The sequence below is a fragment of the Ostrinia furnacalis genome, unplaced genomic scaffold (genome assembly GCF_004193835.3).
Source record: "Ostrinia furnacalis isolate ACB-3 unplaced genomic scaffold, ASM419383v2 OfSCF0419, whole genome shotgun sequence".
Taxonomy (NCBI): Eukaryota; Metazoa; Arthropoda; class Insecta; order Lepidoptera; family Crambidae; genus Ostrinia; species Ostrinia furnacalis.
This window is the reverse complement of record NW_021130658.1, coordinates 301,060-373,148: the sequence shown is the minus strand read 5'-3', so window position 1 is coordinate 373,148 and position 72,089 is coordinate 301,060. Positions and strand designations below refer to the sequence as shown.

At 36.0% G+C, this 72,089-nt stretch overlaps 3 protein-coding genes across 6 annotated transcripts in view; 2 read left to right on the top strand and 1 right to left on the bottom strand.

Moving 5' to 3' along the window:
- Positions 1-8,958, top strand: part of ced-6 (PTB domain-containing adapter protein ced-6) — a 14,858-nt gene extending 5,900 nt beyond the window's left edge. The window contains exons 3-11 of the mRNA XM_028320643.1: positions 2,618-2,720; positions 3,285-3,408; positions 3,835-3,937; positions 4,657-4,825; positions 5,441-5,555; positions 5,835-5,923; positions 6,252-6,332; positions 6,696-7,096; positions 7,763-8,958. Of these exons, the coding sequence (XP_028176444.1) occupies positions 2,618-2,720; positions 3,285-3,408; positions 3,835-3,937; positions 4,657-4,825; positions 5,441-5,555; positions 5,835-5,923; positions 6,252-6,332; positions 6,696-7,096; positions 7,763-7,840 (1,263 nt within the window). The 3' untranslated portion in view covers positions 7,841-8,958. The remainder of the gene's footprint in view (positions 1-2,617; positions 2,721-3,284; positions 3,409-3,834; positions 3,938-4,656; positions 4,826-5,440; positions 5,556-5,834; positions 5,924-6,251; positions 6,333-6,695; positions 7,097-7,762) is intronic.
- Positions 8,959-11,053: 2,095 nt separating this feature from the next.
- Positions 11,054-19,772, top strand: LOC114364501 (uncharacterized). 3 transcript variants are annotated; one of them, XM_028320684.1, is made up of 3 exons: positions 11,054-11,350; positions 17,580-17,946; positions 19,330-19,772. In XM_028320684.1, the coding sequence occupies exons 1-3, from the start codon at positions 11,279-11,281 to the stop codon at positions 19,422-19,424; spliced, it is 534 nt and encodes a 177-aa protein (XP_028176485.1). In that variant the 5' UTR covers positions 11,054-11,278; the 3' UTR covers positions 19,425-19,772. The 3 variants fall into 3 exon arrangements, with proteins under 3 accessions (XP_028176485.1, XP_028176491.1, XP_028176499.1); XM_028320690.1 differs by lacking the exon at positions 11,054-11,350 and adding an exon at positions 16,373-16,469; XM_028320698.1 differs by lacking the exon at positions 11,054-11,350 and adding an exon at positions 16,989-17,191.
- Positions 19,773-25,833: 6,061 nt separating this feature from the next.
- Positions 25,834-53,799, bottom strand: CycT (Cyclin T). Of its 2 annotated transcripts, XM_028320659.1 has the most exons (9): positions 53,605-53,799; positions 46,555-46,672; positions 45,610-45,720; positions 45,064-45,172; positions 42,047-42,183; positions 39,850-40,003; positions 38,987-39,097; positions 36,382-37,802; positions 25,834-31,287 (listed from the first exon to the last, which is right to left on the bottom strand). In XM_028320659.1, the coding sequence occupies exons 1-9, from the start codon at positions 53,751-53,753 to the stop codon at positions 31,264-31,266; spliced, it is 2,334 nt and encodes a 777-aa protein (XP_028176460.1). In that variant the 5' UTR covers positions 53,754-53,799; the 3' UTR covers positions 25,834-31,263. The 2 variants fall into 2 exon arrangements, with proteins under 2 accessions (XP_028176460.1, XP_028176455.1); XM_028320654.1 differs by lacking the exon at positions 25,834-31,287 and having other exon boundaries at positions 34,644-37,802.
- Positions 53,800-72,089: the final 18,290 nt, after the last annotated feature.

Below are 72,089 nucleotides of genomic sequence, written 5' to 3'. Positions count from 1 at the left end.
TGTAATGAACCTTGTTTGTATACGGTTATGGTGAGAAATAAACGATATTATTATTATTATTATTATTATTGACAGGAGGGCTACTGTCAATGCTGGGTTATTAGTTCCGATTTTGGCCACTTCGCGTTTCAGAATCGTTGCACATTTTGATCGCCTCAGTGGGAAGACCAACTGCTTCAGACCTTGAGGTCTCGGCCTCGATCCTAGTAAGTTCAACATTTTTTGCTGGGAGTGTAGGCCAAATCCTTCATTTGCCTCTGGTAAATTAGTATGCTTAATGATCTTGGACTAGATAATTAAATTAATAACTTAGTGGTAGGTAATTATGATAGCTACCTCACAAAATAAAAGTAAAATCCGCAACTTAGACTGAGTTACTTTAACTGTAACTTTGACATAACAAGACTCAATACTCAATATGTGGTTTTTGTTGACAGGTTTTTGACGTTTATTAGGTTAAAGTAAGATGGTACAACTCAGCCGTAGATGCAGGTTTTTGATTAATTGATTTAAAATACTAAAGTCCTACTTACTGAACCGATTTTGTTAAAATAAATATGACCAAAACGAGATCAACTCTAGTTCAGTAAAAAAAAACTTTTGTTAAGTCGGTTAAAAACTTCGGTTAAAAATTTAAAGTTAAACACAACTTTTGCGGTTCCAATCTCTTAAACCGCATTTTGTGGCCCCTTTTAAGGTTTGCCCAAAACCGTAAAAACATAGAAAGCAGAACGTGTCTTTACATAATCTTTTGTCAATAATCACACCGTTAACGTCGTAAGTCGTAATTTCGCGCGTTGCGTGTTAAATCGCATAACAAATACGTGGGTGTAATAAAAGAAGATATTTTATAGTTTTTCTAGGTTAGTTAACCATCTTAACGCTCTACATGTCTTTATTAAGAAGTTAAGAACCAGCTTTTTGAAAGAAAGAAAGAAAAAATATTGATTTTGTTCCAAAAATAAAAACAAAACTGTGATATAAAATTACTGTAAATTCAGTAGTTTTTGCGTCAAAGAGTCAAACATCCATCTATCCTCACAAATGTTTACATACAACTAAAACGTACAGAGAAATAAGTAGGTAGGATATTTTTTTGGTAGAGACAGAGAGACGCGGGCAAAAGCTAGTCTATAATTATTTTTAAAGCTTGTTTAATCTCTTTGTAAGCCTAAGTTCTTTATTGTGTATGAAAACAAGGTTACAGAAAGATCTTAAATTAAATACAAAGTATCTCTTGATCCTACCATTTCAGGCATACCTACTTATATTTCTTATACCTATGTATTTATTTATACTCTAAGTACCTATTTATTCTTGTATACTATAAAAACAATGTTTAATTAACCATTCCTTAATTACATTTAATTTTCTGAACGTAGATATCGTAAGGAGTAAAACTCTATTTCCTTTGCAAGTCTAAACTGCCTTTAATGGGGATCAAACAGCGACTTGTCCATCGAAGCGTACAACTAACTGTACAACCGCGACAATGGAGAGTTAAGTATACCACCGTGACCTTGTGTCGTGAAAGTCTAGTCTAGGTAGGAAGCGAGGCTAGATTTAGCTAAGACTTCGCCTAGTTTAAGAACACAGATCACAGAAACTAAAGGGAGATGTGACAAGGGGGCGGGGCCAGTGTCGCAGCAATATGTCCAAAAACAGAACAAATTACTCGTGAAAGCAATGATGACAGCAGCGACGTCATAATGTGAACAGTTTACATTCCTTGCGTAGTACTAAAGATTATTCGAACGTTGAGCACTAATATCGCAGTGGATAATGAGCACATATTTTGATTCTTTGTGTGTGTGAATTTCTAATGCGACACTGAGTTTCGAACTTAGCGCATTAGTTGGCATTTCTCTATATCTCTATATTTAACAATAACTGTAACTGAAACGACTGTGACGTTTTATTTTTGTCTTGTATTGAAATCTAGGTTAAGAGATTTACGGCCGTATTCACAAACGATACTTGCTTAAGTGAAGCAACAAATCGAACGCACAGCGTCCACGCGCACTGTGAGACCTCATAGTAATGTTAGTGAATACGGGCGTTAATTTTTGACGACTTCTTAGCCTAGTGGTTCGCATTGCATACTGGACTACGTCAGAGGTTGCGGGTTCGATACCCGCAAAATACAATAATTGCGCGTTTGAGCTTAGATGACCCTGTGTAATAATTATGTCCGAGGATATTTAATAAACTAGGTATCTTATTATTATATTTTATACCTACTACATAAATTGCGAATGCTGAAGAAAGATGGATAATTATTAACCTTAGGCAAAAACCATCGGACGGATTTTGATGTTTACAATAAGTCCTATTGCACCTATAAATTATAATATATCCGAGCAAGTCACATTAGAATACTGGATGCGGGCTGCGTTTACTTTGACCTAACCAGTGCAGTTTTACTGGAGTATATTAAATTGAAAATGCTACTATTTTCTGGTATAAAACAGGCATGTCCGATTTTGAGGTCAAATATCACTGTGACGTAAAAAATCTTGGACACTTTTTTTGTAAATCGCGCCAAAACTTTATCTGTCTTTAGCCAGAATTTACCTGACGCATTTTTCTAACCAACCTCTTTTCTCCTCTCTTCCAGGAGCCAAGAACCAACAACATCATGTACCAGTTCCCTCTGCACAGGATATCCTACTGCGCGGATGATAAAGGCGCGAAGAAATACTTCTCTTTCATCGCCAAAGGTAGGTAATTATTTTAACAAAAGACTATCCCCCTTACTAATAAAACTTACACGCTCGTTGAACAGTGTTTTAAAGTGACGTTTAGTATGGAAATGTCATTTTAAAACAGTGTTCAACAACTATGTAACTTTTTATTAGTAAGGGGCTAAAGTTCTGTGGATAGGTTCATGATTGATCCTGGGTTCGATTCCCAAATGGAACACGCAAATTAATCTATACCTTTCGATGTTAAGACATCGCTTTTTTTACCATTCGATGTAGTATAATTCGAATAACCATCGATTTAATTGACCGTTCGAGGTTATTAAGACACTCGATGTAGGTACAAAGACTCTCAATATCACGACGGAGGGAACCTAATCCATATCTGTGGAGGGAACCCATTTCGTTGCTGGTCCAATAACAACTTTAAATAATGGCGGTCAAGCTGTAGATCCTGGCTACACAGGAGTTGCAGCGGTGGGAACGAGAGGTGGGAATAATATAACCTGATCATTATAATAGTGCCGTTAAAATAACCTGATAATTATAATGTTACTTAGTATCAAAATCTTGTTATTCCAGGTGCCGCCAACGGAGCAAATCTCGAGAACGGCCCGGAGAAACACGAATGCTTCGTGTTCATTTCCACGAAGCTGGCTTCAGAGATTACGCTCACCATCGGTCAAGCCTTCGATTTGGCTTACAGGTTAGTTCATCATCATCATCATCATCATCATTTCAGCCACAGGACGTCCACTGCTGAACATAGGCCTCCCCCAATGATTTCCATATCGCCCGGTTGGTAGCGGCCTGCATCTACCAACTGCATCTGCACTACAGATTAGTTATCAACAAATTATTTTGTTCAAAGTACATATTATTAAGTAAATCCAACAAGAGAACTACTCTTCCTAGGTTATCTGGAATAGATCGCATTCAGCGTTAAGACCGCATTCGTGTATCTTGTAATTTTGTGCTTGCTTCTTCACAAAACAAGACGGCAAATGGCGCGGATCAACGCGTAGTGTTGTAACTGTTCTGTTAAAAATAATACCGGTTAATAATAGTTACCGGTTTTTTAGACTTCTTGTATCTTTACCGGTAAATTTTAATTAATGAAAACTTATTACAGGCGGTTCTTGAACGACAACGGCAAATACATTGAAATGCAAAAACTCACGCTTCAAAACAAGAAATTAGAGCTGCAAATGAACACGTACAAAACCAGATTACAGGTAAATATATTGCTGTATTTTGCAATAAATTATAGTAGTACCTATACTCGATGTTATTTACTTATTAAATTATTGTATTTATTTCGTTTACGTCATCTAATGGCCAGAATCTGAATAAAGTAGGTATCTGAGTTTATTATTTGCATGACTGATTAAATCTAAGGTGTGAATTGTTGACATACCAATTGTAAAACATCTTTGTAAAACATGCTAAAGGCAAACAATATTATTATTATTCTTTACATAATTTATTAAGATCACGTGTTGACTAAGTTTCTTGCATTGCTTCTTCTTGGCCCTGGTGTTAATTTTTCGAAATATAGTAGAACGTGTTGAAAAAAATCATTACTTAGTACTTTTTGAGCTTATGATAAATCAAGTTTCAAAATGACGTGGGCCACTGGCTTTTTAAAAAGCCACCAAGGCTTTTTATACAGGGTGTCAGGTAAATGGGTTTATAAGCCGACACTAGCCCATGTCGCTTGTTCTCAACGAGCCACACCCAAACGAGTAACCCTGTTACTGGACAAAACATTTTAAGAGATGTCCTATCGAGTAACGGTGTGACTGGATGGAATTTTTTTTCCCAACGAGTTACAGGGTTACCCGTTTGGGTGTGACTCGTTGGGAACAAATAAAATAAATAATAAAAATTTGATAATATCAATATTCTGACTTCACCATACCAAATCTACAATTTCTTTTATTTCTTATTCCAGGAGCTATCAAAAATAACGTACAAAGACGATTTATCGGCGTATCTCGCGCGCAACAGTCTCTCTGACATCGCGGAGTTCAAGGCGCCCGAACTGCTGGAGAAGCAGCTCGCTTCGCTCACGCTGGCTAACGGGTTCAGCGCGATGAATGGGAATAAGACTCCTGAGTTAGGTGAGTTATTAATAGAGTTTAATATTGTTTTGTTGTTTGACTTACTTACTTTTATTAATAAATCCTAGACGGATATACCTAGTAGGTACCTACCTAAGTAAGCGCAAGAAAAGTGAGGCACTTCAAACTAGACCACTGGTGCCAGTAGCCAGTGCTTAGTTTTTCCCACATAGTTGACAAAGTCAAAGTAAAAGTTTGTAAGATGACCTTGGATGACATAATGACTTTTGCCTCACTTTATTAGACGAAGCGCTTGTATGAAAATTATCCATCTAGATGTTAATGTAAAGTTGTTGTGGAAAATAGTGGTGGTTTTGATACGAGCATTTAGGTGTAAAGTGACAATAATATAATTCAACTATGAGCTTGAAGTCAACACAGTCATTGCATTATAAAAAATTGCAAGAAAAAGATATAAAAGTTCCATAGCTCCATCCATAATAACCCTCTCTAGCGCTGTTTCACCTGTCTGTCACCCGCTCATGCTCTTGCTTTGAGTGAAAGATAGGATAGACGGGTTTTTGTTAAAAACTATAGATTAAAATCGTTTCTCTGTCTGATTTAATGATGACTCTTAGAAAAAGCCTATTAATGAATGATTGTATTTGTTCACAGCGACAGACGCGTTGTCGAACAACTCAACGGAGACATTCAACTCGAGCAACGACAACAATCTGTTGCTGTCCACTCCGCCGCCTACGCACAATGGAAAGGTCAACTTCAACTCAGGGTGAGTTCATATCAAATCTTAAGCCTTAAGAAGTCATTAGTTATGTACCTCAATTAGTCAGCACAGTTTTTTTAATGATCTGTAAAAATACCGCTGCTTTTAGCATTTCTGAAGTAATTCTTCACTCTGTAATTTTTATATTTTCCATCTTTTTTCACTTTTATGTACCTACACTCGATGGATAAATCAGACTTCATTTATGTAGCAAAATAGAACCTATTACACACGATGTTGCAGTGTTTTTAAAGCAAATTAAATGTAATATTTGTAATTTTACAGAAAACTCCTGGGAGATTTGTCGTCAAGCAAGAACCCCGTAGTAGGCACCAAATTAGAAGGCCTGCTCCTCAACTCAGACTCAGATAGTGGTAAGTCAAACATCTTTCAATTTCCTATCTCTACTTAAAAAAAAGTTTTATTTATATTAGGTATACCAGACTGCCAATTTAATCGTAGGTAGTTCGAACCCCATTTTCTGGTGCGCTATTATAGTAAACCCTCACAAGCATTATCATTATAATTTCAGCCATAGGACGTCCACTGCTGAACATAGACCTCCCCCAATGATTTCCATGTTGCCCGGTTGGTAGCGGCCTGCATCCAGCACCTTCCTACGCTATCTTTATGATGTCGTCTGTCCACCTTGTGGGTGGACGTCCCACAAGCATAATATTAAAAGCCTATTATAACTTACAGATTTTGACCCGCGCGCGTACGAGTCGGATCCCATGAGTCCGCCAGCGCACGCCTCATCGCCTGCGCCCGCGCCTCCGCTCTGTAAGTTGTTGTTTTATTATGTTTTTCATATTATTATTGCATCTCTAAAGAAAATTATTAAATTAAAAAACCTAACCTTTTTACTTGGTTCCATGAAAGCCTGAGACTGATATTTGTTAGTTACATCCCAACTTGCCAAGGGATGGAAGGCGCGATGCCATGAACAAGGGCTTTCGTGGAAGATCAGTTTCTTGTTATGTTAAATACTGAGCGGGAGCCTATTGACGCAGTGGCCCACTATTTTCTATATGCGTTTTGTGTTGTTATTGTTTATAATTTGTGCTTACTGTGATCAATAAAGTCTATTCTATTCAACTTCTTGCTAAATACAAGATTTATTTATTGACTGTGTATTTTTTTCAGTGGCTCCACCCCCGAAGGCCTCAAAACGCCAAACGCCGCCGCAACAGCAGCCGCCACAGCACCCCACTCCCCCCCAGACCCTGAACTCCGATCTATTCGGCTCTACCCCCTTCTCCCCCCCTCAAACCATGCCCCAAATGTCAAGCCCCTTCGCCCAACCCAACAAACCAAACTACGACATTAGCGATTTCAACCTACAAACATCGGTTTTCAACAACACTACGTCGTTCACGAACGGTCTCAGCGGCTACGATCCTTTCGACACTCAAAAAACCGGCAACATATTCGGCAGCGGCTTCGGCAACACGTTCAACGGATTCGGAAATCTGAGCGAGAAACAGACGGTGGAGCTCGACAGCAGTTTCAACGGATTTTTAGACAAAACTATTTCGGAAATGAAGGTTAGTTGAAGTTTTTCACAATTTGCTTACTGTCACTTGATGTCAGTACATCAATATTTAATTAGGGCAGTTAGGTAAGGCAAAAAAAAATTAAAAAAAAATCAAATCATATTCATGTACTTAGGAAAGTCACAATCAGTTTTTTCTCTATTAAACAGATTTCTTTATCTCTTTTAGGTTGAAAATTGGTGAGTTTGAGTGTAAAAAAGCTTCTAAACATTGTAAAGTGCGAAAAAATAATGATTAATTAAAATTAATTTGTGCCTTTTGTATTCATTTTTAATAATCTCGCTAGATATGGATTTTAGGGAATTGTATAATGTTTTGTGTTGGTTTAAATTATTTGGTATTTTCACCTTAACATTTTGTCATCAATACAAATAGTGTTTGTGTGTATTTTTGTCGTTTTGCTGGGTAATTATGTGTGGGCTTCCATTGGATCAAATGAGCTGTCTATACGCGATTGCTCTATAGTTTTGTATACCATTTGGAACCTAAAAAGTCAACAAGTTTATTAACTATTCAATGATTTCAAATTCAAAGCTAACTAAAAATAAATTCAAATGTGTATTTTACAACTAATTGGGTTTTCAGGGGTGAAATCAAATGTTCGAAAAGAACTGTATATTAATTTTTTTTCTAACTTTCTTTATTTTTACTTTGCAGGATGGATTCAGCAGGGGGATCACCTTTGGAAACGACGATTTTTCAATAGATAACCTCGATCCCCTGAAGAAGAATTAATTAAAAGTTTATTTTTTCATAAAATAACTTTTATAAAATAGTAAAAAAAACTAGATAATAATTGTGAGAGAATAAAATCTCGTATTTATTCACACAACATTATGTATTATGTAAATGCAATAAAGTAATATTTTGATTTTAATTATTATGATCGGATTTAATTATGAGAAATTGTAGTTTTTAAGGGTTGTGTGAATCGAAACGATATTTGCGAAATATTTTGGAAAGCTCATGTGTTGCCATGTTATTGGTTACAAATATAATATTTGATTAGTTCGTGATAATAGATAATTAATATTTTCTTTATAAAGTATGATATTTCTTTTCATGTTGCTTATAATCACTTCTTTAATCAGGAATCTCAAAATAATATAACCAGTAATGTGACAAAACATTGCTGAATTTTAACGTGGAAAATATTAAAATGATATTAATGTACGATATTATGTAACGCTCAATGTCATTCCCCAAGAGTCTTTTATTAAAAAGAAATAAAAGAAAATAAGTAAAAGCCATTTTGATTAATAAATTAATTGAAAAGTATAAGTTTTGTACACGTTTTAATATTTCCAGAGCGCCAAATAAGTAAGTAAAATACAAAATCCTCAGTAACATTTTAGCGAATCGTGTTTGTAAAGTTTTATTTAACCAATATTTTAGTTTTAAAATATGATTTTGGTAGATTAAAATTAAATTATATTAATGCGAGGACCAAAATTTACCACGAAAAGTTTGAAGATCACCTCATCATTCTGTGATAAATCTCTTCGTTTTTGGGGGACTTCAAATTACTAAAAATCGCGACTGAATATTATCTAAAAGACTTCAGAGTGTAAATAAATTAACGAATAAGACCTTTTTTATATTTACTAATATACATTAAACCGGGTGGCATTGAAGCTAAAGGGTCAACACTTATACATTCCATTTTTTACAGTTTGCCATTTTGATCATGCCTTTTGGCTGTTTTTATACAACTTATACGAATTAACTTTGTAAATAAGATCTACGATAAATGTATTCAAGCTTGAGTGTACTTGACGAATAATACTGTCTGAAATTCTCTCCATTGAAATCTCACACATACAAATTATTGAACATAAAAATAAATATTCAATTGAATGATTAAAATTGTAAAACTGTACGACTATTTTACTATGATAACTACTTTTACTCGCTTTTAGTTTATCTCTAGTTGTGTATAATAGTAATAAACTGTTGTATTGTATTGGAATGACGCGTTAGTGGATTATTGTTTTAGTATTGTGTACACTAATGTTACTATAAGGCCAAAAGATATACATAATTGTGTATTTTCAATAAAATTTATGTTTATATTTGATTGTTTTATTAGTAACATTTGAATGAAAATATTTGAAAGTCCCCATAATCTAAGCCCATACCTCTATTTAACTGATTTACAAAAGACACGAAACAAATAATTATTACTCAGCATAACGTTTACGTTGTACAGAAATAATGAACCATGGCTGGAATTACAACATTCAAGCCCTTTTCTTTGTGTGGTCCTAATGAGGATCAGTACTGTTGTAGAAAATTCAATAAAACTAGTATCTACGTTAATCTTTAAGACATAAGAAAGATATATCTTTTTGAATTATCCAAATCGGACCATTACTTACGAAGATATTAAGTAATAAACATAGGCCGTTTTTGCCGCTAAAAGTCAACGTACGCAGGGCCGCGTGACGTCATTATATCCGAATCGAGCGCAGCCGGCGTACTATTGGGATGGAAAATATTTTTTTCCAGCTAAACCATCAGTTTTAGAAAAAAACTTTTAATAACATTTATTCATCAAAATATACCAGTAATTTAAGAAAATAAAAATTGTGAAAATTAAGTATCGCTATGTCCAAAAACCACATTTTCATAGGATTCGATGCAATGCGGAGACGCGGTTGGGGTGAGTGTAACTTAAAGATTGTTTGTATTGAACATAATAATACATAATATGATGCTAATACCCAGTTTCTGGCCTGGGGGGGGGGGGATAAGTCATACCCAGCTTATAGCCTAGGGGGAGGGGCAAGCCTTACCCAGCTTCTGGCCTTGGGGGGAGGGGATAGAGGCAAGTCATACCCAGTTTCTGGCATTTCTGGCATGGGGGGGTGTCATACCCAGCTTCTGGCCGAAGGGGAGTCATATCCAGCTTATGCTTATGGCCTGGGGGGAGGGGCAAGCCTTACCCAGCTTCTGGCCTGGGGGGAGAGGGAGGGGTCAAGTCATACCCAGTTTCGGGCCTGAGGGGGGGGGTAAATCATACCCAACTTCTGGCCGAGGGGGAAGTCATGCCCAGCTAATGACCTGGGGAGAGGAGGGGGGCGGGGGAGTCATACCCAGCTTCTAGGCTAAGATTAAACAGGAGGGAGCAGCTGTCCTTTCCTGCAGCAGCTGGTCCGCCCATGGGAACGGCGAAAAGATAGGTAGGTACGTAGGTTTAACTCGGAAAAACTAAATAACAGGTAGGTATTGCGTGTACATCGAAATGATCTGCATAGAAATGTCTTGTAGCCTAGGCAGAGTGTATCTGCCTCAGCTATACCTTATTGTTAGAAGTAAATAAATTAATACTTATACATTTTTATATTTTACTTGGAAGAAGATATGACTCTAACAACACTTTGAACACTTTATTTGAATAAATCGCCAAATATACCACCGCGGAGACCCCAATCGCGTCTCTGCGTTCCATTGAATCGTATGAGCGTATGGATTTTTTGCGTTATTTTTCACAATTTCTATTTTTAAAATTACCTATCGATAGCTTACTTTATTCTGATGAATATATGTCATTACAAGTTTTTCTCTCAAACTGATAGTTTGGCTAGAAAAAAATATTTTCTATCCACGCAGTACGCCGGCAGCGTTCGGATCGGATACAATGACGTCAACGGTCCCGCGCCGGGCGGTCAGTGAACTTTTTTAGTAATTTGGCCATAACTTCGTCAATTTTTGTCGTAGAACAAAAATTTTTGGACTGTGTATTAAGGATTTCTTAGCCCTATAAATCTGCATTCACAGCTAAAAATCGAAATGATCCTCATTCTGAACCATTGAAATTTACATAAGTATTTCAAGGTAACAATTTTCCACGCTACTGGACAAAATTAAACAAATAAATACTTTAGTCGGTAGCGCTATTATCTATTGTGAATTTGTGACGGTAGTGATACTTTCCGGTTCAAAAAAACCGGTAAGCTAACAACGTTTCGCCTCACTACAACTGTCATCCCGATTGTTGTCGTCAATACTTTGGGCCGCTTTTATTTTGAGCGATTTTGATGAATATTCGCTAACAATCAACGATTGTTATGAATTATCTTCACTAATTAAGTGAAGAAGTCGTGCCGTTTCAGTATTAGGAGGAAATATCTCAGTATTATCTAAAAATGGTGGATCTCAGTGGTGGTCAAGATGGCCCGCTTGAACATGCATTTTCCAACTCGGTTTTCATCGTTCCTGGCATCATTGTCATCAGTTTATCAGGTAAATTATGTTTATTATTTACTTCTTACCATAATTAATATAAATTCCACATTATACAGTAAAAAACTACAAGTCAGAAGTGATTTGTAAAATCTGTCGAATTTCGGGTGAAAGTTTTATAAATTCGATGGAAAAACCTTTTTATAAATTCGTTTAGTTATTTTTTACATATTTTTCCAATGTAAGGTCGTTAGTACACACATTAGAAACCTATCTAGAGGGTTGCGCACAAAATAATTTAAAAAATATTTACTTACCTACATTTCAGAACAAATAAACAGGACTAACCGGCTTTTATCGCAAGTTCAGCTTAGTTTAGTGGTAGAAAATTGATGCGATAAACATCTTATTTAAAATGATTTAATTTTATGAAATAATAAAGCAATAAGATCTTTTTTATTTCCTGAAAAGGTACAAAAACAAGGGCAAGATCATTTAATTTTTTTATTGTATTTGATATCTTTCATCCTAAATTCCTAATTAGTCAGTTATTTGGAAAAATTATTAGAATTAAGTACATATTCACCTGTTTTATTTATTAAAACACTAGCTGTGCATCTCAGTGTTACCCACAGTAAAACGTAGCCTGTGTGTTAATCCAGGGTGTCGGCTAACTCCGTACCAAATTTTATTAAAATTGCTTCAACTGTTTAGTTTAGTTAGTCTTCTCAACTAAATATTGTCCACTGCTCAAGAACAGATTTCCACAAGAGGTTGTGCAAGGCCTGATACTTATTGTCTTTTTTTTGTTTATTAAACGGTTTGAGGTAATATCAGAATACCTACCTAATGAAGAGATTCAACTTTTGGCTCATATTTTTTTTACTATCAACCTCTTTGCTGGAACTATGGAGGTAATTGAAGTAGGTATTATACAGTGTGTCCCTGTAAGTATGCCTCAAACAAAAAGGATTGATTCTGCTATGCAAATGCAACAACTATCCTGCAGGAACAATTTCGAAATTCTCAAAAAAATATCCCCATACTAATTGGGTGATATGTGCTAAAGACGAATTATATGAAAAGGTAATTTATAACATTTGAACTTCTTTTCTCTTGGGGAAAATTGATGCATTTGAGCTACAGAATCAATAATTTTGTTTGATCCACACTTACAGGGACACCCTGTATTTATACATAGTAATAATATTAGTTAAGATAACTAAAAGTGTGCGCGATAATATTATGTTGGATATAAGCTGATAGTCAAAGAAAATTTAAAACTTTAGGTAGTTCAATTATCATTATTAAAACTATTAACATTGTATCATTTTTGATACATACTCCGTTGCTAAGACTGTGATAAGCAGCTATTTAAATAGTGGATGTACGTAATCGAAGAACACTTGTATTTGTTTTTAATAAATTATTAAATGCTGTTTGGTCCAAGTTGTAGGCTGACGATTTATTTTTTAATTATTGATGGCTTACAGACAAATTTTTATGTAGGTTGTGTGTGGGTGGGTACATCATGATTGTTATGATTTTTGGGTATAATTTATAGAAAAGAAACGTCATCAGTTAGCTGACATTGTTATGTTGTGTCTATGTTTATTTATGTGAGAATTATTGTACAATTATTTTTATGCTCTCTCTCTACAAAAATAAATATTTTTGTTATAAAAGCTAGAAGATATTAATCAAAAGAAAACAATAAACTAATCTTAGCCTTCTTACATTTATCAAGCAAAAAGTCACTAGTATTTTTATAGCACATTCACTAAGAGTCATGCCCACCTCTCGTTCCCACCGCTGCAACTCCTGTGTAGCCAGGATACAGCTTGACCGCCAATAAAAACCCAACCAGTGAAGGTCAAGTTTGTCCCAGGGGGGACATTCACAACAGTAAGAAGGAAACATCTTTACAAGAATTCACTCTCCAAAGAAACCACGTAAAACGCTCGTAGGCAGGATCTACAGCTTAACCGCCAATAAAAACCCAACCAGTGAAGATCAAGTTTGTCACATTCACGAGTCAGTAAGAAGGAAACATCTTTACAAGAATCCACTCTCCAAAGAAACCACGTAAATCGCTCATAATCTACAACTTAACCCACACAACTCTCGATGCGCCCGCGCCCACTCATTCCACAATCGCTTGCACCACCGACCACACCGCTCCACCATGGCCGACATCGACCTAGAAAACATGGAATTGGAAGACTTTGACCCTGAAGATGTTATGGCGGCGAGGCAGAAGCTTCTAGAAATGCTGGACAGCGAAAACATAGGAGAAGCAGAGAAAGAACAGCTAAGGGCTTTACTGAGTGGGAATATGCCGTTGTTTGCAGCATATGGCGGGTGGTCCGGTGTGCTATTGGCTCTTGGACTGGCGCTGATCATCTTTTCTATTATATGTGAGTAATATACATACCTAGGTAATGTCCATACATTCATATACCATATTATGTGGTCATATACATGTGCTTTCACAATATTAGGTAGTGGTTTCCTAAGCGGAATTTGATTCCTTTTTTTCCATAACGGAAAACTAAACTCTTGGCTTCTCAACTTACCTGATGGTGTTTTTTACCCATAACTGGGAAGCTCTTGGCCTGCATCTCACCTGATGGAAAGCGAAAATCTGGCTGAAGGTGGAAGCGAGATTCACCCGGGATCCTCAACCACAAAACTGGATATCTTGAAATAAAACGAAGACCTGCTTGGCTATTCTCTTCTCTAGATTATCTTTTGCTACTTTGCCCATTGACATTACAGAAACTATTCCCACCTCTCGTTCCCACCGCTGCGACTCCTGTATAGCCAACATCTACATCTGGTCTGGACACTGTCACTGTACACGCATCTACCAAAAATATGGGACTAACTCACGGAATTTCCAGTTGACCAATCACATATTTGCGTTCAAGTTCAAGTTCACCTGCTTCAGTGAGGTTTCATCCACTAAAGAGGCGTCAAAAAACTGAATACTTAACGTTTTCTTTGCTGTAACTGTGATTTTGTTGACAACAAAAGATAATACTAAAAATTTCCTCCCATTTCTTATTATATACTTGCTTGACCCATATCTATACCTTGCCGCTATCAGACGGAGCTTATGTCAACGTTATCATAACGACCAAGCTGCGTTCGACACGTTCGTAAAAATTACGTAAACAGCTCTTGATGGGCGATAAGTGGGGTTGAATACGTGTGGTCATGGACAGTGGCGTCGGTCGCCTTCTAAAATATCGGCTGCGGCTTCTCTCAGAATCTCGGAAATCTTTTACAACCAAATCCAAAACCATTTGGCCAGTTTTTTTTATAGTACGTGGAGCGTCGCTTCTGTTGAACAACTTGTCGTGCAGGGGAAGGTTGAGGGCACAAGAGCGCGCGGCAGATCGCCCATGCGCTGGATTGACCAGGTCAAAACTGCACTCAATGGTCCACTCCACGAGTGCACAAGAAAGGCTACGGTGCGGGAGAAATGGCGACGGATTGTGAGGCTTACCACCGGACCGGATGTGACGACCACGACCACTCTGGTAAGAGTGTAGCGACGTAGAAGAAGAAGGCCAGTATTTTGACACAAATACAAAACGAGGATGAGTAACCACCCCAATCAGGTGCGGAGCAACTTGCTATGTTGCTATCCCAGAAGCCTTGGAAATTAGAATGAACATTCTGGACATGGGGCCCAGATTTAACCAATAGTCCCATTGAAAATTCTTCTCTCATACCTTTACACAAAACAAAACTGTGTGGTTTCTCCAAAACTAACGGGTTATAATAAGGGTAAGGGAAAGCCTGAACTGAAAGAACTGTCGGTAATTTCAGATTGCCTTAAGATTTCTTACCACCATTGCACATGAAGCATTTAAGACAACCCACACTGGGATATGAGAAATTGGTAAGACTGATGAGTGATCACCCCAGAGGCATATTTGGGAGAGTTGTGCGCTCTTTTGGAAGAAAGCCCGAGAGAAGCGAACTGTAATTTTGTCTAGAATCTAGAAGGACCGCTTCTGTACCATATTCGAGGCCAAGAGGATAGTGCGCTCTTGACAAAAACATTTGTAACAGATTCAATTTCGCAAATGCTAGGAAGTGAAGAAATTACGTACAAGATAGCCGGAGCGAAGCGAACTGTAATTTTGTCTACATGGGCTGGTCTATTTATCAAGATTCAAGACTAAGAAGGATGTCGCGTACTGAGTCACCTTGTCAGTAGTAAAGCCTGGTCCGTGAGCACGTAGAATTTTGTCCAATGACCCCAAGCTACCCATCCTTATCGCTCGCGCGTAATTACGTTGCTGTCGCGCTCGCACACTCACTGCGGGCGCCCGTCGCACAGTCGCGACAGCAATATAATTACGCGCGAGCGATAAGGATGGGTAGCTTGGGGTCATTGGACAAAATTCTACGTGCTCACGGACCAGGCTTTAGACATGAATGATGCGAAGTAGTTTCGTACAAACATGTTGGAGCGAAGCGAACTGTAACTTTATCAAGGGGCTATGTATCAAGATTCGAGACCAAAAAGGACTTAGCGTACTGACGCCCGTATTCACAAACGATACTTGCTTGTGTAGAGCAGCAAATCGAACGCACAGCGATGGCTAGAGCTCTGTGACTGGTTCGTGTGTGACTCTGTATGTCCACGCGCACTGTGAGACCTCATATTAATGTTTGTAAAGCGTTTGTCTAGAGGAGCTATGTATCAAGATCGAAAAGGACTCGTACTGAATCACCTTGTCAGTAGTAGCAGAGTAAATACAAATGAGTAGGTCATCTTCATAGGAACGCATGGGCGCGGTTTGTATGTGAGCGCGCCAACACGTATGCGGCGCGCACGCACACACTGACAAAATTTAGCGGTGAGGTGCGCCGAATTTTGTCAGTGTGTGCGTGCGCGCCGCATACGTATAATGGCGCGCTCACATACAAACCGCGCTCGGTGCGTTTCTATGAAGATGACCTACTCATTTGTATTTACTCTGGTAGTAGACAAGACAATGATATCTCACAAATCAAATATAATTAGTAACTAACATAAACAATAACATCGTAATCTCCATACACAAAGAGACACGTAATGCCTACTTATATTATGTTGCATTTACGATAATTTGTTGATAAGTTTAGTTTATCTCCGAAGGTGTTGACTTAATAACGTGCGGTAAGCGTATTAATTGATAATTGGTTATTATTTGTTTTAAATTGTAATAAAATTTGCCAATTTTTGCGATTTTTTAGACGATTCTCAGTTTTGTAACCACTTTATTTACTTAGTAATGTATTGCATCTAATGTAAATAATAGAGCAGTCTAAATATTAAAATTTAACCAATCATAAGGCTTGAGTCTGAATATTTTAAAACGCTGTTTTAAAATACAAATCATTTCTTCTTCAAGAGGAGACGTTTCTTTTGCTACTTTATAAATAAATAAAAAAAACAAAAGATAATACCAACCGCCGCTACCAACTGGTCAAGGAAATCATTGGGGGAGGCCTATGTTCAGCAGTGGACGTCCTATGGCTGAAATGATAATGAAATAAGAATGAAGATCCTAAATGACCTTATACAATTAAAGAGCATTTAGCAATTTACTTAGTCATTTCAAAGCAGAGGTATTTCCCCAGATACAACAATGTAACGTCTCAGTAACGAAATAAACCGCCAGATAGTTACATCTGACGCATCTCTAGCACTAATGCATTCTAAATTTAAAACTGCACTTGACTCAGTTGTGGTTCTGCATTCGATACTGGCACATAATATCGGGTTTTCACACGTTTCATTTAAAAAAGTTTGTTTTTAGTTCATTAAAAAGTTGGGAAAAGATGTATTTAAAAAAATAAGTTGTGCGTGAAACTGGCCAGTTTCTCGTGGATGGAACGGTGTTTAAATTTTTTAATTCAGTTGTTTGGGTTTTTTGTAAGCTGTGGGCTTTCCGAAATTAGTTGCCAGTGTGTACTAACTCAATATTTTGTGGTTTTATCCTTATTTTTTACGCGACTGCGCCAGAAAGAGGGTTATGTTTTTAATGTAATATAGAAATCGGTTGCCAGAGTGTACTAACAATATTTTGGTGTTTTATCCTCATTACATTGTAATAAAAAAAAGCTTTCAAAAAACCGCGTTCCAAACTATTCAGTACTCAGCCGTTTTGGTGAGCTATTTTTTTTTTAATTATAAAAAAATCATTCAGCCTTTTTCCCGCCTATAGTCTCGTTTCTTTTGTTTTAACCAAACACTTAACATTTACTCTAAAAACTATTCAAATAGAAAATGGGCGAGCCAAACGTGATCAATTTCGGAGGTGTGATCAGCGAGAAAGTCCGCGAGTCCATAGAAGACATGGATGTCATGACAGTCCTCCAAAAAATGGTGGCCACCACACCAGAAGACGAGGAATCTGAAACTATTAGAGAGAAACTGCAAGGAGTTTTGCAGCAGTTCAACGAAATGTCAGATGAAGATAAAGTGACCTTTACGAAGCAAATAAAAGATGGACTAGCGAATAAAATTGCGATGAAGATGAGAGAACCGGGGGCAATAAAACTGGATGGTTTGGAAGACGCTATCAAAGAGGCGGTGGTGTTCCAGCTGTTTTTGGTCGGAGTGGTGGTTGCGATACTAGTTTTGTTGTTTGGTATGTCCCACAGTTTTGAATTTTGATAAAGCCCGGTCTGTGAGCACGTAGAATTTTGTCCAATGACTCCAAGCTACCCATCCTTATCGGTCGCGCGTAATTATATTCCTGTCGCCCTCGCACACTCACTGCGGGCGCCCGTCGCACAGTCGCGACAGCAATATAATTACGCGCGAGCGATAAGAATGGGTAGCTTGGGGTCATTGGACAAAATTCTACGTGCTCACAGACCAGACTATAGTTATAGAATAAACCCATACGTTAGGCAAAACATCGCTTAGACCATAAACGACTCGCCCGTATTCACAAGCATTATTATGAGGTCTCACAGTGCGCCAGGACGCACAGGGTAACAGACGAACCAATCACAAAGCTCTATTCAAAGCTGTGCGTTCGATTTGCTGCTTCACTTAAGCAAGCGACGTTTGTGAATACGGGCGTTAATTACAGCCCAATGGTGTCAGTGACGAAATGGCCGAATCGAGAACTGAGGATCTGAGGGTTAACGGGACTAATGCCAGTTTTCACCATCAATACCTATTTTTAAGTGAACCCTATGGTAACACTTAGCAGGAATTTTGTTTTCATTGGAGTCACTTAAAAATTAGGGTTTGATGGTGAAAACGGGCATAATATTATTAAAAAACATGTCTTATGCCCGTTTTCACCATCAATCCCTAATTTTTAAGTGACCCCTATGGTAACACATAACAGGATTTTTGTTTTCATAGAGGCCACTTAAAAATTAAGGATTGATGGTGAAAACGGGCACTAAGCAACCGTATGTCAAACAAGCAAAAAAGTTATAATTTAGGCAACTTATGAAAGAATTGCAAAGGCTTTTCCATAGTCTTTATCGGTCCAGGTGTTATAAATCCTCGTTAATTTTGATTCAATTAGATTTGATAAGCCAATGTTAGTGATAAGGAAATCATGGATTAAAATAATAGTTTTATTGTGCTTTGATGATACTTATCATTTTACTATCCAGTCCTAACTTATCTTATAAATAGAATAATTACTAATTATTCAAGATTCTTATATTCGTTTAGTTTCGAAGATGATGATTTATCCACAATATCGATTTTTTAAATATAAGGTTCAATATTTAAGGGAAGGGTGAAAGACGTAGCGTGGGCAGGCCCCCCACTAGGTGGACCGACGATCTGGTGAAGGTCGCTGGAAGAAATTGGATGCGGATTGTATCGTCATAGATCGGTCGTTATGGAAATCATTAGTCTTTTTCCAGCAGTGGACGTCATTTGGCTCAAATGAAGATGATGATGATTTAAGAGCATATAATAATAATGGTGTTGTCCACTCAGTGATTTCTGAATATTTTTTCTTGGTGTCTAAAACGATTTTTTTCTCTCTTTCTTCCAGTTTTCTTCGGCTACAAACTCTACAAATCAATAAAAGACAAAGAACTCAAAAAGGAGGAAAAGAAAAAAGCCAAGCAGATGAAAAAGAAGAAGTAAGAAGATTAAGAAGTTACACGGCAGAGGCTAAGAATACGGATTTATATCACTGACCGTTATTTTACTGCATAATGTAAGATAATTAAAAAAATAAAAGTTTGATTCGCTGTCCGTAAAAGCGCCTAGACTAAATGACGTTCGCCAACGAATCGATAACATTGAGGTAAGTTCGTAAAGTCGACTAACGCGCTATCTGTTGTGCCGTAGATGTACTAAAATATCTCAAAAATAAAATTTTACAATTTGTTGAAACGAACTTGATTCGGAGCGAGATTTCGATGTCTTATTTTAAACGCTTCTAGTAATAGATAAATTAATACTACTATAGACACTATTCAATAACAGAATCTGAATTCAAAAAACAGAAGGGGATATAACATCCCCTTAACAATAAAAAAATTAGAATTGTATGAATTTAAAATGAAGGTTAAAAATTTATTAATTGAAAAATGTTATTATAATCTGACGGACTTCCTAAGTGACAAAATTTGATTTACTTCTTAATTTTTTTTTTTTTCATTTAATCTGATTATACAACATTGACTTTAACTTTAATTTGATTTGATTATGCAGTATTATTGTAATTTTATTTTATTTTTAATTTAATTTGTACACCGCAAAGGTACGACATGTTGATACCATTTTAAATGCTGACTTAACACCTTATGTACACATGTTTGAACAAATAAATGTATCTTTATCTTTATCTTTATCTGAATGAAAAAATATTATATTGCCTACTTAATAAAGTAAAAATTTAGGCGGCCTAAATCTATGTGTTACAATCTTACAATCTTTTTTTAACAAAAGTAAATTTTTGTCATAAAATTTTAACGATTCGTCGATGTTGCCAGTGTAATATCATTATAAGTAAAATATAGGTCAGTGTTGGGACTGTTTTAAAATGCATTTTGGAAACTTTTGACGGACATACTTGTCATAATATTTGACATTATATTATAAACCTTATTGACCCTATATTTAAGTAACATTCAACTTTAATAGTGAAATATTGTCAAAAAAAGTTTTAAAATCAGTCCCTAAAATATCTAGAAAAATATGCATATTATTAAACTGGGAATTTATTGTGTAGCTAGTAAATATTTAACAGTATAAATAAACCATATTATTTATACATTTTTATTTGACTGTGGTGTATGTGTTGTGTAAAAAAATATGTACTTGTGATTAGGTACTGATTCTACAGACGTCCTGTCTGAAAAATCCTGACACACAAAAAATCTTATCAAAATCGGTCCAGTTGGTTTAAGATCATTTCAATGACACAAGTAGATGAATTATAGAATAATATTGGAATTGCAGTAGGTAGATTAGTCCTTTTTTATTTCCTTGTAATATTTATGTGCTATTTCTGTCTTTTTTTCTATATACCTTCTTTGTCCTTAACTTAGTGATGTTCATCATAATAAATGTTTCTTTCTTTACATTTGTTTAGGTATTCTTACATTTACGCACAAAATAGACAAAATATTTTTGTATAGATTTGCAGCAATGTATACGTTTTAAAACTAGGAAATTTAATTTGAGCCAAATATTGTATTTTATTAGTAACAAATTAATATATTTTAGAATGATTTATATTATTTTATGTATTTTGGTCGTTTATAATGGCATGCATAATTTTCTAGAGGTGCCAAAGTTAAAATGACTGAACTAAAACAATGTTAGTTAATATTTCGTAGTTATTTATTTTGTATTGATAGAATGTTAAATCAATTTCTTATTACGTTTATATAGAGTGCTCTTTGTTTGTAAAAAAAGCCAGGAAAATAAAAACTAAGGAATGCAGAGGATATTAATAATAGCTGATACAAATCGCCACCCCTACGAAAAGTGAGGGTAGGTAACCAGTTTTGACTTCATGCAAAAGAACGCACATTAATAATTTAAATGACAGTTGGATTTCATCTCTATGGTTTTCCAAATTGTAGGGTTGCCAGAGAGAACTACTTCTTGAAAAAAAAATTTACCTATGTTTTTTATTTTCCCGGCTTATCAACATTCCTAGAAATATAATTTTAAGGTATTTATGTTGTTTTCTGGCAAAGTTCATTCCATACCTGTTAATCTATGCGTTGACGTTCTGTTTTAAATATAATTTATTTTTACATGAAAAACTGTTTTATTGTAAACAGTCCCTAGAGAAAGTTTCAAATAAGTAATTCATAGGATTCTTTAGTTCATTACTAGCCATCCCGGTGAACTTTGTACCGCCTATGTTCATCAGATCTGTTTCTCATGGTGAAAGAATTTTTCAAAATTTCAGAGCCTATTCAGTAAATATGTATTTCCTATTTATAAAATTAGTGTAACATTATAAAACTAATAAGAAGCGAAAATTAGGATTTGTATCTTGTCTTGTGCGATGTGGAAGTCATTGGGGGAGGCCTATGTTCAGCAGTGGACGTCCTGTGGGTGAAATGATGATGATCTTGTCTTGTCTTAATAAGGAAAGGAACAAGGAATTTGTGAATGAAACTCAAATATCCGGAAAGAATGCCTTTATTCTTACAAAAAACTATATTTACAATAGTCGACATCCCTCCCTCGTTTTTCTAAAAAAATAAAATCAGAAAGTACTTCTTTGGGAAAACGTTCGAACAATTTTGAGTGATTTCGTAGCGCCCTCTAGCGGTTATTATGTGAATCCTATGAAAGGGGGGCAATTTTGTACAGTTCGTAAAGCCTGGTCCGTGAGCACGTAGAATTTTGTCCAATGACCCCAAGCTACCGCTCTGCGAGCGCTCGCACACTCACTGCGGGCGCGCGTCGCACAGTCGCGACAGCAATATAATTACGCGCGAGCGATAAGGATGGGTAGCTTGGGGTCATTGGACAAAATTCTACGTCCTCACGGACCAGGCTTTACCAAAACCCATATTCTCAAGTCAATCCTAACAAATCTAGAAAAGATTTAGCGCAAGACAATTAATTGTGCATTATCACTTTTAAATAAGAAACAACTTGGCTTGCACTAATTTTAGGATCAACTAAGAATACGGAGGTTTAGTATTTTATGATAATAAAAGATAATGTTGGCAATTTATGGCGAAATTTGGTGAATTATTGCCACATTTTTAATTTTATATAGGTTATTATAGGGTTCCTAATAACAATTATATTCACTATATTGGATAAAGGGTTAACAAGCTGTTATTAATTCAAAATAAATATAGTTTGAATAATATCCGTTACCTAGAGACGATATCGATTGAATCCAAATTTTCTTAAGTTTTTTAATAATTTAACCAAGATTATGAGGGTAGTTAATTAAATGCTAATGGCTAGAAAAAATGGCTGATGACGTCCAATGAAAAAAATATCAACATAAAAACATATCCCAGTTCGCTGCTTCAAGTAAGTTTAATTATAAATATAAATTTAAAAATAGTTCGTATTTAAAAATTGGTGTTAACTTGACAGTTCCGTAACGCTGTCCTACTCTAACCGTTGAAGAGCGACAAGGAAAGGCCATCGTCTGCCATCACTTCAATAAGACTTAAATACGAATAATTTCTCTTCCTCTAAACGTGCGACTAAAAATTAATGATATGAGCAAACATTACACTGTCTTAAAGGAGTTACTCGCGATATATTTCGTCACTGATGTTACATTAAGGCGTATCTCAACAAGGGCTGTCGTTTTTGTACTCAAGAGTTGGTACCATTACTGGCAAATGAAAGGACCTTAGTACAGTGTGAGTTTACATCAAACGATGTATGAAAATTTTAGTTTCTGAACTTTTCCCGCTAGGGGCGCTGTACAATCCGTCATACATTTAATGTCAATTTTTGCTTACTAGTGAGCGCATTTGATATAAACTCACACTAGGCCCTCTGTAAATATGTGAATTAGGCCAGTGTAGTTAGTCTTCCTACCGCTTCAGTTTGCTAGTTGGGCGCCAGTACGCCACTATGTTAGCCACTAACGAGCGACTTCTGTCTTAGTGTAGGCGCAGACCATCGACTTTTAGTTGGCCGATAGTTGGGACCCGATTCTAATTTGTATGAAAAATCGGCCGATAAAAAATCGGTGTAATGTGCGCACTTTCATACATCTCTATACTAATTAACAGCCCGACCCAACTATCGGCCAGCCAATAATCAGTGGTCTGCGCCACTAGACTTATTCTACAGTGGCGCCAACTGGTGACCGCTAAAAACGATTGCCGTCATTGACCGATTGCGCTGCTTCTCCTCAGCACTGGGCCATATTACTGTCCCGAAGCAGTGGTAGTCAAAAATATTTTTGGGACGCAGGCGCGGATCCAGCCTTCAAAAAAGGTTGTGGGCACAGCCACCAAAAATTTGCAAAGTGAGAGTTGGATCACTACATGCCCGGACATACATACATGCCTATCGATCTAATCAATAGATCATAATTAAAACAAGCAAATTAGGGTTGTGTTGAAAGTGCTCGTTAAACGCATTCTTGGATAGCTTTCAATTTTTTGGAATTTTATGGGTTTTAACTTATAAGATACGCATTTATGTAACGTCTACAGGCTAATAACATAAGACCACACGGCTGCTATATTCGCTGATATACCTAGATGATCCCATTTAAAAGCTATGGATCGTTCAATCCACGAAGTTGCGCCCCACCAATTTTTGGTCGAGAGAAGCGCGGGGTGCGGGGAGTTTGATCCGAGCAATCCGAGCGTCAAACATTAGCGGAAGAATGGTCGCGTCTTCGTGGATGGAACGATCTCTTTTCCGAGGTAATATTACCAAACTACACTCGAGCAATCTAAAAGATTAGTGATGGGTCAAATATTGAAGTGTTAAACTATAGTCAATTAACTCGATATACAGGGTGGAATTTTGTAATGCCACCTGGAGGGAAAGTACTCTTAATATTTTTATTTATTTTATTCGGAAAACCAACAGCAATACAATACAAATAATGGGACCTTAAATTATGTATCTGCTTAGCCATTTATAGTAGGTACATTTATTGTAGATAGAATTTTTTTCTCAAGGAAAACATTCCTTTATTTTTAAAAAGAAATAGAACTGCATTCAAAGATATCCAAAAATTTGCTTACCACACCCGGGATTCGAACCAACTAAAATCTGTTAAAAATTACACCCTGTATTTTTATGCATCGATCGTTAGGGTTAAGTATAAGGAAGAAATCTCTCTAACAAACTTGATAAATCAAATGAAAGGAAAACCATGAATTCTTAAATTATTTTAAGTAGGTACAGGAAATTGTATGATATGGTAGAGAATTTTCGAAAATATAGGAATGTTTTCTTTCAGTAAAATTTTCTATCTACAGTATTAAGAGTACTTTTCCTCCGTGGCATTACAAAATTCCACCCTGTATGCTTAAAATTGAAACAAAATTTGAGGCTCGTTTAGTAATACGGCCCTAAGACTAATTTTGGTCTTGTCAGTAAAAATGAAACGAAAAGATGTGTAAAGAAGAGAAAGAAGATGTAGAATGTAGAAGATAAATGACTCGATTTGTGGTAGTGGTTGTGAAATATCCCCTTTTATTAGAGCTTAGTCTAAAGGCGCGGTCAAATTGAGAGCTACCTAGCTTAGCAAGATCTTCAAGAGTTTAAACAGATAAGTAAATGCAGTATGAGTTCTGATGACATCTCGCATTTAGCTTTATTTGTTGTATAGTTTGAAGTGTAAATACGTTTTGTTTAATGTAGGTACCTGCTACTTATTAGCTTATTTTACAAATTCATTGCTTCTACAGTATTATAAAATTCATGTTTTAAAATATCAAGCTTGCCCTCCCATTCTCAGAGCTTCAAGCACTTATCTTTAAGAAAAACAAGTCATTAAGTGCCTTATCAACTAAAGAATCAGGGACAGATTCGCTTATGCTAAGTTTTCTTAAGGGAAAAAACCGCTCGGTCTACATAGAAAATGAGGGTACTTTCGAGTATTGTGTATCTCTTGGTCTCTTCCTTGTAATTGACTAATGAAAGACCGACTTGGGACTTTATTTGCAATTTCATACAAAATATTGTATAGGAAAAAAATTCTTGCGCCAACAAGAAAGAAAAAAAATTATAAGAGCCGTGTCGAAAATGGCACAACTCAAAAAAGGGGAAAAAACAACATACCTTTTTTATTAGGTGAAGGAAAAAAAGACGCAAAACTGCATACAGTCAGCGTCAAATAATTCGTGACACACAAAATGGCCAAAAACATGATAACACAACCTTATTCCAATTGTAACAAAGACGCATTGCGAACTTTTTGGCTACTTTGGGTATCACGAAGTATTTGACGCTGACAGTACCAATTGTGACTGAACACCACCCTTATCTGCAACGAAATAAGAGCGGTTTTTGCAGTCACAATTGACCAGTCTGGTGTACACATAAAAAATAAATTCAACAGAATAACAACACAATATTATATTGTTCTTAATATATTTATTAATCAGTCTTTCATATGCCAATGTTACAATACAATGAGAGCACAAGCTTTATATTTCAATACAATATAATACATACTATAGTAGCTGTCAAGAAATAATATACATCGACCATACAAAAACAGAAAAACGCCCGAAACGAAAACATTACATATTTTGCCATTTTTTTTTTCTTTGTATTCACGTCAATAAAGATCAACGACAACGGATGACATCTCAAAATCAATTTTGTTTTTTAACAAGGAGAGAAAAATACATAAGAATCTGAATCCAATAATACCTATTTTACCTTAACAGACATATTTTTGATCAAGTTCTTGTAAACAAATAAAAATAAACGACAAATTGTCTTTATAAGATCGATGTTTATCATCTTTTGAAAACTACAGTTTAAAATATTTTGTTGATTACACTCCAAACGATAAATAAAAAATAATGTTTCGGTGATAGTTCTTTCGTTTAGATAAAGTAATGCCTTTTAGATAGATAGAAAGGATAATTTCTCAATCAACCCTAAAACGAGTCTTTCTCAATAGATTGAAAGTCAACATTTAAATTTAAAGAACACGAAACACGACTAACTAGATGTCAATTTTTATATAATTTGAGACCAAAAAGTGCTACATTATTGTTTGAGTGATTAAGAAAACTACTAATATAAAATATTCTCTCTCAACAATTGACAACGTTATTGTTGTTTAAACTTGATCAACACCTGTGGTACTAACTTTAGTCCCTAGTAAAACAGCCTACTTTTTAAGGACGATTTCTGCAATGCATTTTGAACTTTATGTCGTTAATTTAAATGTCAAAATAAATTGCGAAAATTTGGCATTTAAAACTAGTCTGCTAGGTACTCGACCAACAAAATACCACAGATGTACGTCAAATATTATCGATATATTCTATTACCCGTCTAGCTAAAGATTTATTAAAGCACAATTCAATCTCAAATTATAGCCCCCTAAACCATGTACTTAATTTGAATTGAAACAACATAAATATCTCACGTGAACCGATAGAAGCTAGTGATTATGAGGCAAAACGAACACGAATTTTTTTTTTACATAAATATTTAAATTTTTATTTTTATAGTGAAAAACCCTCTAAGTAAATTCATAAACAGACGCATAAACTATCGATAGCTTAGAATATGCTAGACGAACATTTAAGACACGATATACTGCCCAAGTAACCTTTATATATATTAATTTGAACCTTAACGCTTTTTCTTAAGGTCTAAAACATTGTATTTTATTAGACCACACAATGGTTAAAGCCAAAAGCGGTATATTCATTCAGGGCAGTGTGTATTTACGGACATTTCTTCAATTTAACCTTATCAAGAATACTCTATTCATTAAAAACTATTTTTAAACGTATTTATGTCAAAATAGTTGTTAATTGATAGTTGAAAGCATTATGTCAGTCTACGCATATACCAGCTATCCATTGGACTAACATATGGGCGAACTCAATGGTGCCAAATCTGATTCAAGTATTCCTAATAAGTAACGTAAACTAAGAAACTTTTTAAATTTTTTTGAACTTTAAATTATGAAAATATGACTTAAAAACTATTATTTGACTAAAATCCTTAAAAATAAAGTTCTTACACAAAAAATATAGAAACAAAAGCACTAAATAATTTACAGTTTTAAATCCAATAATGTATAATACCATAATGATCTTTATAAAGTCACACAAAAAGTTCATTTTATAGTTTCTCACGTCTAAATCGATTAACCACTAAATAGGAAATGCAAAGAATATAAAAACTATGAATTAATTGTTATATTTAACGTTGGACATTCAACTAAAGTTGGAACCAAGAGTTCACCCATGCCGCGCCTAACAACCACAACATCGTCTAGATAAACAAGGAGATATACTAGAACAGTGCAAAAGGCTATTATTTAGGAAAAAGATCGCGTATTCTGCACATAGAAATTCGAAAGGTGTATTATTTGACTAAAAGGTCGATACATATTAATGTAATATAGACTAGTTTAGCCATTTGATTTTCCATTTCCATCTGCTAGAACCCATTGGCGTGATCTATACTTGTCCACCACAATTTTATCCACAGTAGCGAAACGTTTAGAATAACTCGCTTTTATAATTTCTGTAGCACTAAAAACTTGTCTTAAAATCACTATATCTAACATTTTATAAATTTTCCTAACTACATTATTGCATTGGATTTGTTTTCGTCAGTAACTAGACTATCTAGTGGATAAAATTGTGGGTTATCTGACGACAACATTGCAATATCGCTTATTTTAGTAAGCTTGGTTTTGAAGCTTTGTAAATGGATATCGTGCAATGCTGAACCTGGTTTCTCTTCTAATAATAATTTGATCAAACTTTTACTCGACGATTTGTCTGGTAGGCTTCAGGCAAATACAACGTTTGAGGTTAATTAAAGTATTGCAAATACATTTCTATCGCTTTTTTTTAATGTCTCCTACAATACCTAAATATTTGTTAATTCGTTACATTGCCCGGAAGACCACGTACTTTAATCATGTGATTTTAAAGCTGAATCAAATGTATTAAGAGATGAGAAACTTAGGTTAAGTCGATTTGTATGCATTTAGCTTATCTCCGAAATTAAATATTACGTATACACATATACAACAACATTAGTTTACAACCGTTACATACCTGAGTCGAAACATTATATCACATTTTTTTTCTCATTAAGAAACGTGGCCGTCTATCAGCATCAATTATAGTTATTATACAAAGTTTCTTCAATAAATACATTGACTAAGTTTATAATATTTGTTCGGCGGCGGAATTCTAAAATGGCTTCTATAATTTTCAATAAAGCCCCTGTCTTTACGCGTCACTTGCAGCATGAAACGTTAGATATTTCAAATCCGTACACGCAATTATAGAACGTATTGATAGTGAAAATAGAACACATTTTATGTTGCAAATGACGAAACCGAGCGCTTATTCCATTTCAGATGTATCGGTGCTTTGAACGCTAGCGGACGAATGCAATAACCATATCCCTTCATTTATACAAAATATATACACCCTACGCTATCTTATAATGAACATAACAGACTTGTATTATAACGAAAAGCTACATCTAAATTAAAAGTAATTCTTAATCGTGTGTTAAAAATGAAATCACTTCTGCTACTACTAAGTTTTTTTTTGTTTCCGTCCATCCTCGAAGCATAGCGCTTCAACAATTGTGTCTTGTCAATTTCACTAATAAAAACTAAATCGGTTTTATCAAATAGATAAGATTTATTTTAACGTACAAAAATAACTGTCTTAACACATAACTTTATAGAAACTTAGTTTTTCGTAATTCTTAATCTACATTCGGCTGAATTTTGCAAAAAAGGACCACATTGAAATTGGTCAAAATGGATACATTTTCACCAATTAAGTTATTATAAGTCATTTTTTGCAGAATTAAAATTCAACCATAATATTGACGAGGTCTCAAGCTTTTACTCATTTAATTGAAACAAAATGCTATCTAAATTAAGCCAGGGAGGCTAGCCAGCAAAGACAGGTGACGAAATAACTAACAAATCTATGCTGACGACATATTAACTTACATTAATTACTTAAAAACAATCTCACCACATCAAGTCTTGAAGTAGGGGGTGAACCAATAACGGTATTTTTAATTTTTTACCTATTTAAGTTTTTTTTTGTTTACACATTGTTGGTCCACCGCCTGTGAAGGAAATATACCAATGATATATTCTTCGTTGTTCAGTTTTGTCTATCTATTTTGATCTAAAATACTGTTTTATTAATTTATTTTACCTAAATTTTAATGGATCTGGAATTGGATATTTTTTACAAGGAAGATTGTGTGTAAATATTTATATTATTTTATAGTGTTAAGTTTTGTATAGGAATTAGTATATTTTTAGTTATTATTATAGAAGAATTTAAAAAAAGTACTCGTGAAGTAAATAAAATGCAGAACATAGCTTAACATACTATTTTAATGCTATTCTCTCATTTGGTTTCGATCCAAAAACATAAAAATCAACTAAAGACTGTCCCTTGCAGCGGTTGATATTGAACAAATATATATTTTAAAAAACTAAATGAAAACTTCTTACAACTAACTTAAAGATGTTACTAGAAACTATATCGATATTTTTTTTTTATTTGACCCGTATGACAGTTCAATTATGTTCAATGACCAATAACTTGCAAGAAACATCCTACGTGTGGTCATAATGAATTAAATATATCATTGATATATATATTATTAGACAAGCGCTTAAAAGGGAACACTCACGCTTGACCAAGTTAAAAAATATAAAATAACTCGACCAATTGAACAGCATGGTTTTGTCAAACTGATCGTGTGTATACAATTGATCAGTGTCAGAAAAAAATCGCTTGATCATGTGTATATGTCTAGGTTTTAAATTGGTCAATCGTGTGCCCTTAGGGTAGGGCGTCGGTAGCCTTTTGTTAAGTAGCTAGCGTCCTGCACCTTGCCTCCGCGATTTCACACAACCTTAGTCCGGTTTTGGCTCTAATATTTATAAGCTAACATCAGCTTTGTATCAATCCGGCGTGTTCCCACTTAGTCATTTCGACACATAGCTTTTGTATACGCCAAATATTAACCAAGTCATCATTAAGGCTGTTATATAATTTAGGTTAAATAATTTTGACATGATCGATGACTTGGTTTTTTCAGTTGAATTTAGCGTTACTACATTTCTATCTCTACAAGGTGCAATGGAGAGGTTGACAATTACACAGAGAACTTAAAACTTAATATAATATTATTTTATAATTACTTTATATTCTTCAATATCATATAACTTTTGTAGGCAGTGTTACATTATTATCTGTATCTATAATAATATAAAATATATTGTTTTTTAGAATTTTAGCTTGTTCACAACTAGGATACACGGTTTGAAATCACTGTTTTAGTTGTTGTCAACCTATTCCGTGCACTATTATGCACGTGCACACGTTGATATGCCTACACAGGGCTTCAGCTAATGCACACCGATTTGCACTCAATTTTCCACATAAATGCATTGCACTATAATTCTCAGTCGAAAGCGCTTAACATACATTTATAATTTTAAATTCATTAATTACTAAAATTTTTATTGCTTACGACATCCAGCGAACCGTACATTAAACCGATTTATTGCACACCTAACGTGATAATTTAATATTAATAAAATCAGCGACATCTATATCTAAAATATATACATCCAATTATACACACGGCCGTCGATTAGAGCCAAAACCGGACTAGATGGGGGGAATAAAAAACAAAAAAATAACAAGTGGAAAAAAAACCGTTATTACACTATGCTAGTGAGGTCCGTAAGATCCGGAGGAACGTCGACACACGAGACGCTATTACCGCCGCTGTTGTCGTCATGACGTCACTTCTCCGTTGGCTCGACCACCTGAAAAGCGAGCGACGGTCAGACGCGCAGTGTGTCGTCGTTCCTATGAGGCTGCCAGGGCTTGCGTGGCGGGGGTTCGATGATCGTTACGGTCAGCGTTAAACGTTGTCAAATTTTGTTGCAATTGTAATAAATGACATACTTTCTGACTGAAAAAACTGTACTGTGTTGCCGAAACATTCTACACTAATGATAAACCAGTTAATTTGACAACGATTAATGATAGCACTTTTAGGCAATATTATCACCAACGAATTTGAGTCAACATGTCAATGAGATTTCGTAGAAACGCTTCCAATCGCTTGAAAGTGTTACCAAAAATCTCATAACTATTTCAACAAAAATAATTGGTGATACGAAAAATTTTATGCGTTCGAATGAGATGGAAATACAAACGTTTTTTCGAGTACCACCGCCGCGCGTTAAATGTATTTTGCTACTCTGATCGGTATTTAGTTCAAAACTAATAATTTTAATTAGTAAAAAAGTGTTATCAGTCTACACACGACTGATCATGGCAGTATACAACTGAACAATATTTTGATCAAATGTATACATTTTTTTTTGGAAAAAAAAAACCTTTTTTGCGATCGGAATAGCAAATTTTCCCACCCGCCACCAGGGTATTTTTTAAGCAAGAAAGACCCAGCATAATGTGCGTCCCGTTTAGTTCCAGTTAGTGTTGTTCGGAACGACTGAGCCCCACAGGTCACGATGTACACAGCTGCGCGCAAGCTTATATTTAGCTGTTACATTCAAGTACACAATAAGACATTGAGAAATACATTTAAAATAAAGGAAACATCAGTGAAGAGAATTAAACTGCTTGTGTTTTGATTTTAAAATAAAAAAGAATAGGTAAGTCACATTACCTTGTAATTAGCTTTAGATTGGCTTTGACCAATCAGTATTTGCCAAATGTAAATTCAAATTTAAAAGCTTTTGATATTTTTTATTTTTTTAAATACTGGCCATTTTTATATTTAACAATACACAAGCAGTTTATAGATAAAAACAACGTTGAAAAGAAAATCAAAATTAAAACGAACATTGCAAACTTCAACATAACAGCCAAAATAAATGTGAAAAAAAAAACAGTGCTCGGACTCACAAAACTAGTGTGTCAGAAGCAACATTATTGACATGCAAAAAATGAGTTCGAATCCAAAAGATGTATACAGAAAATATATACAACTTAACAAGTGTATACATCTTTTTTCCCCAGATTCAAATTACATAGAACTACAATTCAATATGACTTGATTATCGAAAGTAAGACTGAAATAATCGGCCTATTACCTTGTGTTTCTATGTAACTAACACACATCAAATACCAGTTTCTATGAGCAATTTCTTTTAAAATTGGTTATAGAAGACAAGAAAAAATCACCGTTAATTGAAAAACACAATTTTTAAACCAACCGCCGCCGTTTGATATTGTAAAACCTTTTTGTAGCACATGTGTATACGATAAAATGGATCTAGAATACAATTTATATGTAATAAAACAAAGTCAAACTAAGTACGAAATCATCATCAATTTAATAAAAAATTCTTAAATAAAAAACAATTCCGAAGTTTTCCAATTTAAAAATATTATACGATTTAAATTATTCTAACTTAAATAATATGAAATTCGTAACAATAATCTCAAACTTAATGCAATAAAATGTACAATATTGATCTACAAGTTAATACATTATTTTTTATATTTTAAAAACAAATTATAGATTGACAATAAATTGCAATTATTTACTTTTAATTACTAAATAAAGTCGTGAATTTTAACGTAATAGCATCTCATAATGTTTTAAACTTGTAGTGTACAACATAAAAATAACAAAACTACATTTTTACTAAAGTAATTATTAAGTTTTTTTAAGTACAATCGTACATTCAGAAAATGTATCAAAAAATAAACACTAACGTTAACATTTATATATTTTTTTATTCGTTTCTACAGTATAATGGTAACAACAATGGCACCACTAATATAAGATTTAATAGTTATAATATTATTTACACTATGTACAAAAACAATTTTGAGACAAAAAAAGTTATGATTTTTTTCTCATTTTGTATACAACTCTTTAGCTCTGCACGTATAAAGTATTACAAAAGACACTAACAACAAATCTACGTATAAAAATACACTATTATGTTTAAAGAAAACGGTCCAATTAAACCGGTGAACATACAAAATTGGCTTTGAAAAGACTAACTCAAGGAACATTATTTCGATAAAGACCCTGTGTGTGTATTTTTTTTTCTTTTTTTTTTCTTTTTGAGCAAGCCTTAATTAAATTATAATATTTTTATGTACACTTATACAATAAATTGAACATTTTAGCAGGTCCGTGATTTATATACGTAACTAAGTTTAAATAAGAGTTAAAGCTGACGTGGTAATGTATTTTTAAAATCAACTAGTCAACAACCGCCAAGCCATTTAGTGAAAATATTAATTAATGTTTATTCGACGCATTTATGCGAAAAAAGAGCAGTTCACTGTTGTTTTTATGTAAATTATTTGCTTTAGACTTTGTCCAACCAAGAAAAAAACTATGCAACGAAATTATAACATAAATGCATTTGATTCTTTTATGCGAATAGGTACTCGAGACTAATATTTTATTATAAATATTTCTTAATATAATAATAAATGAGATGGAATGTCATAAATATACATATTTTTGATTAGGGTATATAATAGTATAGTCATTATTGTTAGTGATGTACGATTTACGATACTCGCATATAATAAGAGATTAAATATAGTGAAATAAACATTCACAAACCTTTTTTCTTTTTTTGTATATAGGTGCCTAATCGTAAGAATTTAAAGCATATTTATATAAATATTTCTTAACATTAGTAAACTTTCACATTTTAGGCCGAAACAACATTGAGAATGAATTTTTATATTTTTTAATTCAAGAAGAAAAGTTTGTATACACAGGTAAAAAGTGTATACACAACTATAAAATGACATTACATTAGGTACCTTAAATATAACATATGTGATAGTTTTAATAAGTGATATATGCTTGGCACTCAATAATAATGAAGTATTTATAAAACACTATTTATAAAAGATTTTTGCTTATTAAATGATTTGTGTGAAAAAAGAAACGTCACACGTTTAATATAGTTTGATTGTGTAAATATTTAGGTATACGTGTAGCAAATAGTAATTAGTAGTAGGTCAACCAACCTACAAAAATACGAATTTCTTTTTCTTTGAAAGCTCAAACCAATTGAGGTATTATTATATTATTATTGTGGTAGACTGATGTATATCTTATATGATATTATTTAAATTTTCTGATACATATAAAAAACCTGTGGCAGTTTTTTAATATAATATAGTTCTTAGCTTTAATTTATATAATAAGCATGTTTTTTAGCTTAATATAGAGCTCAAAATATACATTTTTATATCTAACGTAAAAAAATATATACAAGCACCAAATGATTGCAAATTAAGTAACCCATAGCAGCCTTGGGGGCGTATTTTTGAAACATAAATTCGCCCAGTTCGCATACGATTTGCTAAATAAAAATACAATGCAATGAGTACTCAAACCCACTTGTGTTTCAGTTTCTAATATAAATTATGATATACCGATGACTTTGTTAGAACTACTATTATGAAACCAAATGTATTTTTAGAGTGTAAAAGAACAAGATTCGATTAGAATGTTTCAAAAATACGTACCCTGGATTAATACATTTTGGTAAAAATATAATGTACTAATAAATATATTTGTATATTGCAATATTGTATATATTGTTTACATCGCTGCCGTTTTTCAAAGGCATTGGGCGAGAACTATGAGTTAAAATATGAGTCGCCCAAAATACATATAATTTATAATAATGTTATTTTTTACAATGTATAATAATATAAAAATACACATTAGACGACAATTTTGAACTAAATCCACATTGCTATGTTGAATTCTCAAGCAGGGCGATTTTATAAGACCGCGAATAGGCCGAAAAAAGCACCGTATGCCCAAATTAAGTACCAATATGAACATATTTTTAGCCTAGAAAGAAAGCTATGCTATTACGGTAAACACATAAGCGATAGTGACTTTATTAAATATTGGATATGAAACACGACTTTGTATACAACTGGTATATCAAGTAAAAAAATATGAAAATGCATTAAAAACTATGTAGTATATACATTTTCAGTAAACTGATACAAAATAGTCGAGCTATTTTTAATGTGATGTTCATTGTAAAGCGCACCGCTGCATGTATATTCAAATATATTCTCAAAAGTATTACTATTTATGTATTGTATACAATTTCAGAAAAACTGTCACTACAATCCTCTACATAAAATATGATATCGAGTTCTCCAACTGTGTAACTTTTCAAAAATAGACAAGCTCAACTTTCTATACATATAAGATTTGAAGTAACAATGAAATGTGCATTTAGCTACGATAATAAAATCCTTAGGCTCTTTATTTTCAGTCGCAAATTCTTAGTTCTTAGCAAAACTTTACCAACTTTTCCTCTCAATCATAGGTGTAATATTAGCTATAGAAAAATATACAGTAACAGCAAATTATTTTTTCTCTTTCTCGTTCAATCAAAACAGTTCTTTTAAGATTCTTAGAGGGTGCAATTGTCTAAAAACAAAATTGAACATTATTGCACATAGATATTAGATCCGTATTACAAAACAATACTTAAATCTCGAATTGATCTAAATATTGAAATTCAATTTAACCAATCAAAAACCTCAATTTTTGGTTGAAACTGAGTCAAGTTTTAGCTTCGTTCTGTAATACTATGGATACCACGCCTATAAATTCAAGAGGAAAAGTCAGCAATCAATCTAGTTTATTCCGGCGGCGGCGGCGGAACCGGCGGCGGCGGCATCGCCGGCAGCGGCGGCTGGCTTTGCTGCGGCGGCGGCTGCGGCACTTGCGGCCTCTGCTGGTACATGTAATCCATGCCGCCGGCGTAGTAAAACCCGTCCATACCCATACCGAAATACAAAGGCGGCGGTGGCTGCACCATAAAATACGGTAACGGGGCCCTATAAGGGGGGGGTACATTCCAATTGCCTACCTTTGGGAGGGGCGCTCCGTTCTGCCGAGGCACCTTCGGGGGCGGTCCGGGTTCGCCGTTCCCGCTACGCTTCCTCGACGTTTCGAGAACTTCTTTAGAAATCTTGATTTTGAGTCCCGAAGACTGCGGCGGCGGCGGCGGGGCGGCCAGCCTCTCTTTCGGGATCTTGATCTTGAGTCCCGGACTCCGGGACAGTTTGTCCCGGGGTATCGTTATCCTGAGCGTCCCGTCTGACGGCGGCTCCGGTACAGGCGCGGGACTTTTCTTCTTTTCTCTGTCCTTGTCCTTTTTGTGTTTCTTTCTCTCTTCTTTATCTTTGCTTTTGTCTTTATCTTTGTGTTTGTGTTTGTCTTTCTTTTTCTTATCTTTCTTAGGCTTGTGTTCTACTTCTACGTTTTGGGGGGCGGGGGGAGGTATTTCTGGTTGCGGCGGCGGCGGGAGGGGCGCGGGCGGTTCGACGACCTCCTTTTTGATTTCGGGCGACTTTTTCTCTGTGGCCACAGTAATAGGGGCGGGTTTCGCCAGGCTTTCTTTGAGCAAGTTCGAAACTAACGTCGGATCTGTTTCTATGCCGTTCATGGCTCGGGTCGGCTCCGGTTTTCTTTCGGGCGCCTTCGTCCGGATGGCGTTGCCTCGCTGCGAGTCTCTGATGACGTTTTCGTAGCCCGGAGTCTCGTCTAGTTTTTTGACAACAGGCACCAATTCAGGTTCGGAGTTGGACTGAGCTCTCTGCCTCGGTTTTTGTTCTTTAGAAGGAGGGGAGTTGAACGGGGAAAGAATGGCGGGCGGTTGCAAGTCTCGCAACGCGAGGGAAGGATCCGGTCTTTTTTTGGGACTGGGAGGTTTCTGTTCAGGTTGGACAGGGGTGGGTTGTGGTATTTGGGGGGCGGGGGCGGCAGTAGGGGGGTTCGGCCTGATTTCTGGCTTAGGTCTGTGAGGGGGTGGGATTTGGGGTCGTCTAGGCGCGGTGGCGGCTGCGATAGGGGTTGTTGCGTTTTCTGGAGAGAACAACGAAGGGGGTCGCGTCCTTTGAGGTGGTTCTGTGGGTTGTTGGGGGAGATTTTGTGGGGGGTTGGAGGTGCCAGGAGTGGGTACAGGCGGTCTGTGGTGTCTGTGATCGTTTGTATGTGGGGGTTTCGCGTGGTGTGGTGGTTTGGCGTGGTGGGGCCAGGCGTGGTGTGGTTTGTGGTGTTGGGTGGGTGGTCTATGGTGGGGTGGTGGTTGGGCTGGCCTGGGTTGCGTGGGGGGTCGTTGTGCGAGCTGCCTGCGGTCCCTCTCCTCGCGCCTCTCCCGTTCCTCTCTCCTCTCCCGGTATAGGTTGTAATCTATCTTCTGGGGGGCAGACGCGGCTGGCGCGGCAGGTGTGGTGGCTGGCACATAGCCGCCCGGGACGGGTTGCCGGCGCCTTTCGCGCTCGTATTCTGCGGAGGAAATTAAACTTTAACACAAGGAAATACAGAACAGATTAGAGGAAACACAGAGCAGATAGGCAACGCATTTTGCGCTCATATTCTACGGTAGAAATTGAATTCCTATTGAATTTTCTTCCATAACCCTTAAATGAGATAACACATCCACACGGTTACTGCCACATCTTGATCCTCATTATTACTTCAGAATCAAAAACAACTTAGGGTGATGCCCGTTTTCACCATCAATCCCTAATTTTTAAGTGACCCCTATGGTAACACATTACAGGAATTTAGTTTTCACAAGGGTCACTTAAAAATTAGGGATTGATGGTGAAAATGGGCAAGAGATTCTTAGGTATATCAAACAAAATATTAAGCATACACTAAAAAACAACCCACATTATTAACTGTATTATGAATGGATTTGTCTATCAAATGCCAAATGCATATTCAAATTCAAAGATTTTTTACCTACAAGTTATTTTGCGACTTATAAAAATCTCTCCTTCCTCAACACATAAATGGTTAGTTGAATTATAGTTCCTACCATTACATAAATCTTATTTCTCAGTGTATTCGTTAAAGTGAAAAAAATGTTAAGGCGTATCTTATTTTCACATACACATACACTTTAATTTTTTATTTATTTGACACATTATTTTTGTTTTCATTATTTATTTTTCTTACCCAACCTTTTTTTACATACTCATTTTGTTTTCCGTGTCTTTTTCTTTCTTGTTATTTTTCTTTTCTCGGACTTTTTTTTATATTTACGTTATTTTTCTTGTTTTTTTATTATTAACATTTTATATTATTTATTGTATATTTCTCTTACCTTTATCAAATGACTTGTCGAAATCGTCGCTCATAGACGGCGGCGATGCGAGTTTCTTATTTCCCTATTTATTTTTCAACTTTTTACATAATTTTACCTTATATTTCGCCTTTTTTACATAGTAATTTATATTTTTTATTTTTTTTTACATAATTATCTTACTTTCCGTGTCTTTTTACCTTTTTATACTATTTATTGTATATTTCTCTTACCTTTATCAAAGGACTTGTCGAAATCATCGCTCATAGACGGCGGAGACGCTTATTTTTTTTTTTACATGATTTTTCATCAATGTTTTTTCTCGTTTTTTTTTTCAAACTTATTTTTAATTTACGTTTATTTATTATGTTTATCTTACCTTTATCAAAGGACTTGTCGAAGTCGTCGCTCATAGACGGCGGCGGCGCGTGTTTCTTGTCGCCCGACGAGCTACCCGCGTGGACAGCGTTGGAGTGCGGCGAACTGCCGCCTGTGGAGAGAGAGACGTTATAGCTGGGTTCGATTCCCGAGTGTGGCATGAACAGTGAAAAATCACCTTGGTATTATAAAGTACGGCCAACGAGAAGCGATACCAAATGTAAACAAACCCAATGTCATGGGTGAACCCGTCTGACTTTGACATATTTTGGCGGGAGAACGAGACATTACGACATATACACAAGATGGGATGAGACAGAATATATTGTCAACTCGACAGTCGTATCGACCTTTTGTATCGCTGCTAGTTGGCCGTACTTTAGAATTCAAACAAAAATGCAAATTAAGGCTTCCTCAGCCGCTGGGATGGGGAGTGCAGGCCAAATCCTTCAATTGTAGCAAGTATAATACTATTTTTATGAACATTTTATAAAGAAAACTACATAAAAATTCATTTTTTTGCATTAGCATCAAAATAAAGACTGTAATGCAATGGAGACTAAATGAGCGTGATGATGATTCAATTTCTGTCAAAATTAAGCATTGTCAAAAAAATTAAAAGAAGTCTTTTTTTCATAAATCCTCTTTTCTTTGGGCCTCACCAGCGCTTCGAAACAAATAAAATATGACTGAGAGTGAGAAGGCGCCGGAATAATTTTAACTTTAAAGTAATATAAAAATAACATTTTGGGGCGCCATGTTTGTTACCAAATCGTTTTGAACTTTATCGCCCTATCTTAAGGATCAAAATGCAACAAAAAATACTTGCGTAAAACTGATCTACATAAGTAATAAACTACTTACTATTGTTGGTCATGGACATCATCTTTCGTTTCAGTCTAGATGGGCACTTGTCGAATATATGCAGGAACTCTGCGGTCAGCCGCTCCAGTAGTTCTGTGGTTACATTCCGGTCCACATAGGAAAACCAGTGCCGGCCTTCGTTCGACTGAGGAATCTGAAAGAAATTAGCTTTTAATGCCAAGGCATAAGGTTTAAAATTAGGTGTCAGTGGCTAACTAAAGGTAGCCTTTCGAACTAAGCGTCACAGACGCAGCGTCTTTAGCTTAGGTTTTAAAGGTTCTAAAGCTGAAGACGCTGCGTCTGTGACGCTTAGTTCAAAAGGATAATCGCTTCCAAAGGCTACCTTTAAGACCAAAGCTAAAGACGCTGGGTCTATGACGCTTAGTTCGAAAGGCTAATCGCTTCCAAAGGCTACCTTTAAGACCAAAGCTAAAGACGCTGCGTCTGTGACGCTTAGTTCGAAAGGCTAATCGCTTCCAAAGGCTACCTTTAAGACCAAAGCTAAAGACGCTGCGTCTGTGACGCTTAGTTCGAAAGGCTAATCGCTTCCAAAGGCTACCTTTAAGACCAAAGCTAAAGACGCTGCGTCTGTGACGCTTAGTTCGAAAGGCTAATCGCTTCCAAAGGCTACCTTTAAGACCAAAGCTAAAGACGCTGCGTCTGTGACGCTTAGTTCGAAAGGCTAATCGCTTCCAAAGGCTACCTTTAAGACCAAAGCTAAAGACGCTGCGTCTGTGACGCTTAGTTCGAAAGGCTAATCGCTTCCAAAGGCTACCTTTAAGACCAAAGCTAAAGACGCTGCGTCTGTGACGCTTAGTTCGAAAGGCTAATCGCTTCCAAAGGCTACCTTTAAGACCAAAGCTAAAGACGCTGCGTCTGTGACGCTTAGTTCGAAAGGCTAATCGCTTCCAAAGGCTACCTTTAAGACCAAAGCTAAAGACGCTGCGTCTGTGACGCTTAGTTCGAAAGGCTAATCGCTTCCAAAGGCTACCTTTAAGACCAAAGCTAAAGACGCTGCGTCTGTGACGCTTAGTTCGAAAGGCTAATCGCTTCCAAAGGCTACCTTTAAGACCAAAGCTAAAGACGCTGCGTCTGTGACGCTTAGTTCGAAAGGCTAATCGCTTCCAAAGGCTACCTTTAAGACCAAAGCTAAAGACGCTGCGTTTGTGACGCTTAGTTCGAAAGGCTAATCGCTTCCAAAGCCTACCTTTAAGACCAAAGCTAAAGACGCTGCGTCTGTGACGCTTAGTTCGAAAGGCTACCTTTAAAGGCTTGATTTACACGTATTAAGTAGTTAACTAAATTTTAGGTAAGGCAATGTAATGGATGTCAGAGAAAAGTCGCTCTTAACACTGAGGCAAAAGGTTCAATTTAGAGGTTATGATGAGTGAATCGTATGACATAGGGTGGTCACGTAATTATTATTAAAATGTCAGAGGATATACTCTCTTAACACTGTGGGATAAGGTGCATTTTATAGTAGCTAAATAAATATTAGAAGAACAAAAGATCTGTGGTCACGTTAGTGGTTAGCTAAATCTTTTTGGATGTCAGAGGAAACTCGCTCTTAATACTGAGGCGTAAGGTTCATATTATAACAGTAAATGGATTAATTGTGGTTCCCTGAGGTTGTAGATTCCTGAGGTAGGGTAAAGCCACCTGTTGGCGTCCACTCAAAAAACTACTGAGCTAGAGTAGTCACCTATTTTCGTCCACTTAAAAAACTACTGAGCTAGGGTAAAGTCACCAATTTTCGTCCACTTAAAAAATAATAAAAAATATATAAAAAAAGTGCGTAATTACATCAAAACTCACCGCCCAATTACTCCACTTGGACGCGAGATGTATGCAGAAGCACGCGACCACAGTCGGTCGCTATTGAAGGCACATCGTCGTCAAGTGGAGGATGTTCGATGCCATGAAGGCAACTAAAATGCACCTTACGCCTCGAGTGTTAAGAGCGACATTCCTTTGAATTGAAACCGTGACAGACGGATTTAACATTGATAGAATCGCATTATCGAAAAAGCCACATGTGGCTTGCGAGCTAGAGGTTGTCAACTCCTGAGATAGGGTAAAGTCACCTATTTGCGTCCAACCAAAAAATTACTCAGCTAGGGTAAAGTCACCAATTTTCGTCCACTTAAAAAATAATAAAAAATATATAAAAAAAGTGCGTAATTACATCAAAACTCACCGCCCAATTACTCCACTTGGACGCGAGATGTATGCAGAAGCACGCGACCACAGTGGGTCGGTATTGAAGGCACATCGTCGTCAAATGGAGGCTGTTCGATGCCATAAAGTACGACGTCTGGGCAAGGTCTTTGGGCGCTGCAACGGAAGGGGGCGTTTAGTGGTTAATAGTAGTAAAAGGGGAGGATGGAGGGATGGGGGATGATAGGGGCATTGTGATCATGCTTTAGAATAACAGTGTAACCTAGATATAATATTATACGCGCTGAGAGAAACTAAGAATTGTGTGAATGGCTGAAATAAAACTCAAAGATGTAACTGTCTCTATAACCTAAAAAAATCACTTCACTGTAAAATAAATGTGCTCAAATAGACTTTATTTGCTAGAAAAAAATATGAATTGATGATAAAAGTTAGAATTTTTTAAAGATTATTGTTAATATTTTTTAACAGTGAATTACACGAGAACAGTGCAACTACCCTATTATTACTAGATCTCATTATTTAACCAAAAATAAAGTTTTTCTCATACAATCTAAGTTACACTGTAATAATTTGGTACAATACAATGCCACAATCGAATATTAAGCTTTTTTTTTTGTATCAAAATGTAGTATGCGCTCTTAATTAATTACTAAGGTGATTAGTGATATATTAATATGACTGGTCTGGCAAGCTACGCGACATAAATGCATTATTAAATGTCCATTAAATGTCTATTAAAAAATTAACAAAAGACCAGAAATACTTAATTGATTTATGAAATGTGTTTTCTTTCTTACTGCACCTAAGTGACCTGAGTTAAATTATATTGTAACTGTATTTTTCCCAAAAATAAATAAACAAATAAATAAAAAATAATAAATAGTGTTTCTATTCAAAAATTTAAACTGGCAACATCGAATCGTCGCACTTATGTCGCGTCGCAATCGCGTCAGCTGCCAGTCGCTTTATTTTTAACAGATATAAATTAAATATATTTTTTAACAGTTCTTAATGAAATATTAAATAGATTTCATTTTTGAAAATTATTCGTGTGCATTGTCGGGGAATAAAGTCTATTTTTTTAAAGAAATAATAATTTATATTACGTACAAAGTACTTACTATAATAAAATAAATAATTGGGCGGATATTATAGTTTAAAATACTTTATATTGGTGTTGACGTAAAATAAAATTACATTCGGCATCAGTAAATATTGTGTAATGCCTTTGAACGTAATTTATTGCAATTTTTATACTCTTTACATGGATATATTATTATACCTGTACAAATAATATACAGGGCAACTTTAAAATCAATTTCCAATTATAAATTGTAGTTTAAAAGGTTTTTTATTACCAATTTCCACATAATACTTTTTAATAGTTTATTTATTGGTAGGTGTTTTTAAAGTAAATAAGTACATTGCACATAACATAACGTCAAAACGAAGAAAATGTGACACTCCTAACACCAACGGTACACTTATTACCCAGGACATAACCCTTTTTTTATACTATAATTCGCAATATATCTCACAGAAAAAAAAATATCTCACAGAAAAATATGTCTCGCAAAAAAATCCTGTTACATAAATACAGAGCGTAAGAAAAACGGCCGAACGACATGAGAGGAGGCGAAAGTGTCACAACTTTCTCTTTTCGAGATTTCGAAGTCGATGAAATGCCTTCAGCCGTTGAACAGACTGTATTGTGTAATGCCCCGTTCATTTATTCGGAAACGATATTGTTTTTATTATAAACGATATAACTTTGTCATATTTTGCATGGAATAAATGTCGTATTTATCCATATGAGGCAAAATGAGTCATTTTTTGCATGGAATAATGTTGTATTTATCCATCTTTGGGTAAAATGAATCGTTTTTGAAATGTAAAGTCAATTTTTGGAATGAATAAATTATTTACAATGACTCCGTTAAGAAATGGACTTTAAATCTGTTATTAGGTATTTGAAATACATTCGTCCAACACAAGAAGGTATATAAGCCATATTCGGGCCAAATACGTGTCCCAAATATAGTTTACCAAAATACTCGTATAGTATTTAATTAATCACTACCTCAGAAGTTAAGAAGTTTCTGAAGAAACTCAGTGACCTTCTTGTAAATAAAAAACCCGACTATACCCACTTGATCCAAATCTGTGTCTACTTCAAAAATAAAAAAATATCTTAAAAGTACATTTTAAGCAAAAAAAAAGGTTTTTAACGCAATATTCGGACCATTTTTCTTACATCCTGTATTTTACCTACAGAATAGACTTTTTACCCCAACTCGACAAGCAATGCTAGGAAAATGACTGTGAAAGGAGATGACACACAGGTTTTTATAGATTTTTTACATACCTTAAGCTTTACTTGAGCATATACATAGCCTGGTGTTATTTTATGGGGGAAGACCGCTTACGGCCAGTTCTGTGCGGTTGTGAAGACGACTGTAGGCTTTTTGTTTTAATTTTGCAAACAAAATTCGGTTTGAGCTGCATTTAGTGCTATTTTTTTACGTCAACGTAAGGCTTTTTGAAAGGCAGGATTTTTTTTTTATAATAATATTGAGAAATGTTTGATTTATTTTTTTGATTAATTAAAAAGCTGTCTTGCTAATATGCCTTTTCTTGTTTTAGTAATAAATAAATACATAGTGTATTGTAATAACTATGTGTCAATGAATTATTATTTTTTTCAATTAATTTAATAACTACTAGTTAACATAACAGACTTGAAGCATGTAATAAAAATAATAAAAAAACTTAATATTTTTTTGGGTAACCTATTATTTTTTTAACACTGGCCATTATGCAACCCAAACTTTAAAAACCACAGTACACCTTCAACCAACTGCCGCATTTAAAAACCGAACCCGCCTCCCGCATGCGTAACATAAATCTGCTCCGAGCGTGTTTTGGCGCCGCAACGAGATATTTTGTCACAGTCACGCGATATTTATCACTGTCACGTGATACTTATCACGGTCACGTGATATCTATCGCTACGCCGTATCACGCATGTCTCACCTTTGACAAGGTGACACGTGCGAACAACATGCGTGTGTGGGTGATCAATGGCGACATCGAACCCTAATGTTTGTAGGAGAACGTTCTCGTTGAATACGAGGTCTTGAGCCTGGAAAGAAATCACAGTGACAAAATTGCAACTAGATTAGGTACAAAAATCATTGTCGGTGTTTTCCCCCTTTTACTAGAGATGGTGCTAAAGTCTGGTCGCCGAACACGTAGAATTTCGTCCAATGACCCCAAGCTACCCATTCTTATCGCTCGCGCGTAATTATATTTGAATAAAATTCTACGTGCTCGGCGACCGGACTTGGGCTAAGATGCGCGTCACGAACTCACGATATAGGTTTATATAGGCATTTTATCGATTTTAGACGATAAACCCATACATTTGTCGTCCAATATCGTCGATAAGATTTTTATCGTGCGGCGATTCCCAGGCCTGACTGGACATAAACAAATGACGATCGTTTTACTGGTCTCTAGTGATGTACAACCGTCCTAAGCGCCCCCACACCGTGACGGGATATATCATAGATCACTCACCTGTTCTTGGTACTGTTCGGTCGTGATCGACTGACTGACACCCTCACCTCTGTGGAGGCAGACGTGGGCCACCTTTATTACGTATTCTAGTTTCCTTGGCTGTTCTTCGACCTGTTGGAAATTATATTTGTTTAGATAATTTGCCAAAACATACAAATATTTACCTGGAAATTAAATATTGGAAAAAAAACACTATCTAAAATATGGTGGGAACTATATTCCCACTGCCGTGTAAAGATTTGAGACCAATCACAGAATCTATGAGACTGAATTGAGTTTTCAACGTTTTGTATTACGGATGTTAGTATATCATCCAAGTCTCTGACCGAATTAAGGTCGTTTGAGATGCTAATTCAAGATATAAACATGGCATGACTTGAATATTATTATATTCTTGCTAATTTCGAAGGATACTTTGAAAAATAAAACTGTAATGTTATTTTTTGAAGGCCAGATTTAAAATATTTTAATCAACAATGACTAAAATCAGTAAAATGCGTTTTTATATTCCTTACTACGATTTTTACAGTTATTTTTAGATTACTTTACATTTTACTGATGTTACTACGGTTAAATTGCCACTAGAGAGAAACCGAATAAACACAATACAACTACTGAATGTACACTAAAATTGTTTTATTTTTTACGTTTACTCTTTATACGTTAATTTTGCCACTGTAATTTCAACCCTATTCACTGATCATAAGGAAAAAAATTAATGAAAATTTGTAACTTGTGCCGTATAATCATTTCAGCCTTAAGACATCTACTGCTGAACATAGGCCTCCCCCAATAATTTCCATAATGACTGGTTAATAGCGGCCTGCATCCAGCGCCTTCCTACCTTTATGAGATCGTCGGTCCACCTTGTGGGTGGACGTCCTACGCTACGCTTTCCGGTGTCATATAAGGTAAATAAATAAGTATAAATATTATTATACATACCTTGGCGGCGAGGAACAGGGCTGCAGCAGCAATGGCATTCCTGTGGAACTGTGTGAACGAGTGAAACGCATAGAACCGGTGCATGTAAACAATGGCAGTGTTGATGCATAGTTGAGACCTGTGATATCTTGGGTTAAGGAAACATTGTCAGAGAATACCATGAAGAATAAAATAATAATCAGTGAAATATTTTTTGGTGCAAATAAAAAAAATGTGTCGTTATTGATTTAACCCTTAGCCAGGCCAGAGTAAATACAAATGAGTAAGTCATCTTCATAAAAACGCACGGCAAACGAATTCGGCGCAACTCCCCGCTAAATTTTGTCAGTCTGTGCGTGCGCGCCGCATACGTATTGGCGCGCTCACATACAAACCGCGCTCGGGCGTTTATATGAAGATGACCTACTCATTTGTATTTACTCTGGCCAGGCTCGAAAAAAGTCATTGGTTTTCAACCGTATCTTCACAGCATAAAGTTCAAATTGATGTCAGCTCTGTGGCCACCCGAGCCTGGTTAAGGGTTAAGTATTGCCCACCTAATACAAGTTTAACAAGCAACATTTAAATTACATCATATTTTTATATGTTGAATAATTAAGTATGTGCAGTGGAATTCAATAAACGTAGTGCCAGCTGTTTGAATATACAACAGGACTTTTAGTTCGCTATACCTTTTGATCCGTTAATTTACTTTATTCTTTGCTTGCTTGCTATGTAACTTCGAAGTATGAAAATTACATAGCACTTGCCTAACTCAACATAAAGATAGTGTAGTGTTTCTAGTGTTCCTTTTAGCCTAGAATTTCTCTTTCAAATCAGAAATGCATATCGTTGAAAAAATCTAAGGTTTGACATCAAGACCCTGTAGACCACAGACTTTAAGTCGGCTGATAGTTGGGCCCGATCCCCATTTGTATGAAGAATCGGCCGATACCAAATCGGTGTAATGTACGCACTTTCATACATGTCCGTACTGATTAACAGCCCGACCTATCGGCCGACAAAAAACTGTTAGTCTGCCGCTAGGCTAAGTACCAACTGCCTACCTCCATAATGCCTACAAATGATTAATGTACTTATTAATATTTATCAGTCTGTGACCTATTCACGATAATGTGAAGATCCGTTTCTAGAAAAGACTTCCCAAATTAGTATTGACGACAAAATATTTGTATACTATCTTATCAAATACAAATGGGCACTGATAAGCCAATATTTAGGTAGTATTGGCCACTTTAGAGAACAATGTACAGATGACATAATGATAAGAGAAGGACTATAGGGTCATTCCATCGTTTCGGGTGTTACGTTCGTACACACATATTCAACAATTTCATGTATTTTGAAATAGTATTTTAATAATGTTAGTGCCTTAATCTGTCCGTTTTTAGTTGTTTTATCTTAATAATAAAGTTTGTACAGCTTGGAAAGTAGGATAACGAAAATATGAGTCGAAAAGTGTGCGTTTCGGGCGTTACGAGATTTTGCCTCTATGTTCTGACTGTTGCTGCATTTACTCGAAATTTAGCGAATTTTCTTAAGGAATCATACCTAAAACTTACAGGACTTCTAAAGTATGACATTTACAAACCATGTAACATACAATCACTGTTACATAAAACGTTTTACTATTTTTTTATAATTTTTTTCTTTGTTTCGGGTGTTACAATGGTTCTGTTTCGGGTGTTACGAGTACGAAAATGCAACTAGTTTTATCGATAAAATCGGTGTTTTATTAGTCTCTAGGTACTACAAAATAAGGAGTACAACAAATAAACACAAATAGAGCGAATTCTGGTTTGAAATTATGAAGCAGCTTTTTTTAAAAAATATACAAAGTTCAAGTTTAATTTTTCCTCAGAATATAGCTTTTTCTATTGTTTTTGGCTTGAAATAGCATTACTTTAATTTCTGATTACGATATTTATTGAAAATGTCAAACATCGACACTTTTTAGCAATACCTTAATTTAAGTGTTAAGTCGACATTTCAAAAAAGTCTTAAATTGAGAAATATGACTCCTTTTCCGATGCCAGCGCTAGTGGGAGGTCAAAGGACCCTCACAGTAATACTTTTTCGCTTCTCCAAGCAATATACACACATTATCGAGATATAAATAAAAATGTAATACCCGAAACGTTTCGGGTGTTACAGTTTTTAATCAAGAAAGAAACATACTAAATTAGTATCATGCTCAGATATTAGTTACTATTTGAAATCATTACTACCATGACCTTACTTTTACCAAATATTGTTACCCTAATCCATGTGTAAGGTACAATAATAAAACAAATACCTGTTTTTCTGTTTCGGGTGTTACATCGCCGAAGTAACAAGAAAGCACACTTAAAACTTGATGATTATCCATTTTTTTGGGACTATGACGCTATCTACCAATACTATGATAAATACCCTCGAATCATATAGTGGCAAAACGTTTCACAGATTGATAGTTTTTTTTTAATCGTATTACCAATAATTAGAGAGAAAATGATCATTCAGACAGTTGACTTAAGTATAGACTTTGAAGACTAATAACTTAAAAATTATTTGTTTCTTTCAGTTTTTTTTTGTTGCACATTATAATTTGGAATGTTTACTTTCAAAATTCATCAGATTTAATGCGAAAAGAACATATTTAGTTTTTCACCCTCGGTAACATTTGTCATGGAATGACCCTATACTTTTATGTAGCAAAATCGTCCTTATTGCAACTAGATAAGGTAGATAACATTTTTTGCATGCCAAAATATACATTCATTGTCTGCCCTCTATCTGAAGGTTGTCATAAGAAAGATCGCTTTCGGCGATAAGACCGCCAAATTGTACTGCACTAATTGTTTTGACTGTTGACTAGTTGAGTAGTTTAAAATAAATTCCTATTTTCTTGATAGTTTTCTCTCACCAAAGAGAAAAAATAATAACAATTAAATTGCTTTAAGGAAAAAAGTTTTAGATAAATGTAAATAAAGACCCATTTATTTTTCAATTTCTTCCAAGAGCATTACAAAACAGGTTAAAAATATGTCATCAGCAGTCAATCACTATTTCAAACAAAAAACATTTAAAAACTTGAGGAAAACGTACAACATAAATATCACAGTATGACCATTCTATCTAAAAACAGTGTTCGGACAACATTTGAAAACAAAATTCCTGTTGTTACCATAGGGGTTACTTAAACGGACATGAGGCACCTTATAAAGTTGTTATAAGTGCTACTTTGCAATAAAAATGTAGTCCGATGTGCTGTCGAATGATATTAACCAGATAACCGAGAGATATTAATAATATATTTCAGAAGCTAACAATAAACAGCATTACCTCACACATCAGTACATCGGTTCATTTCCTACAATAAACTTGACCTTTGATAAATAAAAACAAGTTCAATCTTTGACGTCTGACAGTGGTTATAGCCAGTTGAAGCTGTTTACCATACAGTTGTACAGTTCTTACACCCGTCTTCACAAACGATGCTTGCTTAAGTGAAGCACCAAATCGAACGCACAGCGTTGAAAGTAGCTCTGTGATGGGTTCGTGTATCACCCTGTGCGTCGTCGCGCACTGTGAGACCTCATAGTACCTAATGTTTGTGAATACGGGCGTTAGTTTAGGCTTAAATGATAGTTTACACAAGAAATAACGGATTATCCTCTTTTAAATAACATGTAGGTAAATAAATAAATTCTTAGCCACGATTATACACGCGTGACCGTATGCAACGGTCGAAAACAACATTATCAGTACATACAAACGACGGCACATTAAACTAAACAATAGCATCTTATCTAGTTACAATAGGGTCGAATTTACAATGCGTATACAGATAAACTGCCGACTGTGCTTGTATAACAAGGAAAACGCTCCAACTCATGCAATTCTGTGAATGAGTGAGTCATAGTTCACCAAAACATTTCTCTTGAAATTCCGTCGCGCATTCAGTCGGCTTTCGGTTTAAAAATAACACCCTCAGTGTCCGCTACCCTACATTGTTAGCCCCTTATTCATGAAATCTAAAAGTAACTAATAACTAGCTATGGGCATTTTCCCGTAAAAAATTTTGAATTTGAAAAAAAGCAATAAAACATTTAATTACAACTTTTTAACGGACTTCCTCAAAGAGGTTGGTATGTTTTATGTGTATAAATAATAAATAGCAATTAATATTGACTTGGTATTATCCTCATACTCGTCAATATTTACACTTTTAACTTGATACCACGGTTCTGACAGTTGGAATAAAATTATTTAAATTAAGGAATGAGACGAAATTTTAGAGCAGCAATATAGTTTCTATTACTTAATAGGTATTACACTTAATTGTGTAACAAAAAGATGCAATAAATGAATATTGAAAATATATTACAAAACTGCACTAGGTATACGATCTAGGTAGAAATCTCTAGAAATTCTAGACTAATTACGAAAATTCTCTCACAGGACGCAGACCGAAGAACAGGGATATTATATTTTGAGACTTCAAAGTCCTGGAAGTGAGCCAGCAAAGTTTATTAACAAGAGTAAGGTCAAAGAAAGGGAAAAAATTGTGAATCGTCAAACAAAAGACAATAGAAAATGTTGATACTTTTCAAGGTGGCTCGACAAGGTCTCTCAAGGATAGAAAATTGATAATCTGCGATTACTTGTAATAGCTGAATGCTTGGGTTTGAATAAAAAAAAGCTTTAAATCATTTGAATTTAAAGCACAAATACAGCAACTTGATCTTTCGTTTGTTCGTGTCAGCCGAAAGACGTCCACTGCTGGACAAAGGCCTCCCCCAAGGATATTCACAAAGACCGCTCCGGCGCGACCCTCACCAGATCATCAGTCCACCTAGTTGGAGGCCTGCCCACGCTACGTCTTCCGGCTCGTGGTCGCCACTCAAGAACTTTCATTGAGGTCAAATAGAACCTTAAATCCTTTTCAAGAGTGATTTCTAAGCATAGCTCAGCATAAAAGGCTAAATAAATAAAAACGTGACCCAATATAAGGATAAACGGTGGCCCCATCTAAGGTGAACTACTTTACTCGCTAAACGGGATTATCAGAGGTCAAGTTCTTGGTCAATATCACGTCTATTTTATCATACAGTTGAATAACATTAGTATTTTGAACTTCATAGTTAATTATAACTCATTTTACACATTTTTACATGAGTTTAGCTCTAACAGACATACTTAACCTTGAGGTAAATACAAATCGTACAGATGCCTAGACCAAACAAAACCACAGATTAATGTATTTACTTGAATAAATGTATAATGATTTTATACTAATAAAAGAAGCGCTGTTTTTGAGGATGAATGGATGTTTCCTTTATCCAAAATCAATAGCATAGAATGACTTTTTACCAAAATTTACTTGGACTAAGAGAGGTAAAGAAAATAGCAAGAACGAAAATATAGAGACAGTTAAAAAATAGCCTTCATTAATTTTACGAGTAGGATTCACTCGTAAGTTAACTGCCAATAAAAGTAAAACTTCTTCAAAATGTTTCTCTCCATTTCTAGATCAAAACATCTACAGAAAAGGAGAAAAACCGAATATCAGTTGAGATAACAACCCACTTGGCAACAAAGAAGTGGGTCGCGTAAAAAATTGCAATACAATCTGTGCCGTGACCCAGAAACGGGTACAGAGGTACAAAAAGTGTAATACTTTCAGTTCGAACGTGTTAAATATGAGTAAAACTGTGGGCTAAATTATGTATGAGTGGGCTTACTATGAACTTTCTTTTTTATGTTGTTTGGTGGGAAAAAAAAATTTTTTTTAGATGCAGAGATATTGATTTCAAATGAAAATCACTAATTTTTATGTGAAACTTAGCTTTGAAGACTAGAGGATTGTTTTAATAATAAAAGTAGATTAATAAATGATAACAAAATTGATTGTCAGAAATTATGATAAATTGAAATGAAAAATCTCCAAGAAAATGAAGAATATCAAATGCTATGGCAAATACCTATGTTATTGCATATAATCTGTTTTGATTCAATCGGCTATAAAAGTTGTTTCGCAAACGTAAGCCAAAACAAACTGATTAGGATAATGTCACGTTCAAAACATTGTGTCTTATCTGTTTTGTTCTCTTAAAACCGATCAATACATCTGTAGAAACATGCTAAGCAGTACCTATAAATGACAAACAGAACCAGTTTTATAATAGTTTTTAATGAATATGATCATTACAAAGTCATGGTCATGGATTTATTTCGTAATAATTACACTAAAATTGGTTTATGAAATATATTGATTTGTAATAAGACAAAAACAATACAGTATACAGTCGTGAGTCATTCAGCCACAATTTCACGATAAGTAGGAAAAACAACTATGAATGTGTTATTTTACAAACACACCTGCGTGTTTTGCGATTACAAAAACAACCAAACCGACATACTGCATCGTACGATGCAAAATGACCTCTACAAGAGACGCTGTAAAGGTCAAAACCCCGTGTCAATAACCATTGCAATGAAAATTCGCTATCAACTGCATAGTGCTGCGTCTCGCGTGGTTTTTGAGTAAATACGCACGTGTTAGTTTCTGGCGCGAAATGTGTGCGAAATAATCGCTACAAAGTTGTAATTATAGCTTCGCCAGACAGGTCGATCACCAGTCTGCGTCTCTGAGCGCAGGCGTCAAGAAACCAGCTGTCAAAGAGCAGTGACCTACAATACGAACCACGCCATCACATCATGACCCTAACCTAAAACGATGCACTAAAAACCTATTTAGGTCACACTAGAAACACTAAACACTATCCTTATGTATAGAAATCAACATATTACTCACGGGTCGGGCGGGAAATCCCAGCAATTCAAGCGAAAGTGCACATCGACGCCGCGGGCACATCGCGATTTCGTCATCTTTTTCACGTTCCACACAGTTCACAACACTCGTTTATTGATTCCACGCACATAATTAACTCATCTAATGCACATTTCATAAATGAAAACAAACTTTCAACACGCGAAATACGCGTTTTGGACACATGACTCGACAAAAACATTGCACTGGATAACACCACATTTTTAAAAGGATACACTTGAAGCCTCTGGCCCATATCCTGGATGAGGTTTGCGGCCTGCTGCCGGTAGGCAAGTTCCTTATCTGCATCTAAACCGCATTTTCTGCTTGGTGAATTCTGTAGCTGATCTTTTGTAAAATACCATTTTTCTTGTCCACCAGCCATTGAACGGATGTTGCAATGACTGCGCGGGGAAAAGCACGACGGAGAGCAGCGCCCCGTCTACGTGCGTGAGTGGGAAAGGGACAGCGCTATGACAGCGGCGACCGGATACGGACCACGTTAACATTTGAGAAATTTACAAATTAAAATCGTAACATTTTGAATAGAATCCACTAAAACTGTTCACTAATTAATAAAATAAAAAAATATAAGTTTTTTGAACAAATCACAAAGGCTTGAAAGCAAAGAAAAAAAGTCGTCACTACGCGTAATGATAGTAGGTATTTTCAGACGGACGCCATTGTAAAATTTGATGGTGAACGTAGTGAGCTCTCCGGTGACAGAATGACGATCTGCAACAAACACAGGTACGTTTCACTTTACCACTATGTTTAATAATGAACTATTGTTAATGCTCTTTCTTTTGTACATATTTTTGCAATGATTCATGCACTTTAAACATCATTATTGAGACTTTAAAATTACGGACCTTAAAAACTCTGTGACACCGTGCAAATGGCCGACCCACCACTGTTTACAATACACTGTTCTATTTCTTTCATCGAAAATTGTTAATTTATCACATAAAAGTGTTTGAATAATGGCATAATTAGTTAATGATTTTTAAAAACTTGTTGATGTGATTAGTAAAGTGTTTGGAATCGTAAAAAATGGTAATAGAAAAATAAGAAATATGTTTGACTGTGAGGTGAGGTGGTGGATTGATTTGCGCGGCTACGTGGTTTTTCCGCGATAAAAAAAATAGGAAAATAATTTTCATTGTAATTGCGCTATGTAAATTCATGCAAGTTTTCTTTTTTTGCAGTCTAAAGTTACTTTTTCACTGTAGTTTTTTTGCATATTTCAGCCAAGTTTTCAAAGTTTTTGAGTAAAATATGTTTCGCTTCAAAAGTGAAAATTATTCTTATTTAAATGCACATAATATTAGAATATCTGAACGTGAGTTAACCATATTGTTAGTTGTAGTTATGCATACATTATCTAAAATTTTATATTATTAAAAATAACATTTTAGATAATATTTAGATTTACCTTATTTATTTAGTAAAAACTCTTCTTATAAATAAGTAAGTACCTACCTACTTATTTATTTATTTATCTCTCTTATTAAATGAAATTGCAAATAATTCCAAATCAATTTTAAAAAAGAAAAAATGTTTTTAGATGACTAGTTTTAGGGGTCTAGTTGTAAGAACCACTCTGGTAGAAAATGCCTCAAGGCATTAAGTTTGACACCTTGTGTACATTTGATGGCATTAAAGATAATGACGAAAAGTGTTTTTAAAATCCTTTTTCCAGAAAATAAATTACTTTTATTACTTTTTTGATTAAATAAATAAATATAGGTACCCCTACAAATATAACTTTCATAGTACTTTTATAATTTACATAACGAAACATCTCTCAATTCCATTTAACCAACCATCAATGTCTCAACCGCCACGAAGTGTTTTTAATGCGCTATATTGCAGAAAATAGTTGACTTTTATGACTTTATTTGATTGAAATAAATAAATCACTAAAAAAACAGTTTCATACTACATACTTTTAAACTAATTTACTTAACGAAAAATCTCTCAATTCCAGTTAACCAAGCATCAATGTCTCAACCGCCGCGAAAGCACTTGGCCCGGGTGAGGATGCTAAGCCGGCCAGGCCGGGCAGCCCCCGGGCTCCGGATTACGCACGTGAAGTCAATAAAGCCCCCGGACCCGGAGGCTTCGAAGAAGCAGGAGGAGGAGAGGCTTAGGGCTCAGGTGAGTAACGCAAAAATCCTCATGAGCCAAAACAATAGGGATGATGACTGGGTAATGAAATCGAAATTCTATTTAGTCCGTCAGACAGATGTGAAAAATTTTTGGAGACATATTATTTTTTTCATAATCGAATAATTACAGTTGAAATGTCGCGTGACGTCACTTGAGTAGATATCTACTCAAGCGTGACGTAACGCGCCATTTCAACTCGAAGTATAGCCTGACCAGGAACATAAAAACCCTCGCCATGTTGCGGAAATCTAATGGTACTAATTTCTTTTAATGGCAACAATAACTAAAAACTTCATTGACATGTCACCTTGCATGTCAGTCTATTGCTGTCAAAGTGTAAACAAACTTTATTTTAAATGTGCGCAATTGATTTTGTGAATGAAATTGCTAAAATCTTTTTATAGTCGTGAAAGAAAAGTGGTTCACAATGTGTTAAAGTATTTGTCGAAGAGAAATACCAATTGTTCGGACAATATTTTCATTGAATAATGTTTCCAACAAAGGTTGTCAAATTGACTGACATGTTTATCGTTTAGTACAGTCCACTATGAAAATTTGATGTGGTTTGTTTCAACTACCTATTTTAAAGTTTTTTGTCACTTTCTAAGTGTTGAATTTTATGGAATTGGGAAAGAAGTACCGAGTTTGAAGCGTTCATGAGCAGACATTGCAGTTGAATATTCAAGTTCTGAATTTGATTATTGATGAATAATAAAATAAATCCTACTAGCTCGATTGATGGTTTCATTTAATTTATTTAAACCAGGTTACCTATAATAATATGTTTTCGTTAATTTATGAAAATATTAAATTAGCCCGTAATCCTGAATCCTGATACATAAAGTTAGCCTATTAATTTAACACAGGTACGACTGTACTCAGTGTTGCACTATCAAATGCAATTGATGCGCCTCTATGCCAGGGTTTTTATGTTCCTGGTCAGGCTATAGCACTGTTATTATTAAATTATGGAAGAAAATAAAAAATATGAGTCTAATATTTTCTAATTATCTGTCTGACGGACAAATAATTGAAATTTTGTCATCTAGCCTATTGAAATATGCGCCTGCTTTTTTTGAAGTCGGTTAGGCGCAGACCACCGACTTTTAGTTGGCCGATAGTTGGGTCGGGCACATTACACCGATTTGGTATCGGCCGATTCTTCATACAAATTAGAATCGGGCCCAACTATCGGCCAACTAAAAATCGGTGGTCTGCGCCTAGTCATAACTACTTAAAATTTATCATTATTCTTTTGTTTAAATAATAAAACAGCTCATAAATCAAAAAAGGTTTAACGTACTTACATTTAGAGTAGGCGCACACCGTGGATTTTTAGTTGGCCGATAGTTGTGCCCGATTTTAAATTGTATGAAGAATCGGCCAAATCGAATCGGCGTAGTGTGCGCACTCCCATACATGCCCATACTGATCAACTGCCCGACTAAACTATCGGCCGACGAAAAATCAACGGTGTGCGCCTACTCTTAAAAAATAACACGAGCATCCTAAAACTTTTTGTTAAACCATAAACCTATTTCAATTAAATGCCTTAACAATACCATTCAAAGGTAAATAAACGTGGTATTAAATAATGAAAAGATTAAAAACTCTTTTGCGTGTCTCTTTCTTGTAAAGCGAAAGTGTGAAAGAGATAACGATAGTTATTATTGAATAGAAATGAAGGTACTCGCGTGGTATTTTTTAAGCAGGTAATAAAATTAGTTTGCAGATTTTATTATAGGTGTAATTATGTCGTTACAAATATTTAAATAATAACTCGAAAGTGATTTTATTGAGACACTTTTTAGAAATATCTAGAAAAGTATAGGTGAGAGCTGTTTAGTACCTATTTTCTATATTAATCTATCTACTTATTCTTAATACTCATTTTATTTTAGCAACTAGGCTTTTAAAAAGCACACGTCCCAGTATTAACCCTACCACTGCTTCGGGACAATAAATGGGCCAGTCCTCAGTGGCGAGAAGAAGCACTTCTAAAACTTAAATAAAAAAAATCTACGTATTTAACATGCAAACGTCAGGAGACTTCTTCTGTGAGGAGAGTGGGTTCACCACAATAGTCGTAGAAAAATCCACGATAGCCGAACGGTGAAGGGGTCGGACTGGCCGACTCGTGATCCGGGGAACGCGGGTTCGGTCCCCGCCGCCGCTCGACTATTGTGGTGAGCTCACTCGTGACACAAGCATATTTAGCTTAGTACGAGGGGCTAACCAGACTATTAGTAATTTGTGTAATAACGAATTACTTACTAATCCCAACTATATAATATTATAAATGCGAAAGTAACTCTGTCTGTCTGTCTGTCTGTCTGTCTGTCTGTTACGCTTTCCCGCTTAAACCTCGCAACCGATTTTGATGAAATTTGGCATAGAGATAGTTTGAGTCCCGGGAAAGAACATAGGATAGTTTTTATCCCGGTTTTTGAAACAGGGACGCGCGCGATAAAGTTTTTCTGTGACAGACAAAATTCCACGCGGGCGAAGCCGCGGGCGGAAAGCTAGTAAATTAATAATCTTAAAAAAAAAATCCTGCGGCGTTCTTGGGATCTGGTGCCGACCTTTTTTTTGACATCTTCACCGTTATTCGGTTAGTCGGCCGTTTCGTGTAGTGGTTCGAAACAGACTACATACTATTCCGGAGGTTGCGGGTTCGATTCCCGCACAGTACAAACATTTGTGTGCATGAACATATTTGTTTGTATTGGACTGGGTGTTTTCTATGTATAATATGTATGTATTTACAAAAAAAAGTATTTAAGTATGTTTATATCCGTTATCTAGTACCCATAGAATAGTACAAGCTTTGCTTAGTTTGGGACTAGAAGCGCAGTGTAAAATGTCCAAGGATATTTATTTATTGCTGCTTCACTATTCGTAGAATAATGATCTGATGATGTTTGTTTTTTCTCTACCCACAGCTCCAAAAAGAAATAGTCTCCCGCTCTCGCCAATGCGCGTACAAAGACTACGAGTGTCTGCTACCAGTCATGTCGGGCCGGCATTACTGCGGTAGACATATCCTGAAGGACCCTACAGCGCCTTACAAGCAGTGCGTTCACACCTTCGGGAACGGAGAGCGGTGTTCTCAACCAGCGCCCGATAATAAGGACCATAGGGAGAGGGATTTAGGGTGAGTTTTGAAAAGCAGCTTAATAGGGTGTATCTAGTTTCTGAGCCTGGAGGGACTATCTGGCCCAAGAGGGGTAGTATGGCCCGCCCAGGAAGAGTAATCTTCTACCCCAGGAGGGGTAGTCTGGCCCAGGAGGAGTAGTTTTTCCCAAGAGGGGTAGCCTGGTCAAAGAGGGGTAATTTACCCCAGGAGGGTAAATTTACCTCAGGTGGGGTAGTCTGTCCCAGGGAGGGGACACTGGCTCAGGGATCGCGTATTTTAGGTAGGGGATCCCCTTTTAGACACTTAAGGACTCAATAACTCGCCGCTCTAGTAAATTCCTCGACTAGTGCCTACAAAGACTACGAGTGTCTGCTACCAGTCATGTCGAGCCGGCATTACTGCGGTAGACATATCCTGAAGGACCCTACAGCGCCTTACAAGCAGTGCGTTCACACCTTCGGGAACGGGGAGCGGTGTTCTCAACCCGCGCCGGACAATAAGGACCATAGGGAGAGGGATTTAGGGTGAGTTTCAAAAAAGCAGCATAATTGGCCCAGCAGGGGTAGTATGGCCCGCCCAGAAGGAGTAATCTTCTACCCCAGGAGGGGTAGTCTGGCCCAGGAAGAGTAGTTTTACCCAAGAGGTTCAGTCTGGTCCAAGAGGGGTAATTTACCCCAGGAGGGGTAGTCTCCCCCAGGAGGGGTAGTCTCCCCCAGGAAAGGTAGTCTAGTGCAAGAGGGGTAATTTACCCCAGGAGGGGCAGTCTCCCCCAGGAAAGGTAGTCTGGTGCAAGAGGGGTAATTTACCCCAGGAGGGGTAGTCTCCCCCTGGAGGGGTAGTCTCCCCCAGGAGGGGTAGTCTCCCCCAGGAAAGGTAGTCTGGTGCATAAGGGGTAATTTACCCCAGGAGGGTAAATTTACCCCAGGAAAGGTAGTCTGGTCCAAGAGGGGTAATTTACCCCAGGAGGGTAAATTTACCCCAGGTGGGGTAGTCTGTCCCAGGGAAGGGGACACACTGGCCCAGGGATCGCGTAGTTTAGGTAGTGGGTCCCCTTTTAGACACTTAAGGACTCAATAACTCGCCACTCTAGTAAATTACTCGACTAGTGCCTACAAAGACTACGAGTGTCTGCTACCAGTCATGTCGGGCCGGCATAACTGCGGTAGACATATCCTGAAGGACCCTACAGCGCCTTACAAGCAATGCGTTCATACTTTCGGGAACGGGAAGCGGTGTTCTCAACCCGCGCCGGACAATAAGGACCATAGGGAGAGGGATTTGGGGTGAGTTTCAATAAAGTAGCATAATTGGCCCAGGAGGTGAGTTTTGAACAACAACAGTTTCTGAGTCTGGAGGGGTAGTCCGGCCCGCAGGCGGTAGCGAATACCGCTCAGGTCGCTCTAGCCGCTGTACATACTAAATACCTGAGCGAAACCCTCGCGGTATGTACAGTCACGGAATGAAAAGGTTCGTCAGTTTTCAAATTGATTCCTTCAACGAATCGCGAGCACATATTACCTTTTGAAACTATGTTACAGAATAATCTCGAGTTAGAGAAAATGATCTTTAACTGTTCGTCAGTGAAGTTCAAAATTATTCAGATGAAAGTTGTTTGACGATTTATCTTGTCAAGAAGATTATTATGATTGATAAACTAAAACCTTCTAGTTGGTTCAACCTGCCATTATTATTTCTATTAAATAAAAAAAACTACATTTTGTAACATTATTGCACTGATGGAATAGAAAAATAAACAAGCAAAACCTTATTCGTTAGCAAACGTCATAATATTTATTTCAATGTTAGCAGCACTGTTTCTTGGTTCATGGTTATGTTGGCAGGTTTGATTCTTACAGTACCTAGTGCAAGCGAAAACCGACACTAAGGTGACGAACCTTTTCATTCCGCGACTGTACCTCTACCCACAGCGGCAGCGAATATCGCTCAGGTTTGAATGGGCCTTTAAAAATTCTTTCACCATTCGAAAGCTACATTATCCACGAGTAACATAGGTTAAATTTTATTTTGGAAAGCAGAGGGTTCATGGGTCCACGCGAGCGAAGCCGCGGGCGGAAAGCTAGTGTTTAATGAAAGGATGCTTACAAATTAAAGGCCTTAAAAACGGTTCAGTAGTTTTTGAGCCTATTCATTACAACCAAACAATCAAACAAACAAAGTTTTCCTCTTTATAATATTAGTGTAGATTATAATAATAATAAGAATTATAATAATTATAATAATAATAAGATTATTTGCTATGTTTGTCGCAGGCTATGCTTTGAGCACGCGCGCGCGTCGTTGCACGCCCGCCAGCGCGCCGCTGCGCCGCCGCCTCCTGCCACCACCACGGAAACATTGCTGAATCAACTGCAGCATTATGTCAGGTTGGTTCTTATCCTTATCTCTAACTTTTCAATTCGTTTTCAGCTACAACGCGACTGGCCAACGAGCCAAAATCATCCATTTGGTAAATCCATATCGCGGTGTCGTTTTGACAGCTAGTTGAGAGGTGAAGCTGTAACGTTAACGGAGCGCAACTGTGCCATTACGTTAAAGCTGACAGAAAGCAACTTCATATCAAACGCTTCACCAACGTATGCTGTGTTTAGGAAAAATAATGTACNCAAAATCCTTTGGTAAAGTTCCATACAAATTGATGTGGTACAATTTAGCCGACTAGGTGATAGTGCTTTTAAAAAATCGGTAAAAAAATATAGCTTATAAATACCGAAAAATATTTCAAATAATTGTAATCCACACTAATTTACGCTTCTATCTTATATATTAGAAACACCCTGTGATTAAATTTAACAAAATTACAAACTAAACATGTATTGTCAAAAGTTACTTGAAAACAGTGAAAAAATACTTTTCAAAATAAAATACACGTGTTTGTTGTCACGGCAAAAACCACATGGCCGATATTAATTGATTTTAGTTGTGTATCGCTGAGTGTTGCAATTACAGACATTCAATAAATACTTTACGAAATATGAGGGTGGTACAATTTACCCGGCGGTACAATATACCGAACTCTCCCCTAAGTAGATAGTGAGTGTAAAGAAAGAAAAACTATTAATTAGACTGAAATAAAACTCATAATTTATGTGAATTCACGGTGGAAAATGGTTAACTTACCCTTAATGTGACATCAAAAAAAAGGTAAAAAAAAATTATGTACACATTGCTTCTACTATGTGACAATAAAATACACCGGTGTGTACACACCGGTTGCCATCAACTTGTCGCTATCGCATTCATAATGGCTATCAATTATAAGGCGATTGCTATTTCAAGTCAGACAATAGCGGGCATCTTTAACTGACGATGCCACTTATCCTTCTTTTTGACACGCAAAAATAACTTCAGCATAATTTATGTAGATATACTGCGTCGTTGCCAAAAGACCGTTAGTTTAGGATTTATTTTAGGATGTTTTAGTGCTAGTAAAAAGGTAATCAGATTTACTTGGGCTGTCTCCTGGGTGTATTTGTGACTTGAGTTATAGTTGACGTGGTTACAAGCGTGTGAAGTTACGATCTCGTTGTTCTTTAAATAGTTCTTCTGGTGTATTGTAAACTGAAATCAAGTAAATAGGCTAGATGACAAAATTTCAATAATTTGTCCGTCAGACAGATAATTAGGCTGGTTTTAGTGTCACGCGGACTGTCAGTGTGGATCGTTCCGCACAGCCGATCCGTATGAACTGCTAGGGAGCGGAGCGGTTCCTCCGGACCGCATTACTCTAAAACGCTCCCTAGAAGTTCATACCGATTGGCTGTGCGGAGCGGGTCCGCACTGGACGGTCCGCGTGACACTAAAACCAGCCTTAGAAAATATTAGACACATATTTTTTGTTTTCTTTCATTATTAAATAATAACAGTGCTACATATGGCGCATTACGTCACGCTTGAGTAGATTTTATACTCAAAACTCTGACGTAATCACGCGACATTTCAACTCAATATAATACTGTAATTATTCGATTATGAAAAAAATTAAAAAATATGTATCCAAATTTTTTTTATTATCTGTCTGACGGACGGACTAAATAGAATTTCGATTTCATTACCCAGTCATCATCCCTATTATAACTACCGCCTCTGTGGTCTAGTGGTAGGATCGCCTGCTTCAGACGTAGAGGTCCCGGGTTCCATTCCCAGTGGGAGTAGTTTTTATGTTCGGTTTGGTTGGTACTAGGGCTTGTTCTAAGTCAGATTGACTAGCTACCACCATCTTACGGACACCATCTACCATATTCTTACCTAAGTATGTCGCCATAACAACAATGTCAATAGTAATGTTGGGTTCCGGCAGTTACAGGTAAGATAGATAGTTCCTCTGTGGTTGAGGATAAAAAAAATCTTGAAAAACTTCAGCTATGATTTGTTTCTGTCGTTTTACTAAACACAGTTGATTTTAGAGCAGCAGTAATAAATGTTAATTGAGAAACCATTGAGAAATAAAATATTAATTATGTAGATAAAAGTCACAAGTATGAATTTCTTGCGACTTTTTTCAGTATTATTGTGCATTATTTTTAAATTATAGCACCTTAATAATATTTGAAAACTTATTATTAAATTATTAATAATTCTATTTTTATACAGATCAGGCTTTCTAACAGACTGATTCATAACAAGGTAGGAAATAAAATCCTTTCCATTTAAACATTGAAAGGCACCTTCAAATACATTTGAAATTATTTAGTCTAGCGAAGTAGTCTAACTTATTTACAAAGCTACGAAACAGTATTGATGCATCTTTAGTTCCATTTAGCTCTTAACTGCGCACAGTATTACCAGAGTAAATACAAATGAGTAGGTCATCTTCATAGAAACGCCCGAGCGCGGTTTGTATGTGAGCGCGCCAACACGTATGCGGCGCGCACGCACACGCTGATAAAATTTAGCGTTGATTAGCGGTGAGTTGCCCCGAATTTTGTCAGTGTGTGCGTGCGCGCCGCATACGTATTGGCGCGCGCTCACATACAAACCGCGCTCGGTGCGTTTCTATGAAGATGACCTACTCATTTGTATTTACTCTGGTATTACTGCTACGACAACCCTTTCTATTTCACATAAACAAAGTAATGTCACAACGATCTGGGATTAGGGTTGGCTCTTCGACGAATTTGAAATAATTAGTGTATTTCGAAACAAATTAAAACTGTCGTGATTGGTTGTGATAATGAGCAATAGGTACTAAATTCTCAGATTCGTAGAACCCGCGTTCCTGAGATTTCGATTCGGGGACCGACAGTTTTTAACGGCCTTTTGGGCGAGTAGGTCCTGTCTCTATAGATAGAGTCTACCTACAGTCTCAATAACATATCAACTGAATAAATTTTCTGTTACAACAGAGGTTACAATCCTGTGCTGGTGTAAGACCTTATGAAGCATAGGCAGATAAGGATTAATCCAATCGTATTTTCTTTTAAGAAAATCATCTTATGCATGTTGGCAAAGTACTGATCACAATGATTGTGCTTGTCATTCATTAACAGTTTAATACTATGTGTACCTACACTTTCCACTTGGAAATCATACCCAGAGCCTCTGAATCGTGAGAAGTCTTTCTAACATGCTGTATTGTACAGCATCTTGAGGTGGAAATTATGATTGGAATATCACATTTTTAATTTTTATTTTTTGACATTTTCAATTCAGTTTCCACAGACATTGAAAAGTTCTGATGTTCTATTTTTGGCAACCCTGCAAATGTTCCACTTATTTATTCTCTATAATTTCTCGTCAGCTCCGCGGAACAGATATTGCCTGTATTTGGAACAATTTGGGCTGTTACGTGAACGACAGAAATTGAACGCCTACGTTAAGATTTATTGTCACACTACGCCCGGGTTCGGAATGCTATTAATAGATGGCGCTGTACACTGTTACATCGCGATGATAATATGTTTTTCTAACATAGGTACAGATTGTAAAGGAAATTTTAGTACAACGGAAGCAGGTTTCACATTAGCCATTAGGGGTAGGCAATTTAAATTTGTTATGCATACGTTTCAAAACTTATTTAAGATGAAAATGTTTGTTTAGCTAGAACTGCTGTCGTATCCAAATTGAAAATAAAACTGAATAAAAAACGCTTTCGTATTCATTGAATAATAATGAAAATTATCTCGAGTTCGAGACAGTAAACATCTCTTAGGACTATCTAAAAAGTATGCGAGTATTATTAGTTTTCGATCAATCAATTTAAAACTTATTTATGTGTCTAATCTAAATGCTAATATTTTTTTCTGCATTACTTTGTGAATTTTGTGATACATTTAACACTGAACATTTGTGTAAGTACTCGTATACTCTGACGTTGATTTATCGCCTGCTATTGTGCGATGGAACCCGGCTTTTGGGTTCAGTTGTGAAATAAAATGGTGTGCTGTTTACTTTTGGCTGACGTCTTTTGTTTAAACATTTATGACGTATTTTCGAAACTTCTGTAATCTGAAACGGATCTGAGGCTGAGTTGCACCACCTAACTTTGACCGTAACTATAACGATAACCCGTGCTTTTTGTATGGAGTTTGACAGAGTTTTGACGTTTGTCAAAGTTAAAGTAATATGGTGCAACCCAGCCTAAGAGTCATGAAGTTCACACTAAGCATTGAGTGAATTCCTCATTTTGTAACACACTGGTTTACAGACGACCAGGTACAGTCAGCGTTAATAGTTCGTCACGCCCAAAGTGACTGAAAAGTTGACAAAACAACCTTCGTTCGTTCGTTTCAGCCAAATGACGTCCACTGCTGGACAAAGTCCCCCAAGGATTTCCACCACGACCAGTCCTGCCCCGCCCGCATCCTCTTTATTCCAATTGTAGTAAAGACGACACGTGTTGCGAACTTAGTGACACGAACAATTTGATGCTGAGTGTACCTACTTAAATAAATGAAAATAAATTCGTAAAAAAGATGATTTACGACAGTTTCTAATCATGATCTTAGGTGCCATAAAGTCTAAAAGTTCAGTAGTTTTATAGTTCACCTAGATCGACTCAATCAAATCGTCTAGTCCTATAACAGTTTCGAGGGAAAACCTTAAAGATTTTACGTTGGTTTTATGTGTGCCAGCTTAAGTGAGTCAGGCAGACTTTCGTGCTCTCGAAATCATCTTTTTCTAAAAAATATTTGTGTCTTGAATCCAATATAAATGTGGTATACATACGATTATAAAAAATATCCATAATTGGTAGTTAAATAAAAATTGTAAGGCCCAATATAAAAATTACTTATTTTATTGAACCTTATTTATACTTAACTTATTTTATCCCCACATAATAACAACTCTACGCCCGGGTTCAGAATGCTTTTAATAGATGGCGCTGTACGCTGTTAAATCGCGATGATAGTATGTTTTTCTAACATACAGATTGTAAAAGAAATTTTAGAACAACGGAAGCAGGTTTCGCAGTTGCCAATTTTGAGACTAGACTCTAGGCTATTAAATTAAAATATTATGTTTTAAACATGTTTCAAAACTTATTTAAGATGAAAATGTTTGTATAGCTAGAACTGCTGTCGTATCCAAATTGAAAATAAAACTGAATAAAAAACGCTTTCGTATTCATTGAATAATAATGAAAATTATCTCGAGTTCGAGACAGTAGGTAAACATCTCTCAGGACTATCTAAAAAGTATGCGAGTATTATTAGTTTTCGATCAATCAATTTAAAACTTATTTGTGTCTAATCTAAATGCTAATATTTTTGCTGCATTATACTTTGTGAATTTTGTGATACATTTAACACTGAAAATTTGTGTAAGTACTCGTATACTCTGACGTTGATTTATCGCCTGCTATTGTGCGATGGAACCCGGCTTTTGGGTTCAGTTGTGAAATAAAATGGTGTGCTGTTTACTTTTGGCTGACGTCTTTTGTTTAAACATTTATAACGTATTTTCGAAACTTCTGTAATCTGAAACGGATGTAAGGCTGGGTTGCACCATCTTTTTTTAACAAGCGTCAAAAATCTGTCAAACTCCATACAAAAAGCACCGGTTATCGTCATAGTTACCGTTAAAGTTAGGTGGTGCAACTCAGCCTTAGTGTGAACTTCATGACTCGAATTTTTGACGTTTGTCAAAGTTAAAGTAAGATGGTGCAACCCACCCTAAGTATAGACTGAATTCCTCATTTTGTAACACACTGATTTACAGACGTCAGGTACCATCGGCAACAGTGTTAACTACCCATTGTCGGTCATGTCGTCTCGTTCTATCGCAAAGAATCACCATTTGATGAGAGCGAGAGCAAAAACGGAAATGGATAGTTAACTCTGTGGCCGTGTGTACAGTCAGCGTCAAATAGTTAGTGACATCCAAAGTGGCTGAAAAGTTGACAAAACAACCTTCGTTCGTTCGTTTCAGCCAAATGACGTCCACTGCTGGACAAAGGCCTCCCCCAAGGATTTCCACCAAGACCAGTCCTGCGCCGCCCGCATCCTCCTTATTCCAATTGTAGTAAAGACGAAACGTGTTGCGAACTTTTTGGCTACTCTGAGTGACACGAACTATTTGATGCTGACTGTACCTGCATAAATAAAAATAAATTCGTAAACCGAATAATAATTTAAGACAGTTTCTAATCATGATCTTAGGTGCCATAAAGTCGAAAAGTTCAGTACTTTTATAGTTCACCTAGATCGAGGCAATCAAATCGACTAGTCCTATAACAGTTTCGAGGGAGAACCTCCAGGATTTTACGTTGGTTTTATGTGTGCCAGCTTAAGTGAGCCAGACAGACTTTCGTGCTCTTGAAATTTATTCTGATTCCTGAAAAATGTGTGTCTTAAATCCAATAAAATGTTTACATACGAGTACAAAAGATTTATCCATTTAAAGTACTTGGCAGAGTTTTAATAAGGCCCAATCTTAAAAACAACTTAGGCATTTTTTTCAAGACCTTATCATGTAGGTACTCAACCTACACTATTAATTTAAATAATAATTATATTATGTTTTCATTCAACTGTAAAATTCGATTTTAAGTTATTTTGATTTAGTTAGTCAATTAACTCAATTTTCTGAATGACGAAACCAAAAAGTAAATCGGTTTCATTACAAAATCTATTGGAAGGATTGCGTTTTATAGCTCATAAAATATGCCCTTTGATTGGTGATGTAAACTGCCCGATTGACTAACGGACTAACCAGTTTGTTATTTTTGCAACCTAAAATATGTGATACACTCTGTAAAAATACTGTTAGTAGGTACGTTCGTTCGTTTCAGCCGAAACGTCTACTGCTGGACAAAGGCCTCCCCCAAGGATTTCCACAAAGACCGGTCCTGCGCCACTCGCATCCAGGCACCTACCGTGACCTTCACCAAATCGTCGGTCCACCTCGTGGGAGGCCTGCTCAGCCCACGCTACGACTGTACTTAGTTTATGTTATTTTGTTCAGAGAGAGTGACTCCTTCTGGCACAGATGCCATCGCACTTACAAGAAAAAGTTCATCTAAATGTTTAGGTACCTATTTGTAATTGTTCATTGTTAACCAAAAATTTTTTTCCTGTTTGTTTTATGTTTTCATTTTTTGGTCTAGAACTGAATCTAGATTACCACTCACTTAACATGAGGTGTATTGCGGTCAAATACCTGCCTGGTTGTGCATACAAAAAAGCTCTTACCTATAACAATATCACAGAAATAGCAACACTATCACGATTTTAAGGCCCGCCTATGCCGCATACCGGCGCTCCAGCCAGCTATATGAGAGCAGATATGAAGACGTCAGCGAAGAATTTAATATCCTCAAGAAAGCATCCATTTTTGCGAAATTCGAGACGGGATTTAATATTCGACTGTTTTGTTTCGTGTCAATTTGGGGTTTGATAGCTGTCTGAAGAACACTTTGTTGAGTTTATTTTTTCCTGAAAGCATTGTCTTAGATTATTTTAACCTTGTTTTGGTTGCAGACCACGTGCAAAATTTTAACAATCTGATGAAGTATCCTAGACTTTAGACAAATAACACCACTCAATCCTCATCATCATCATCTTTTCAGCCATAGGACGTCCACTGCTGAACATAGGCCTCCCCCAATGCTGTCCATGTTGATCGATTAGTAGCGGACAGAGATAGGTAGGTACTTATTTGCCAAAGTTGTCAATAAAACAAGTGAATCAGTCGTTTGCTCGCAAAATATTTATGAGCATCATTGAAACTCGTCTCTACAGCGAACATTGGCTATTCAAAAATGGCAACAATCTTACGTAAGGCTAATCAAACTGAAGAAAGCCTCTACATTAGTCGTTCCATTAACAAACAAAACTAGGTCGTCAGCCTAAAGGCGTGGCGATATGTATCGGCTGAACACTCCGCCATTTCTTTCTTTTCTTCTTTCTTCCTTCAGTGACAGCGCGCTAATGGAACTTCGCGGGCGACCCTCCACCTATGACGTAGATCGTGGTAAAACAGCCAGTACAATCCAATCTGTTGTAAACTCGTAATTAGATCAAATATATAAATATTTTATGCAGAACAAGGCAGGTGTTTGACCGCAATCGCATCTGATGTTAAGTGAGATGCAGTCTAGGATGGTACATATCTGCCCTGTAACTGCCACTCTCGCCTTGAAAAGGCCAGGATTTAGTGTAAGGCCGGGAAAGACAGCAGCAGGCAGCGAATTCCAGTTCCTAGCTGTACGCATTATGAAAGAGTTATCGAACGAATATTATGTTGGCAGTCTGGTAGGTTAAATTGACAAGAAAAATCTGATGTTGAACTGATAGTCTTGAGATTGTAATATTGTCTATGAACATCTAATAAGCATCTTTAAAGTCAGCATGCACAAAATAAGTATTCTCAATTCCCTGGCTGTTTTCCTCTAAGCTTTGCCCAATGTGAAGTAGCCTTGAATGCTTTGTTGTTCTTTTGTGAACTCCAACAATGGTTGCTGGCCGATTTGTAGTTTTTAGGGTACCGTGTGCTCCATTGGGGCTGGAATTGAAATATCTGAGCTTATTTCGAACATTTCACTCGGATTGCTTTGAGCAGCGCCTGCGCTTTATCTTCGAACATTAATGAAATTGTTGCGAGATCGGTTTGGCTAAGCAATGTAACATGGATTGGGTTATTGGTGACCTATATCGAGATTTGGGTGTCTAGATTTAAGAATGAGAAGGAAATATCGTTTTTAATGACAAGTAAATGATAGTTAGCAGTATTTTTGTGTCTCACATGTTGAAAATTAACTGTAACTCTGAGCGTCTTGGAATTTTTACTAATTTTTACTAATTGTCACTATTACCCCAGAATAATAACTACTACGTACTATTATCCAATATTTAATTACTAGCATTAACTTACGTTGTCAATCATTAGGCATCAATGGACAGATACGTACATTAATCACGATCAAAACTTAAACCAGCTAGTTAAATCTTTATAATCTCTGAATAAAGAATGTGATTTGAAAAATGTCATTGATTATGAAACGTGCGGCAGATACTACTTTCTAAACTCAATATAAATCAACAATGTCATCTACTATAAAAATGTGTTGATGTAGTTAGTTTCAAAAATATGAAGTTTAAAATCATGCACTACCAAAATTCCAAACGTACGTTGCTACGGTAAACAGATAACAAAGCACAGCAAAGTAAACACACAATCAGTTGCAAGGTATGCAACAAATGCAGTTTGCAAGCCAGTCGGCCACTGCCCGCCCTACAGAGCGCACGCTGGGCGGCCGGGCGGACGCTGGGCGGATCGCGAGTGTATGTGGTTTGGAACTTTGAACGGAGTTTCCAAGGTATGATTACAGGGTTGTAGTATAGTTAGATTTATATTGTGTTCGTTTACGAGATTTGTGAAGTTTTCTTCACGGTCAAAGTAATTTTTGGTGTTGGGAAAGGTCAAGATTTTTCAGTCGAGACTGTTTGTTATGATTTGTTAGAAATGGTCGATGGAATTATTTTTATTAAATTTATCCTTAAACTTCTTTAAAAGAATCATGATTGAGTTGTTTATTATAATCTTTCGTTACATATACATATGTACATAGAGTTGTGGATTTTTTTTTATTAGAATTTTTAGGTTGTCAATTCTTAGGTTTAAAGACTTAAACGTAAATAATTTAAACTTAAGTTTTAATGTTTAACTAACAGTTTTGTAAAACTCAAATCTTGTACAATAGCAAGAAAACTGGACATGTTTTTGTTGTAAAATCGCGATTACTCGTAATACACTGTGTACATAAGACGCCATTATTGATCTTGGAGAGCTTTCGTCTCTACTTAGTTGAGTTACGAATATCAACTTGAAGAAAATTATTGATATACCTAGTTAAGTAACAAAATGCAAACATTGACTAAGTAATTTAGGTAATAATACTTAGGTACGAGTATCTGCTTGATAATAGTCATACAGTTAAAACATTATTTACACACTTCAAGTATATGTGTCGCACTCAAACGGTAATATTTGTCAACTGAATTACATTAAACAAACAACGAAAAACAAATAGAGCACGAATATCTTTACAGTGCTATCTCAGTTACTTGGTTCGTAAACATTGTTATTGGGAAGCGACGCTTTAGCAAAATATCGGGTTCCCCGCTATTATGGTTGAGGTAAACATGGCTGCCATTAGGCAAAATTAATAGTAAATTCCTTGAGCGTCATTATTTCTGAGAATTTACTTAGATGGTAATTAAGGTACAGTCGCAGAATGAAAAGGTTCGTCACCTTAGTGTCGGTTTTCGCTTGCACTAGGTACTGTAAGAGTCAAACCTGCCAACATAACAGTGCAAGAAACAGTGCTGCTAACATTTAAATAATTATGACGTTTGCTAACAAATAAGGTTTTGCTTGTTTATTTTTCTATCCCATCAGTGCAATGCAATGATGACATTGACCAATTGACAATAGTTTTTTTTTTTATTTAATAGAAATAATAATGGCAGGTTGAACCAACAAGAAGGTTTTAGTTTATCAATCATAATAATCTTCTTGACAAGATAAATCGTCAAAAAATTTTGATCTGAACAATTTTGAACTTTACTGACGAACAGTTAAAGATTATTTTCTCTAACTCGAAATTATTCTGTAACATAGTTTCAAAAGGTAATATGTGCTCGCGATTCGTTGAAGGAATCAATTTGAAAACTGACGAACCTTTTCATTCCGTGACTGTACATGTGTATCTCATTTACGAATAGTAGCTACAGCTCCTTTGATAAGATTAACACAGCAAAAATAGATGTTTTTCAATGACAAAATGAAAAGTGTATGAAACATAATAACAAATAAAATGACTTCAAATACTCATTCATTACATACAATAGTCATTTGAAACTTTGTATGAAGCTTCTATAATTATAAAAGTAATACTAACACCTAACTGCCAATATATGTCTGCATAGTCTACAAAAAGTATTAAATCCGGTC

Bases quoted from the DNA above. Each gene is read 5' to 3' on its own strand.
- LOC114364501 (XM_028320684.1), top strand. From the start codon at position 11,279: ATGGCCCGCTTGAACATGCATTTTCCAACTCGGTTTTCATCGTTCCTG. The intron at 11,351-17,579 runs GTAAATTATGTT...CTATTCAAATAG, and splicing joins CATTGTCATCAGTTTATCAG to AAAATGGGCGAGCCAAACGT. The intron at 17,947-19,329 runs GTATGTCCCACA...TCTTTCTTCCAG, and splicing joins GATACTAGTTTTGTTGTTTG to TTTTCTTCGGCTACAAACTC.
- CycT (XM_028320654.1), bottom strand. From the start codon at position 53,753: ATGGCTGGTGGACAAGAAAAATGGTATTTTACAAAAGATCAGCTACAG. The intron at 45,721-46,554 runs GTATGTATAATA...AATTTCCAACAG, and splicing joins CCCTGTTCCTCGCCGCCAAG to GTCGAAGAACAGCCAAGGAA. The intron at 37,803-38,986 runs GTAAGATAAACA...TTTCCTCCGCAG, and splicing joins CGACAAGTCCTTTGATAAAG to AATACGAGCGCGAAAGGCGC.